Source organism: Dermacentor andersoni, chromosome 3, assembly GCF_023375885.2.
Source record: "Dermacentor andersoni chromosome 3, qqDerAnde1_hic_scaffold, whole genome shotgun sequence".
Lineage (NCBI taxonomy): Eukaryota > Metazoa > Arthropoda > Arachnida > Ixodida > Ixodidae > Dermacentor > Dermacentor andersoni.
Window position 1 is genome coordinate 146,565,214 of NC_092816.1, and position 70,225 is coordinate 146,635,438.

General features: G+C 48.3%; 1 protein-coding gene, 1 long non-coding RNA gene and 14 other non-coding genes across 16 annotated transcripts; 12 read left to right on the plus strand and 4 right to left on the minus strand.

Annotated features, from left to right (window-relative positions):
* The first annotated feature begins 2,308 nt into the window (after positions 1-2,308).
* Positions 2,309-2,380, plus strand: TRNAE-UUC (transfer RNA glutamic acid (anticodon CUC)). Its single transcript has one exon. It is a non-coding gene; the product is annotated as a tRNA-Glu (tRNA).
* A 7,914-nt stretch (positions 2,381-10,294) lies between these two features.
* TRNAF-GAA (transfer RNA phenylalanine (anticodon GAA)) lies at positions 10,295-10,367 on the plus strand. The gene has a single exon. It is a non-coding gene; the product is annotated as a tRNA-Phe (tRNA).
* A 249-nt stretch (positions 10,368-10,616) lies between these two features.
* TRNAF-GAA (transfer RNA phenylalanine (anticodon GAA)) lies at positions 10,617-10,689 on the plus strand. Its single transcript has one exon. It is a non-coding gene; the product is annotated as a tRNA-Phe (tRNA).
* A 5,378-nt stretch (positions 10,690-16,067) lies between these two features.
* TRNAF-GAA (transfer RNA phenylalanine (anticodon GAA)) lies at positions 16,068-16,140 on the plus strand. The gene has a single exon. It is a non-coding gene; the product is annotated as a tRNA-Phe (tRNA).
* Positions 16,141-16,269: 129 nt separating this feature from the next.
* TRNAF-GAA (transfer RNA phenylalanine (anticodon GAA)) lies at positions 16,270-16,342 on the minus strand. Its single transcript has one exon. It is a non-coding gene; the product is annotated as a tRNA-Phe (tRNA).
* A 250-nt stretch (positions 16,343-16,592) lies between these two features.
* TRNAF-GAA (transfer RNA phenylalanine (anticodon GAA)) lies at positions 16,593-16,665 on the minus strand. The gene has a single exon. It is a non-coding gene; the product is annotated as a tRNA-Phe (tRNA).
* A 647-nt stretch (positions 16,666-17,312) lies between these two features.
* Positions 17,313-17,385, plus strand: TRNAF-GAA (transfer RNA phenylalanine (anticodon GAA)). Its single transcript has one exon. It is a non-coding gene; the product is annotated as a tRNA-Phe (tRNA).
* A 1,863-nt stretch (positions 17,386-19,248) lies between these two features.
* LOC140216556 (uncharacterized) lies at positions 19,249-24,942 on the minus strand. Its single transcript, XM_072286925.1, has 4 exons — positions 24,921-24,942; positions 24,459-24,652; positions 22,804-24,214; positions 19,249-22,688 (listed from the first exon to the last, which is right to left on the minus strand). Exons 1-4 carry the CDS (start codon positions 24,940-24,942, stop codon positions 22,660-22,662), a joined length of 1,656 nt encoding a protein of 551 aa, XP_072143026.1. The 3' UTR covers positions 19,249-22,659.
* Positions 24,943-39,147: 14,205 nt separating this feature from the next.
* On the plus strand, positions 39,148-39,220 carry TRNAI-GAU (transfer RNA phenylalanine (anticodon GAA)). Its single transcript has one exon. It is a non-coding gene; the product is annotated as a tRNA-Ile (tRNA).
* Positions 39,221-44,861: 5,641 nt separating this feature from the next.
* On the minus strand, positions 44,862-47,076 carry LOC140216448 (uncharacterized). Its single transcript, XR_011893121.1, has 2 exons — positions 46,742-47,076; positions 44,862-45,189 (listed from the first exon to the last, which is right to left on the minus strand). It is a non-coding gene; the product is annotated as an uncharacterized lncRNA (long non-coding RNA).
* A 2,217-nt stretch (positions 47,077-49,293) lies between these two features.
* TRNAE-CUC (transfer RNA glutamic acid (anticodon CUC)) lies at positions 49,294-49,365 on the plus strand. The gene has a single exon. It is a non-coding gene; the product is annotated as a tRNA-Glu (tRNA).
* A 95-nt stretch (positions 49,366-49,460) lies between these two features.
* On the plus strand, positions 49,461-49,532 carry TRNAE-CUC (transfer RNA glutamic acid (anticodon CUC)). Its single transcript has one exon. It is a non-coding gene; the product is annotated as a tRNA-Glu (tRNA).
* Positions 49,533-49,627: 95 nt separating this feature from the next.
* On the plus strand, positions 49,628-49,699 carry TRNAE-CUC (transfer RNA glutamic acid (anticodon CUC)). The gene has a single exon. It is a non-coding gene; the product is annotated as a tRNA-Glu (tRNA).
* A 95-nt stretch (positions 49,700-49,794) lies between these two features.
* Positions 49,795-49,866, plus strand: TRNAE-UUC (transfer RNA glutamic acid (anticodon UUC)). Its single transcript has one exon. It is a non-coding gene; the product is annotated as a tRNA-Glu (tRNA).
* Positions 49,867-55,315: 5,449 nt separating this feature from the next.
* TRNAE-CUC (transfer RNA glutamic acid (anticodon CUC)) lies at positions 55,316-55,387 on the plus strand. Its single transcript has one exon. It is a non-coding gene; the product is annotated as a tRNA-Glu (tRNA).
* A 95-nt stretch (positions 55,388-55,482) lies between these two features.
* TRNAE-CUC (transfer RNA glutamic acid (anticodon CUC)) lies at positions 55,483-55,554 on the plus strand. The gene has a single exon. It is a non-coding gene; the product is annotated as a tRNA-Glu (tRNA).
* Positions 55,555-70,225: the final 14,671 nt, after the last annotated feature.

Below are 70,225 nucleotides of genomic sequence, written 5' to 3' on the forward strand. Positions count from 1 at the left end.
GTGCCCACGCTTGTCAAAGCGCGGCATCAGGGGAGCGGAGCTCCCCAAGTGAAGGTTGGCGATGCGTCACTACACTCGGTTCAGCAGGTCTCTCGGCTCGACAGTTCGCGCCGTCGTGGGGTCATGCTCCGCCGTCCCGTGACCTTCATCCCGTGACCTTCTCTTTTGGACCGCGACGCCGAGGGTATAAGAGCAGCTGCCCCCGGACGCCAGGAGAGAGGCTCCGATTTGTACTGTTGAGTTGCGTGCTCTCCCGTCTCTCCACTTCGGTCGACCTGACCGGCCGCTCTTTTGCTATGTTAGAATAAACAAGTTGTTCTGTTACCAGTCTTCTCATGCTTTGCCGGGACCTTCGGATGCTTCCAGTGCCCCAGGCCGCCAGGCCAACGCTACCCTTGGGGCTTGCGACCCATTGGCAATAACGGGCGTCAGCACCGAGACCCCAACAACTCGTGCCAGCGGTGCGATTCCAACAGCCCGCATCAAACCTGTGGTATTAAAGGTAGAACAATTTTTACAAACGTACACATAGCAAGAAGTATTCTGGAATGTTGTGACGCAATGCATGACCGCGTAGCTACGATTCAGCTAGATTTACATAAAGCGTTCGACAAAGTTGTACATGAAGTTCTGTTTTTATTGCTGGAGCACGTAAATGATGGATCTGTAGTTACTGAAGGTGTTAAAATGGTGTATCATGATTCAATAGCCAAATTAGTGATCAACAAATAATTAAGTATGTCAATTCCGGTGCGGTCGAGTGTGAAACAAGGATTTGCGTTGTCCCCTCTACTTTTTGCGATATACTTGGAGCCTTTTTGTTTACGTTTGTTCGCAACACCATGTATTCGAAGTTGCACGTTTTACAGCAGTGAAATTAAGGTCTTAGCGTACGCGGACGACATAGCCGCGTTTTGCACTGATGCTAGAAGCGTGCAGGAAGTTGTCAGTGTAGCTAAGGCGTTCTGCACAGCAACTGGTAGCGCGATCAGTTGGCCGAAATGCCTTGGATTTTGGCATCGCAACTGACAGGGCACACCCGAAGTGTACTGTAATATGAATTGGACCGCCTCCCCCGGAAAGTACCTCGGTGTCCCGCTAAATAACTACCGCAATGCTGATGAATATTGGTCTGAGGAAAATAAGCGCGTCAAAAGTGCTACAGATAAATGAGGTGGCCATAACTTTTCAATGTTCGCAAGAGCTTCCGTTCGTAATATGTTTTTTAATTGCAAAAGTGTTCTACGTGTTGCAAGTGATGGCCATGGCAAGAACTTTGGTTCAAAAAATGCACCGAGTGTTTGCGACCTTTATTTGGGGATCGCAATGGGAGCGCAAAAGCCGGTGCAATTTGTTTCATAAGGTGAAAAATGGTGGGCTAGGGACCCCACACCTATTTTTCAAGCAGCTGGTGAGCAGATTCTTCTTTGTGCGGGAACAAACTGATGTTTTTCTGAGAACTGTGATGCAAGCACGATTGCGGGATCCTTTATCTGACTTTGTCGTATCATCTTTTTCTTTGGAAGCTGGACCGCTCAGCCCTTATTTGAGTGAAGTAGTCACTTCTGTACCCTTGCTCAAGGCAAGGTTTTCATATGAATACTTGTGTGGTGTCACGAAAAAGTGTTTGTACTATTCTTGATATTCTTGATGTATTTTTACCATTACCGGTTTACCGAGCTGCCTACAGGCTAGGTCCTGAGCGCGATGTGCTAAAGCGTGTTAAAAAAATGCCGGTGAGACCCTCAGTAAAAAAGTTTTTTCAAATACATACCGACACTTTCCCTGTAAAGCCGTGGTTACAAAGTAAAGGTTTCTTTGTACCTTGGTCAGTAAAATGCTTAATCCGTAATTAAGCCGGAAACCATAGAGCATATTTTTCTGGACTGCCACGGCGCCGTATTTCTGTGGGACGTCCTACAAAGACAACTTAAAAAAGAATTGCCGATAAGCCCTTTTGGAATCCGGTTTCTTCCACGTGCAGAAACAGGGGAAGCGCCGAGTGATATGCTAATGCTGCTTTGCATGCATAGCGTATGGAAGACGCGAATGGCATATCAGGCATTGTCATATACAGGCTCACTCAGCAAGGCACTATTTTGTTGAGAGTATTATACACACACGCGACATGTTCAGAGCACTATGTGAACCAACGGAATGGCTACCTGTACTAGACCAATTTGTTTCTGTGAAACCTTTTTAAGCGCCTTACACTGGCCGAGCTGTGGCTGGTGTTTTTAGAATATGTACATATTCTGTATTTCATCCTTTTTGCTGGTGTTTGTGAAAAAGCAATAAAGAATGAAAGTTTGGCATGGTCTAGTGGCTAGGATACCTGGCTTTCCCCCAGGAGGCCCGGGTTCGATTCCCGGTGTCGGAAGTATTTTAGTTTGTTTTTTGCGGTCGTCGTCTATAATATTTTGTTTGATTTCGCACTTTCTTTCGAGTAAGTTGAAGGGTTCTATGCCGTTGCCTGTCCTCCGGCATGGTCTCGTGGCTACAGGCACAGGTACCTTTTTTTCAAAAACCAAGCCCATCATATTATACGTCATTCTTTCAAACAATCGGGAGGGGGGTACTTAGCCGAATGGATCGAAGGTGCCTAAGGAGTCCCACGAGCCCGCACCCTAAAATTATACAGGGAGGTGGAGCAGGCAGCTCGCTTCTTCGAGCAGCGTTTTTCTCAGGAGTACCTAAAAAATGTAAAACGGAAGAGTCTGTACTGGAACACTATAGATGTGCTATACTCACCACCACTATATCGGTCTCGAGCTGGAAGCCAGCTGGAGTCTGACGTTTTCAAGCGTCTACTAACGTATCCTGTAAGAACAGCGATTAAGGATTTCTTTGTTAGGTTACATGTCGACGTCCTACCTGTAAAAACATGGCTACGTAACAAGGGTTTCTTCGTGCCGTGGTCAACGGACTGCCCGCTCTGTCCCTATCCAGAATCATTGCAGCACGTATTTTTGTTTTGTACAAACGCAGTACTATTTTGGCACAACATACGAATTGTGTTTGACGTGCAGATATGCCCAAATTGGTATAACGTAAAATATCTGACACTAGAAGATGACAAAAATAACAACAGTGTTGAAACTCTGTTATTGCTAGGTTAAATTTCTATGCAATTTGGAGATCCCAAACTGATTACGTCCTAGGTCTAGAAAACGCAAAACCCGCGTGGACGCACTTTTGTGATGCTTTTGCGTATACAAGTTCGTCGCTGGGCGGCGAAGATGAGTTTAGCAAGCGATGGCAGGTGTGGCAGAAGGTATCCTAGTGGCTAGGATACCTGGCTCTCACCCAGCAGGCCCGGGTTCGCTTCCCGGTGTGGGAAGTATTTTAGTTTGGCTTTTGCGGTCGTCGTCTATAATTCTTTTTATTTCGCACTTTCTTTCCAGTAAGTTGAAGGGTTCTATGCCGTTGCCCGTTCTCCGGCATGATCTATTAGGGTTACACTTCCGACCGCGAAAGCCTACGGACGTGTTTTTCATGTGCTCCAACGGGGCGGTGTTAGCGGCCCAGTTTAGCCGCGGAAACAGGGACTACATGGAAGACAGCCAGGACTACCAAGTGCTGCTGCCTCATTTGCGAAAAGGTCGTATTGTTTTGAATACACTTTTTTTGCACGGCGGCACTGCTGCCTGAGGTTGACGCCCTAGGAGCATTTCAGATGAATCATGTGTGGGCTGTTGCGTTCAAGAGCCATGAAAGCATGAAGAAGTTGTTGACCACGGGGAATATTACTGTGAAAGGCAGAAAATGTCTAGTAGTAGACCCGAACAACGAAGATGTCAGAGTGAAAATCCCCTGGGCCCTTTCTAATGTGACGAACGACGAAATCCGTGTGGGCTTTGAGCCATACGGCGAGGTGATGGAAACGACAAAGGAGCGCTGGCGTGTCCTTGGCATTTCTGAAAAAGGTACGACAACACGCGTGCTGAACAACAAGCTGAAGGCCAGGGTCACGACTGAAGACATTCTTTATAAGTACGTGTCGCTGGTGAGCCTTCTCTCGTCGCTATTCCAGGCAAGGCGCCACTTTGCTTGCGCTGCCAGGGTAAAGGGCATATCCGCCGCGACTGCCGGATCCCGCGATGTTCACGGTGCCGACGCTTCAGCCATGACGAAAGCGAGTGCGTGCCCACGTACGCAAATATAACGGGCCACAGAAAGGACGCTGACCTAATGGACAATATCATGGACGAGGCTGAAGCTAAAGAAAGAGCCGCCACGGTGACGAAGGAACAAAAAGCTGTGGAAACGCCTCCGGTAGCGGTACAGCAACGTGAGCCAGCTAGTGAAACAAAAACTTATGAAAAAAATCCGGCCGGTGGAAATAGTGACGATGTGCACAACAAAATGAATGGAAAATGCCATCAAGGGAAATCTTCTGGTGAAGCTATGGTGACGCCGCCAAATGAAACACCGACAGTGCAGTGTCGAACAATGGAAGGCATTGTAGAGGCGTCGGCAAAGCGCATGCACAGCGACAGTGTCGGCGAACCAGACCATCTGGGTGGTGCAGGTGGCGGGGGCCGCCTGTGAAAACGGCGTTCACGAGACGAACGTCGTTAAAGCCGAAACCGAACATTCCTCCTGATAGACGCCTGGTGGATAAACCACCGGATTAAAGGCGGGAACTCGCTTCCCCTCGGTGAGTGAGCAAGATGGGACCGAATAAGCGACGCCGCTTAGACGATGCTGTCCCGTCGAGATACCGAACTTCGGTTGAGGAGGCAGGCGAGGGGCAGCGAGTTCATCCTGATCCACTACTGCCGCAACTGAGTGAAGACTCCACTGCATCCTTGCCTTCTGGGGTAAACACTGCGCGATCCAAGTGCTCTTCACAAATTAAGGACGAAAAACTTTGCTCTTCCCTTACGTGTTGCCACTTTGAATGTACGGGGATTGGCGACTAAGAAACGGCAAAATCAACTTAACCGACTTTTTCTGGAACATAACTTATACATAGTAGCCGTGCAAGAAACAAAGATAGAAAGTGAGGAGCAGACGGATCGGATGGTGGTAACTTTTCGAAGGCACTTCAATGTTTGTGTTAGCCATGCGATAGGCACCTCCGGTGGTTGTGCAGTTTATATAAGGAACAACGTGGGCATTGAAGGTGAGAAAGTAGTTGCGTCAGAGGCGGAACGGTTGCTTGTTGTTGACTTTTCTTACTGCGCAAGGGAATGGCGTGTTATCTGTATATATGCACCAAACATCGATTATGAGCGTCTTGTTTTGTTTGAAGAGCTAGAAGAATTTTTAAAGAGTCATAAATACTTATTTGTGCTTGGTGATTTTAATTGTAGATGTTTGGCCGAAGATCGAGCGAAGAACACCCCTGAACGAGATAAAAGTTAGCGAGTGCTTGTTTCACTGCTCCAGGAATATTATTTAGAAGACCTCGGTTATTTATGGTTAAGAGGAAGTAGCCCTATCTATACCCATTACCAGCACGGAAGCTGTGCTAGGCTGGATGGAATCTATGTCACAGTTGACCTTGCAAGAGATTGTGGCCACAATGAAGTGAACATGTGTCATTCAGCGACCATAGCCTTGTCATGACTACACTAGGAAGCAACCTCAGAAAAAGACATTTTAATTGGGCTTTGGGGAAGTTCAACGTGAAACTTTTACAATATGAAAAATTTATGGAGTGTGTAACAAAAAGAATTAAATGACATCCAAAGAGCCACACGGGTGGGTATATATATAAAAGCAATTCGCGAAGTGAAAAGCAAACTAGAAGTTATTGCAACGGAAAAGTACAGGGCAGCAGTGATAAGGGCGAGAGCCGAAAAGATATGGTTGGGTGAAACGCCCAACAAGCGAGCGATGTGTGACGAAAGAAAATACGCGGCTCAAAACGAAATACAACAGATCAACTGCTGTAACGAACAGACATCAGACAGGAGTAAAATTGAGCAGACGTTTGTCGACCATTTCAGCGAATTATTTGCGAATAAAAGAGGTGATAAAACTGGGCTGAGCACCGAGGTTTTTAATCTAATGCCTAATCTCGATGAAGAACGTAAGACACGATTACAACAGCCAATAAGTATAGAGGAAGTGAGAAGTGCCATAAAAGAATTAACTCCAGGAAAGACACCTTGGCCGGATGGAATAGGAGCAGCCTTTTACAAAATATTCATTGAAGAAATAAGCCCAATTTTGCATAAGATTATTGGCGAAGCCTATGAGGAAAAATGGTTACCGCCTTCCTTCCGCGCTGCCCATATTGTTTTGATACCGAAGTCAGATGATCCAACTAGACCTTTATCAGTAGGAGCCTATCGCCCAATAACTCTTACAAACGTGGAATATGAGATCTATGCCAAAATTTTAGCTAAACGTTTGCAAAGCGTTATGCTTCTCGTTGGACCGCCCCAGACATGTGGAATAAAAGGACGTTCGATATGTACAAATGTGCATGTAGCCCGCAGCGCTCTAGAATGTTGTGATGCCATCTCGGGACGAGTTGCTATGTTACAACTCGATCTCGCTAAGGCTTTCGACCGTGTCGCACACGATGGTCTTTTCTGTGCTTGAGCATCTCAATGTTGGCAAAGTGTTATTAGAAGGTTTAAACATGGCTTATAATGATTGTACTGTATCATGATTACACCAGATCTTTCCTCGCGGATCGCAAGGCACACCTCCGACTAGGCATGGTCACGGGGGGACCCTACGAACTAGGCACCTGCGGCACCCCGCAGGGCTCAGTCTTCTCCCCACTCTTATTTAATGTAGCCATGCACAAACTCTCCACTCGCCTCGCTGCAATACCGAACGTAGGTCACGTCATTTATGCGGGCGATATTACGATCTGGGCGCCGGGCGGATCGCTAGCCATGCTCGAACACTCGTTACGAAGCGCGTTGGAGGCTACCGAAGATTTTCTTTCAAACACGGGCCTTGAACTCTCCCCCGCCAAATAAGAGCTACTGTTATACCGCCAGTCCAGACAGGAGGTCAGAAATCTTGCGCCTCTGGAAACTCTGCCGATAGAAATTCGAGCTAAAGATGGGCATCCAATACCGAGGAAGGACTCGGTCAAGATACTAGGTCTCCTCATTGATGCCAAGGGCTGTAACTCGACGGCCCTCAACAGGCTCACTGGACAGGCTAGTAATGTCATAAGACTTGTAGCCCGCGTCTCAAATCGAAGAGGCGGTTTTAAAGGGGATAATTTGCTCAGAGCTTATCAGGCATTCTTCCTGAGTGATGTCATCTACATCGCGCCGTACCTTAATTGGGGTAAAGCGGAAAATGCCAAGCTCGACTCCCTAATCAGAACCGACCTCAAGCGCGTGCTCGGCCTTCCGCAGTCCACAAGCACTGAGAAGCTGCTGGAGCTAGGACTCCATAACACCATCGATGAGCTAATAGAAGCTCACACAGCGGCTCAGATAATGAGGCTTTCATCCACTAAGCCGGGGATTAAGATTTTAGAAGAAGCAGGAATCCAACCTAGACATGAACCGGCGACCAAAGTTAGCTTGACCCGGGAAACTAGAGCTCGCATCATGGTTGACCCCGTCCCGCGAAACATCCACCAAGTGCATAACCAGGGTAGAAGATTCGCGAGAGCCAAGTCCATCCTTAAAAAGATCAATCAGCAGAAACTAGATTCCCTCTTTGTCGATGCTGCCAGATATGACAGTGGAGATAAGTTCGCTGTCTCGGTGGTAGACGCGAGGGGCAACCTGGTCAATGCAGCCTCTGTTTATAATAAGTTTACCCATGTGGCGGAGGAAGCGGCGATCGCTCTGGCTTTTCACAGCTCAAAAGTTCCCGTTATCGTCTTCTCGGACTCGCGCACAGCGGTTAGATCCTTCTTGTCCGCCCTCATATCTGAACAGGCGTACAGTATTGTGATCAAAGTACTTCAAAGGACTAGGGAGAGTAGCGAAGGAGGATACCAAATCTCGTGGTTCCCAGCCCATCTAGATAGCTCAATTAACCCGCTTGGATGTAATCCTAACGAACAGGCCCACCGGAGAGCGCGCGATTTCACGCACCGCGCTGTCGCGGGTAGCCAGGCTTGGAACGAGGTCAACATCCACAAAGATCCATTATGTACATTCCATGAAATTGTTTCCCATTATCGACTAGGCAGGAGGGCATTTCCACTCCCTCACCCCAAATTGAACAAACCTCAGGCTACCACACTAAGACTCCTGCAAACCCGTTCGTATCCCACTCCTCGGTCCCTTAACAAGATAGATCCTGAACACTCACAGTCGTGCCCCAAATGTGGTCATGACTCATGCTACTTTGACCACATGCTCTGGCTGTGCCCAGCCCTTAACGCCTCTCCACCCATCACGAAAGAACAATGGCAGGAATCTCTCAAGAGCAGCAATCTCCACATGCAACTGCAGGCTGTCCAGAGGGCCCACGACATTGCGGCGGGACTTGATCTCCCGGTTCCATCGTGGGCGGAGCCACCGACTTGATCTTTCGGGAGCCTTCGGTTTTGGCTCCCCGAGGTCACAGTTCCTCAGGACTCAAATAAAGTTCTTGTAATGTAATGTACTGTACGCATCATAGTTAACAAGAATCTCACCCAGAGTATTGACGTCCGGTCATCTACAAAACAAGGATGTGCGTTGTCATCGCTGCTTTTCGCTCTTTGTCTTGAACCCTTCTGCCTCAGTCTTATTATTAATGAAAAAGTACATGGTTTCAGGCTTCAGACGCATCATGTGAAAATCCTTGCCTACGCTGATGATGTAGGAATCTTTTGCACTGACCGCAATAGCATAGAAGAAGCCATAAGCGTCACCAAAGATTTTTGGAAACAGACAGGTTCCGCGATAAACGGGGAAAAAAGTGTCGGTTCCTGGCACGGAATATGGGACTTTAAACCAGAATGATTTGCGAGCATCACGTGAGCAACAAGTCCTTCTACTTATTTAGGCGTGCCTCTTGAGCAATACAACCAAACTGCAGACTACTGGGATGACCTGACGCCAAGGGTGAGAAAAAGTTGGAGGGTGGCAAGGCCGCGAATTATCGATGTTTGCTCGGGCGAGTGCGTGCAATGTTTTTTTTTTTTTTGATTGCCAAAGTGTGGTATGTGTTGCACTTTTTGTCAATGTCACGCGTCCACGTGCAGAAACTGCACCGAATATTTGCGGTCTTTATTTGGGGCTCCAATTGGGAAAGAATCAGCCGTACTAATCTATTTCGCCCAGTGAAAGACGGAGGCCTCGGCCTTTCTCATCTGTTCATCCGACAAAATGTGCCGCGTTTTATGTTCCTGCGGGACCAGAGAGACCCGTTTTTGAGAGCGATGATGCATATGTGCTTTAAGAATGTATTGCCTGAATTTGTTGTGTCTAATGCGACTGCAATCGACTGTGGTGTAAAAGGTTACTTGAGAGAATTAGTTACGTCATTTATGATACTTAAAACACGCTTCTCATTCGAGTACCTGAGCCTTGTACCAAGAAAGAAACTATATAAAGATTTAATCGATGTAATGATGCCAGTCCCATTATACAGATCACTAAACATTGGAGACCCAGGGCAAGATGTATTAAAGAGAGTTAGAAGAATGACTGTTAGAGGAGCTGTTAAAACATTATTTTTCAAATTACACACAAATACACTCCCTGAAAAAACATGGCTCGATGAAAAGGGAATATTTGTACCGTGCACAACAAACTGCCTCTTGTGCAACAAGCCAGAAACAATCGAACACACTTTTATTGATTGTTTGGATCCAGTCTTTTTTTTTTTCGGATGTTGTGCAACCAACCGTGAAGAAGGAGTAACCGATAACACCACACGGAATTCGATATCTCTCAGTACAGAATGAAAACAGCTTCCCCTATGACATGATCATGATATTGGGGCTACATAGCCTTGGATCACAAGAATGGGAGTCAGGCACGCAGACCCAAAGCAAAGTCAGCCAGAGAAAATTTTATAGAGAGCATAACCTACATGCGCGAGGAATATCGTACTTTAACCGAGCCACCAGATTGGATTTTGGTACTTGTTGAGTTGGTACGAATGAAAAATGTTTAATCGACCACACTGGTCACGCAGACCAAGGTGGGTTTTATGTATGTACATGCCTTTTCTGAATAAAAGTTTAAAAAAAAATCCGGCATGGTCTAGTGGCTAGGATGGATTCTGCTTCCGGCCACCAAGCGTGACGGACGTATGATGACGGGCTCCGTTGGAGCGGCTTCAGCGGCCAGTTCTGGCCGCGGGAACAGAGCTATTGAACAGGAAACCGACTACCAGGCCCCATCGTATCTGTACTCGTTCTACCGAAATAGCTCAGTTGGGAGAGCGTTAGACTGAAGATCTAAAGGTCCCTGGTTCGATCCCCTGTTTCGGCATATTCATAGTGGGTTTTTTTTTTTCATACGTTGTACATAACAATACAACTGGCAATTGAGACTGCATTGTGAGCTTTTCTGTTGCTTCCGCGATACGCCACTGTTCAACTTTAATAGAAGCGTGCGTAGTGTACAGCAAATGGTCGAGCGAATCTTTTTAAAAGAAGTTTCCTTACTGCGGATACGTTAGACGGCCGTTCGCGGGAAGCCAGCCATCGTGTAGGGCCTCATCGCATCTGTGCTCGTTCTGCCGAAATAGCTCAGTTGGGAGAGCGTTAGACTGAAGATCTAAAGGTCCCTGGTTCGATCCCGGGTTTCGGCATGTTCATACTGTGGGTTTTTTTTTTCATCCGTTGTACATAACAATACAACTGGCAATTGAGACTGCATTGTGAGCTTTTCTGTTGCTTCCGCGATACGCCACTGTTCAACTTTAATAGAAGCGTGCGTAGTGTACAGCAAATGGTCGAGCGAATCTTTTTAAAAGAAGTTTCCTTACTGCGGATACGTTAGACGGCCGTTCGCGGGAAGCCAGCCATCGCGTAGCGCCTCATCGTATCTGTACTCGTTCCGCCGAAATAGCTCAGTTGCTGCTTCCGGCCACCAAGCGTGACGGACGTTTGATGACGGGCTCCGTTGGAGCGGCTTCAGCGGCCAGTTCTGGCCGCGGTAACATGGCTATGGAAATGGAATACGACTACCAGGTTGTTCTGCCAAATTTCCCAACCGGGCGTTTAGTTTTAAATACTGCTTTTTTGCACGCGGATATCAGGGCCCGCCCCTACCGGGTGGAAGATTTTCGAGACGCGTTGGCTAGGCAATCGCTGCTCTCGGGTGTTATCGCCCTGGGGACGTATCGGATGAGCCATGTCTGGGCCACCACGCTGAAGGATGCGGATGCCGTTAAGAAGATTGCAGGCGTCGGTGAGCTGCGCGTCAAAAAACGCCGCTGCTTGGTTATTGACCCGGCGAACCAGGACGTACGTCTCAAGCTCCATTGGCTGCTTCACACCGTGGCGGACGAGGACGTGCGTGTCGCGCTTGCACCGTACGGAAAGGTTTCCGAGGTGGCCCGCGGGAGCGCTGGCGTGTGCACGGCGTGTCATAAAAGGCTCAACGAGCAGGATGGTCACGCTGAAATTGAAAGCTGGTGTTAAACGGGACGACTTGCCGCACCAGCTTAACGCTGGGGCTGAGTTGGCGCTCGTCGTTGTGCCTGGAAGGCCTTCGTTATGTCTTCGCTGCCGAGGTACAGGACACATTCGTCGGGAGTGCAAGGTCCCGCGATGCGGAGCTTGTCGGCGTTTCGTTCACGAAGACCGCGAGTGCCCCCGTACTTATGCGAGCATCGCCGGCCCTGGAACCAGTAAAGATGCCTCGGAGCATTTGATGGATGAGGCGGACGCAGAAGAGGCAGCGATGACAACTGGAAAACTGGAAAGATCGGCCTTCGTTTACGCCTCTGGCCAAGCAGAAGACAACGACAACGTTGATGTCTCCGGCATTGGAGGCATCTCAGCTAGTGCAGCGTGGCTCCGAAAGCGACAGCGGTCACAGTGCGGTGGCCGCTGCGAAAGTTTCGCTGAAAACCCCGGACCGCGTGGAGCCTCGCATTGTCTACGCTATGGACGCCGACGATGAAGCGGCTGCCCTAACCTCTGGAAAGCGGTCCCACGAAGAGAGCGCCGGGGAGAACCTGCAGCTTGGTGGTAGTAGCAGTGGGGAGCCGCCTCCAAAAACGACAGGAAGTCGACGTTCGTCGTTGAAGCCGCGGCCAAACCTTTTGGCCGAGTCACGGCAGGCGGGTAAACCGCCTCCGTAATTTTTTTTCTCTGTTCTGTGGAATGTAAGCGTCGGTTGTGTGTCGACCGACACAGTGTTCTTGGCTGACGTTTCGTGTTTGCGCGCATGCAAAGTGGAGGATACGACGAGGAAGTGCCTCAGACCACTTCCAGACAACCACCAGAGAACCCTTTGGGTGGCCAGACAGTCAAACGGAACATCATTGTGGAACATCAGTCGGGAGAGTCACATGGTCGACAGAGGTAGGCACCATGCGGGTCAGGCTCCCTTTTATTACGTAAACGTATGGTAGTTGAGCTCAGAGCCCCATTGCGAGTAGCAACTTTGAATGTTAGAGGGCTGGGAGCACGAAGGCGGCAATGTCAGCTTAATAGCCTGCTTCTTGATAATGACCTTGACCTAATAGCTGTGCAAGAATCAAAGATAGAGTCGCAAGAACATGCTGACCGCATGGTGTCCCCTTTCCGCGCCAACTTTGAAGTGTGTGTGTGTGTGTGTGTGTGTGTTTGTGTTTGTGTTTGTGTGTGTGTGTGTGTGTGTGTCACTCTGTTGGGGCATCGGGTGGGTGCCTTCCCTTCATTCGCAACACATTAGCTAATGCGTGGAGTCTGTATTTGCATGTGAAAGTGGCCTCCTCTTGGTTGTTGATTTTTCTTTCTCGAACTTCCAGTGGCGCGTTTTGTTTGTTTATGCCCCGAATGTTGAAAATGAGCGTAATTGTTTTTTTTATTCCATTGAGCCGCACTTGAATTGCGACAAGGTGTTGCTTCTATTGGAAGACTTTAACTGTGTCTGTGCTGCTACTGACCGAGTGAAGTGTAGACCAGTGAGGGACAAGAGCGCTGAATTGTTGACTGAATTTGTGCACGATTATTTATTGGAGGACATTGGAAGTGTCTTTTCGGTTGGAACACGGCCTGAATACACGCACTTTCAATGCGACAGTCACGCAAGATTAGATAGGCTGTATGTTTCTGTTGATCTCGTGCCACTATGCACTGCCTATGATGTAAAATCTTTGTCGTTTAGTGACCACTGCCTTGTCAGTGCGACCTTTGGAACGAAAGGAAGGAAATCACGCTTTAATTGGTACCTTTGGAAATTAAATGAGAAAATTTTAGACGATGAAGAATTTGTCAAGGAAATTAAAACTGATTTTGACGGTGTACTAGCTGCGCAAACGGACTACTTTGCAGTTGAATGGGAAAATTTCAAAGAACGTGTGAAGCCTAAAGCAATAGAAAAGAGTAGCGCAATTCGGTATAAACAAGAAAAAGAACCTCGTGAACAACTTGAGTGGTTGGTTAGCATGGAAAGCAATCAGCCAGGAAATTTCAGTAAAGAAATAAAAGACGTGAAGTGTCAGATTGAAAGAATTGACACTGACAGGTACAGATCAGCAATTATACGCTCAAGGAGCGCTAACTTGTGGGCAGGTGAAGCGCCTACAAAGCGGGCGCTATCAGACGAAAAAAGGTACGCTTGCCAAAAGGAAATCAGGCAAATAAGATACGAGGGGCACATTACAAGTGACCCTAGCGATAAACAGCGCTCTCTTATGGAATACTTTGCTGAATTATTTAGAAGTAGGCGCGAGCATGCGCAAGGGTTTGAAGGGAATTTTTTGCGACTAATGTCAACACTCGATGATGATGTAAGGGAACGTCTTGAATTGCCCATTACTTTGGAAGAGATCGAGCAAGCAGTAGAGGACATTCCGTCTGGAAAAGCCCCGGGGCCAGATGGGCTGAACGCTGCCTTCTATAAAACATTTAAACAAGATGTTTCTCAATTCTTGTTACAAGTGAGAACAGAAGCCTATGAACGTAAAAAGGTACCATTGTCCTTTGGTATTTCACACATTGTACTTATTCCCAAGTCTAATGGACCGGAGAAACGAATGTTAGTGGGTTCCTATAGACCTATCAGCCTCACTAGTGTCCACTACAAGGTGTACATGAAGGTACTAGACAGACGACTTCAGAGCGTAATCGACAAATTAGTAGGGCTGCACCAAACCTGTGGCATCATAGGTCGCAGCATTGCAACAAATATACATGTGGTCAGAACCGTATTGGAATGTGTTGACGCACTTGGAATTCACATGGCTATGATACAGCTGGACTTGGCAAAAGCGTTCGACCGCGTCTCACATGACATCCTTTTCTCCATTCCAGAGCATGCTAACCTGGGTAGTATAATAGTAGGAGTAAAAATGGCTTATGGAAATTGTATGACGCGTATTATAGTTAATGGTGACCTTACTGTCCGCCTCACAGTGTGTTCTTCGGTGAGGCAGCGTTGTCAGCTCTCTGCCCTGCTGTTTGCAGCGTATCTAGAGCCTTTATGTCTGGCCATTCTTAACTGCTATTACGTAACGGGCTTCAAGTTGCAATCTGCTGAAGTGAAACTTCTTGCGTATGCGGACGACATAGCGGTATTCTGCAGGAACAGAAATAGCATTTGTGAAGTTATGAACATTGTGGAAAGGTTTTGTGACCAGACTGGATTTCAAGTAAACTGGGAAAAAAGGTCTGGTTTTGGGACGGTGAATGGGATATTAGACCGGAATTTTTCTCAAGGCTGCAATGGCCTCCCATGCCAACGCGATACCTTGGTGTGCCCCTAGAATATCATCACGATCCCACCCACTCTGGAACGAAGAGACGTCAAGGGCGAGAGACAAAGCGGGAGCGTGGCAAGGAAGGAACCTGTCAATTTTCTCACGCGCCTTTGTATGCAATGTCTTTCTCATTTCTAATATATGGTACCTCATGAATGTGCTGTGTGCTTCACGGACCTCGATTCAAAAATTGCATCGTGTGTTTGCCGTCTTTCTTTGGGCTTCCACCTGGGAAAAAACGAGAACAAACCTGTTTCTTTCAGGTAAGAGTGGAGGCCTTCGACTGGCCCACTTGTTTTTGCGTCAAGTGGTATCACGCTTTATTTTCTTTCGTGATCAAAATGACACCTTCTTAAGAACGGCTATAAATGTCCGATTGCAAAGGCTACTCCCAAGAAGCATAGTGTACTCTGGTGAAAACATGTGCGTTGCTGTAAGCGGATTTTTGCGCGAGGTTGTGCTGTCTTGTAAGTTGTTAGAAGTGTGTTTTTCCCCAGACTATTTGTACAGTGTGCCCAAGAAAAAGCTGCATAAAGATCTTGTGGACATGATGCTGCCGGTGCCATTGTACCGTGCGCCTTACTGTGGAGGCCCAGGGCAGAATATCTTAAAGCGAGTGAAGAAGACGCCAGTTAGGCCAGGCGTGAAAACATTCTTTTTCAAGTTACATTCGAATACACTACCTATCAAAACGTGGCTTCAAGAAAAGATATTGTTTGTCCCTTGGACAACGAACTGTCTGTTATGTAACAAGCCAGAGACAGTCGAACATGTTTGTTCTGGACGGCTGGGACGCGATATTCCACTGGGACGTCCTACAAAGATCTATAAAGAAAGAGCTACCACTAGACGCTTATGGTATCAGGTTTTTACCGGTTAATCACGAAGATGTACCCTATGATTTGTTCATGCTTCTTGGCCTCCACAGCTTGTGGAAAACACGAATGCAAGTAAGGCATGCAGACATTAATACGCGCAGTGCACGTGAAAACTTTATTGAAAGCGCTTCTTACCTTCGCGAATGTATCCGGGCACAGCATGACCCACCTCAGTGGGTAATACTTCGTGATGATTTAGTGAGGTTGAAGAAATATTAACTTTGATCACCTCAGCTCAAGTGTAGCTGAAGTGTTTTATTGTTTGTGACTTTATTGTTTCTCATGGGAACTTCGGAAATAAAGAAGAAAAAATGTTTCCTTACTGCGGATACGTTAGATGGCCGTTCGCGGGAACCCAGCCTTCGCCTAGCGCCTCATCGTTTCTGTGCTCGTTCCGCCGAAATAGCTCAGTTGGGAGAGCGTTAGACTGAAGATCTAAAGGTCTCTTGTTCGATCCCGGGTTTGGGCACATTCATAGCGTGGCTTTTTTTCATCCGTTGTACAGTCGCGGACAGAATATTACGGACCATGAAATCTAAGGCCAGTTGTTTTGTTATGTACAACGGATAAAAAAAAAAAAAAAAACACACTATGAATATGCCGAAACCCGGGATCGAACCACGGAGCTTTAGATCTTCAGTCTAACGCTCTCCCAACTGAGCTATTTCGGCGGAACGAGTACAGAAACGATGAGACGCTCCGCGATGGCTGGGTAACCGCGAACGGCTGTCTAACGCATCCGCAGTAAGGAAACTTCTTTTAAAAAAGATTCGCTCCACCATTTGCTGTACACTACGCACGCTTCTATTAAAGTTGAACAATGGCGTATCGCGGAAGTAACAGAAAAGCTCACAATGCAGTCTGAATGGCCAGTTGTATTGTTATGTACACCGGATGAAAAAAAAGAACACACTTTGAATATTCCGAAACCCGGGATCGAACCAGGGACCTTTAGATCTTCAGTCTAACGCTCTCCCAACTGAGCTATTTCGACGTAACGAGTACAGAAACGATGAGACGCTCCGCGATGGCTGGGTAACCGCGAACGGCTGTCTAACGCATCCGCAGTAAGGAAACTTCTTTTAAAAAAGATTCGCTCCACCATTTGCTGTACACTACGCACGCTTCTATTAAAGTTGAACAATGGCGTATCGCGGAAGTAACAGAAAAGCTCACAATGCAGTCTGAATGGCCAGTTGTATTGTTATGTACAGTCGCGGACAGGATATTACGGACCATGAAATCTAAGAAAAAGCTTAATATCTCCGCAACCTCACAACGCCATCTGGTATTTGCATTTTGGACCTCGATTAGAATATGCTAACAACGTTGTCGTGGGCAGTTTTACTGGTTACTGCTACAGGCGGCTCGGGAATTGAACGTTTTCAGAGATCCCGTGGTCCATTTTATTCTGTCCGCGACTGTACATAACAATACAACTGGCCATTCAGACTGCATTGTGAGCTTTTCTGTTACTTCCGCGATACGCCATTGTTCAACTTTAATAGAAGCGTGCGTAGTGTACAGCAAATGGTGTAGCGAATCTTTTTTAAGAGAAGTTTCCTTACTGCGGATGCGTTAGACAGCCGTTCGCGGTTACCCAGCCATCGCGGAGCGTCTCATCGTTTCCGTACTCGTTCCGCCGAAATAGCTCAGTTGGGAGAGCGTTAGACTGAAGATCTAAAGGTCCCTGGTTCGATCCCGGGTTTCGGCATATTCGAAGTGTGGTTTTCTTTTTTTCATCCGTTGTACATAACAATACAACTGGCCATTCAGACTGCATTGTGAGCTTTTCTGTTACTTCCGCGATACGCCATTGTTCAACTTTGATAGAAGCGTGCGTAGCGTACAGCAAATGGTGGAGCGAATCTTTTTAAAGGAAGTTTCCTTACTGCGGATACGTTAGACGGCCGTTCGCGGGAACCCAGCCTTCGCCTAGCGCCTCATCGTTTCTCTACTCGTTCCGCCGAAATAGCTCAGTTGGGAGAGCGTTAGAGTAAGGAAACCCTAAAAATAAAGGCAATAGAGAGGGCTACCTGTATTCGTTACGCAGAGAAACAAAAAGAGACTGAGTTAAAGACGTTTCTTCATAAACTGCTAAGGCAGGAATCTGAGGCACCGGGCAAATGGATAGAAGACATAAGAAAAGTGAAACAACAGTTAGAGCAACTTGAAGAGCAACGCTATCGGGGAGCCCTGGTGAGGGCAAGGGTTGAAGACACAGCTGCAGGTGAAGCGCCTTCGAAACGAGCGCTAGGGTTAGAAAAAGCACGCGCTGAAAGGAATCACATCGGCGGAATAGAATGGCGCGGGACCTTATCAACAGACACTGACGACATCAAAGCAGCTTTTCATGAGCATTACCAGGCGCTATTCTCGTATCACAAGAGAGAGAGAGAGAGACAAAAGGGAAGGAAAGACAGGGAGGTTAGCCAGTGTAAATACCGGCTGGCTACCCTGTGCTGGGGAAAGGGGTAAAGGGAATAAAAGGAGAAGGAAGAGAGAAGAAAAAAAAATGGCTGTGGCTTAGCTAAGGTTAAGCCCAGGATGCGAAGCATACTAGCCTTTATTTTAGTTGTTGAACCACTGTTTAGCCTGGTGAGCTGCTGTTGCTTGGCTATATTTGGTTCGGCTAGACGAAGAAACAACTCATGCGTTACTCTGCTTCGCCTTCAAGAGTGGAACGCGACAGCGTTCCCGTCGACCCGCCAAGGGGTGTAAGACAATGGGCTACGGCGCAGCGACTACGCGCCCCGCATTGGACGCGGTGAGCGTCGAGCAACGCAGCGTTCGGCGCGGCAACGAAATGTGCGCTGAGCAAGCGACGCACGCCTGAGCCTTAGAAACAGCTCGTTTCTAAGGCAACACCGCATTCACTAGAGGCGCTTTTGTACCGCTTTGAAGCATCGTACTCGTGGCTCAGTGGTCCACTTCCGGCCACCGAGCGTGACGGACGTGGAAATCATGGGCTCCGTAGGAGCGGCTTCAGCGGCCCACACGGGCCGCGGTAACAGGATTTCTTCCTCGGACGACGAGTATCAAGTTGTTTTGCCTAGTCTGCCAACAGGGCGTTTTGTTTTGAATACCGTTTTTCTACACTGTGATATCAGGGCCCGCCCATACCGGGTGGAAGATTTTCGGGATGCGCTCGCTCAGTTATCGCTCCTGCCGGAAGTGGCTGCTCTCGGGGCCTACCGTATGAGCCATGTGTGGGCCGTGACCTTCAAGGACAGCGACGCGGTGAAAAAGATCGTCAGCGTTGGAGAGCTGCAGGTCAAGAAGGGCCGGTGTCTCGTTATCGACCCCGCCAACCAGGACGTACGCCTGAAAGTGCATTGGCTGCTGCCCAGCGTTCCTGACGAGGACGTACGTTTTGCCTTCGCGCCGTTTGGAAAGGTCACCGACGTCGTCCGCGAGCGCTGGCGGGTTCACGGCGTGGCTGATAAGAACTCAACTACAAGGCTCGTTACGCTGAAGTTTGTTGTGTCGGCAGCGGCAGGCAAGCGGGGGGCCCCGACGGGCGAACGCGCGGCTAGCGCCGGCGCAGTGAAGGAGACACGGAGCTAACTGCTCCCGATGAAAACCGGAACGAAGACTCCGCCGACCTGCGGCTGTTTATTGCTTATAAAGGCTTCACCTGCTAGATGGCACCTCCCGATTGGTCCAAGCTTGTCACATGACAGAAGGGGGGTGCGCCATCTAGCTAAGCAATTACAAAACATACATGTGCGATGACACAGAGATCTGACAGGGGGCGACACTATACTACATCATCCCCCCCTGGAAACAAAGCGAGCATACATTGAAACGCGCACACAAGACGCGCACTTAAGTCCAAAACAATTTCAGTTCATTCCCCCCCACGGTCACACACGCGTGCACCAGATGCACACAAGGCATGCACTTAAGTCCACAACAAATTCAATCCATCGCTGCCCAAGTTCACATACACGTGCACCAGTCTTGGGCACCAAAACATGGGCAGTCACTCAAACAAAGTCCAACACGGAACACGGCACAAAACTCAATGCACCGCAACAAGGAACACATTTTACCTGTGTGAACGAAAAAATGTGAAGTGCCTCCCAAATGTCACAGCGAGGCCCCTAGCCGTGGCATTTCGAAGACTGCAAAACGCTCTACATTCAAGAAACATAATCGTCAAGCCACGGAGGCCGTTTTTTGACACGATGAGGACGCATGCGTACCTCAGAAGAACTTTGGGGGTTGCGACTCGTTTCGGTCGACTTTAAAGACCCAGTCGTCCCACTACTATTTCCCTCCCCCTGGTTGGACAATTGAATGTGGTTGTCGCGCAAAGCTGGAGAGGGTTGCCCAGGAAGCTCCTCTCGAAGTCCCAACAAGTCCTGGGATGCTACCGATTCCCCCACGGAATCAGAAATGATTGCTGACTGTGTAGCCTCTGAAGCAATACAGTCAGATGCACTACTTAAGTGATGCCTATGAAAGGACGATGTCATGCCAGACGAGTCATCGGAATGACTATCCAGGTTTGAATACGAGTACAAAAAATCTTTATCCGTTGTGGACAATGTACTATGTTTTGAATTATCTACTACTGTGGTTAACTTAGAGGCATTCCACGTCTTCCCATCACTGAGTACAAAAGAGGATGGTCCTACCTGGGCTTTAACTGTACGAGGCGTACTGTACTTAAAAAATCTTTTCTTGGCAAGTTTTACTTTGACGGTGTCTCCCACCTTGATACGAGTTGCCTGAGCACCTCTCAGTTTGTCTACATACTGTTTAGTTTGCTGCTGTTTCTGCGAGACTCTCTCGCGAACTTTACTGTTCTGAACCGCTGTGTGCTTAGGCAACCTGAAGTTGCTAATATCTACCTTTGAACGGGGTTGACGACCATGAAGTAGGAAAGCTGGGGAGAGACCCGTTGTAGCATGTGGCGTAATCCTATAAGAACCCAAGAATTCTGAAATGCTTTTCGAAGCATCTCGACCTTCAAGCCTTGCTACCTGCAGGTGTTCCTTAATGACTCTGTTGAACCTTTCTATTTGACCATTTCCCTGAGGATAATAGTTGGAGGAGAAAAAATGAGCGATTCCTTTTTCCTTTAGGTAATCTTTGAATTGTTTTGAGACAAACTGTGGACCATTGTCTGTAACTATAGAGTCTGGCAATCCTTCACGGCTGAAAGCCCAATCAAGAAGCTTAATGACATCATCTGTGGAGATGGAATTAGTACCAAGTACTTCTGGCCACTTTGAGTAGTAATCAACAAGGGTGACTAGATACCTAGGGTAGGACATGTTTAATGGGCCAATAATGTCCATTCCCAATTTCTGCCAAGGCCCGTTCGGCCATTCGACTGGCTGCAGTGGAGCTACATGAGGCTTTGCAGACTTGTCTGCCAGCTTACATACATGACAATGCTTTACATACTGTTCAACAGTGCTATCCATCTGGGGCCACCAATAGCGTTCACGAAGAAGCTGCTTAGTACGTACTATGCCCTGATGATTTTCATGTGCCAGCTGTAGAAATGTAGGTATTAGGACACTGGGTATTACCACACGATCACCACGCATGAGTAATCCGTCTACAAAGGACAATTCTTCATTTACATGAAAGTAAGCTATTAAAGCATTGTCTATGGCTTTCTTAGAAGGCCAACCTTCTGCTAGGCATTTACTGACCTTCTGAAGCGTCTCATCTGTACTCGTTGCAAGTTGCACCGTTTCCTTGTCAACGACTGATGTGACTAAGGATACTATTTCTTCCTCCTGAACTACATTCTGGGAATCTTTTACTGGAAGTCTAGACAAGGCATCAGCTACTAGATTTTCTGATCCTTTGCAATATTCAATCTGAAAGTTGTAATACAGGAGCCTGGCTGACCATCTTGAAATGCGAAGAGGTCGACGACCTGAGTCGCCAGCGGACAGTAATGCAACTACTGCTTGATGGTCAGTTCGAAGAGTGAACCGTCTACCCCAGAGGTAAACATGCCATTTTTCACATGCGAACAGACATGCTAGCGCTTCACGCTCTCCTACAGAATACTTTCGTTCAGCTACAGACAAAGTTCTAGATGCAAAAGCTACAGTTTCTAGCTTGGAACCATACGGTTGCTGTAACACAGCACCAACACCAACATCAGATGCATCAGTCGTGACTACCACAGGCAATTCAGGGTTGAAAATCTTAATGACAGGGGAACATGTAAGATGAGCTTTCAACTGATTGAAGCTACGTTGTGCGTCATCAGACCAAGCAAAATTTTGCCCTTGCCTGAGCATGAGGCGAAGCGGTTCTACAAGTTCTGCATAATGATCAATGAACTTGGCATAGTAACCAGCTAATCCTAAGAAGGATTGCAATGACTTAATATCTGTAGGAACAGGTGCATTCAGGATTGCCTTTACCTTGCTCTCTGTAGGCGAAATGCCTTCAGCTGAAATTTTATGGCCCAGAAAAGTCAGTTCTCTCACAGAGAAGACACATTTTTCATTCAGTTTCATACCACTGTTTGAAATGCAAAGCAAGACTTCTCTTAAATTAGCATCATGCTCAGGTTTCGTCTGACCCCATACCAAAATGTCATCAAGGTAACAGACAACATTCTTACAATTCTGCAAGATTTGTGACATCATTTTCTGAAACACTGCTGGCGCGGATGCCAAACCAAAACAGACACGCTTGAACCTGAATAAGCCTTCATGAGTTATGAATGTGGTGAGATCTCTACTACCTTCTTCCAGTAACAGCTGGTGGTAAGCAGATGCTAGATCCAGCTTAGAAAAATATGTGGCACCATGAAACATTTGCAATAACTCTTCCACGTGCGGCAAAGGATACCCATCAATGACAATTGCCTTATTCGGTTCTCGGAGGTCAACACAGAGCCGGATGGCTCCATCCTTTTTGCGCACCACGACGAGTGGAGACACCCATTCAGAAGCCTCGACGCGCTCGATGACGTCGCAGTCCTCGAGACGCCGCAGTTCATTTGTCACCTGGTCACGGAGAGCCAGGGGTAGCCTGCGCAATTTGGAAGATACAGGTTTCATACCTTGCCGCCGATGTATTCGGTGCACGAAGTTTTTGACGAGTCCCAACTCGCCACTGAAGAGGTGATCAAAACCCGGAGGCACACCTGTGGGGCTCTGTACTGGAGGAAGCGTAGCCAGGCAGCATGTCAGCGAAGTACCGTCGATTTGTATCCCCAAGCGCTGGATGGCGTCAAGACCCAGCAGTGATGTTCCTGTGGACGTTACATGGAACGTGACTGAGCACGACCTTTGAAGAAACTGGACAGTGGCTTGGAAAAGGCCTTGAATGTCGATGCGTTGCTTGGAGAAATTCCTCAAGTCCACTGCTGCTTTTGACAGTCTGTGCTGTCGACCAAAGTGCTTTTCAAAATCCTCGGCCGTCATCAATGAGACAGACGCGCCTGTGTCCACGAGCAGCCGCATGGCGACGTCGTTAACTACGACCGGGACTTGTAAATCCCTTTTAGCTTCCAAGGTGCTCACCGTCAAGACAGACGCGGACGGCTGTCCTGCGGAAGTTGACGAAGACCGCGTCTCTGCGGAAGAGACGTGCTGGACAGTACGGGTTTTTCGGCATACTGATGCAAAATGACCCAACGTGTGGCAGGCGTTGCACCGCCGGTTCCTTGCGGGGCAATTCCTGTACGTTGCAACATGCTTCGTACTGCCACACCGGTCGCATGAACTATGCTCGAAATTAGGGTCCTTCGCATCCTGTGCTTCATTGCGGGTCCCGGAGGAGCCTCGCGGAAAATGTCGATCATCTGGGCGGCTTCTTGGAAGACGGCGGCCATCTTGGCGGCTCCTCGGAAGAAGTCTGCCATCTTCATGGCCTCCTGCACTACGTCGGCCATCTTGGCGGCTTCCCAGAAGAAGTCGGCCATCGTCATGGCCTCCCGGACTACGTCGGCCATCTTGGCTCGTCGATGGAGCGCCAAGTTGAGCTGCCTCAATTCTTTGTATTTCCTCCGAGCCGAACGCGCGGTTCGCTCGATGTAGGGCTTCTAACGAGCGTCCAATTTCCTCTGCCTTGTCCAAGGTCAGGGTTTCGCCGTGAGCCAACAACTTTTCGCGAACGCTGACGTTCGCTACCCCATGTATGATTTGGTCTCGGACGCGCTCGCCATAGGTTGTGCCGAAGTTGCATTGTACCGCCTTCTCCTTCAATGCGGTCACGAATTCCAGGAATCCTTCTCCGTCGAACTGCTTCCGACTGGTGAATTCGTGCCGTTCCGCCAGGACATTTGTTGACGCGGCGAACAGCCGGTCAAGCCGCTCCAAGAGTCTCGGAAACTCTGACGCTGGCGGGACCGCATCACTTGACGTTGACGCTGCGCCGGTCGACTGCCTTGCTGCTTCACTTGACGGTGACGCTGCGCCGGTTAACTGCCTTGCTGCTTCCTGCTCCTCGTCTGCGAAGTACTTCCGTTGTCCCTCGCGCCCGAGAGCGCTGACGAGCGCGGACGCTCGTCGCGCGTCCGTCCAGTCGCCACCGCCGGCCGCTTCGAGGTGGGCCTGAAAAATTTTTTTCCAGCGATACCAAGGGATTAACGGTGGGCCGGGCACTTCAAGAAAAACGGGAAGGTTCGCAGTAAAAGCCATGCCGGGTAGCGTGCAGGAGGCAAGCCGGAGCTCGCCGCAGGAATGGGGCAAGGAAGAACAAGGGGGCGAGTAGGCCTAGGCTCGGAAGCCTCGCGACGCCAAGTGCGTCGGCGGCGTTTGCCTGCCGTGCGGACACGGGAAGGGTCGCTTCACTTACGAAGCTCGTTGGTGTCCCGGGGCTTCGGTCGGAACCGCTGCGGGAATCCCATCCTCGTCGCCAAAAGATGTTGTGTCGGCAGCGGCAGGCAAGCGGGGGGCCCCGACGGGCGAACGCGCGGCTAGCGCCGGCGCAGTGAAGGAGACACGGAGCTAACTGCTCCCGATGAAAACCGGAACGAAGACTCCGCCGACCTGCGGCTGTTTATTGCTTATAAAGGCTTCACCTGCTAGATGGCACCTCCCGATTGGTCCAAGCTTGTCACATGACAGAAGGGGGGTGCGCCATCTAGCTAAGCAATTACAAAACATACATGTGCGATGACACAGAGATCTGACAGGGGGCGACACTATACTACAAAGTTGAAGCCGGGCGTAAAGCTCGACGACCTTCCGCATCAGGTGAGCGTCGCCGGCGAACTGGCTCTCGTGGTTGTGCCGGGCAGGGCTCCTCTCTGCTTACGCTGCCGCGGCACGGGCCACATTCGTCGCGAGTGCCGTATTCCACGGTGTGGTGCCTGCCGACGCTTCGGTCATGAGGACAGCCAGTGTGAGCGCACGTACGCTAGCGTCACCGGACCCGTGGGCAACGAGGACAACTCCGCCCTACTCATGGACGAGGCGGACATGGAAGACACGTCGTCCGCGGCGGGTGATGCAGTTGACGTCGTGGCAAAGCCGGTGGTGCGGCTTGAACAGGAGGAGAAACAAGTCGCTCAGGCTGTTGTCACAGGACACCAACAAGCGACTGCAGAGGGTACCGCGGCCATGCCGAATGTTGAAGAGAAAACCCCACCTGAGGCGGAGGTGACCTCCTGCCTCGTTGAACCTGAAGGCATGGACACCCTTACCGGCCCAACTACCCAACCGACGGGGAAACGGCCCCACAACCAGACCGTTAGCCGGACGGCGAAACAGGACGGCAGCGGCGGAGACGAGCCACCGCCCAAAGCGCCAGGTATAAGGAGGTCGACCTTGAAGCTTCGGCCGAACGTTACGGTCGATCCACGGCAGGCGGGTAAACCGCCTCCGTAATTCCGTGCTGTCTAATTCGAGTGGGGTTGGGGGGTTGGTGAGTGCAATGGCCGTCATCCTGAGCGCTAGTTTTTCAGAACCTTGCCAGGAAGGGGGGCCCAAGTTGCACTTGAGTGCCCTTTCCGGAAGGTCGAGCGGCGTCTCCTTTAGAGGCATTCCACGTGGTTGCCGGCGCACCTTCATGAGCGCTCATACTTGTGTAATTGTGATGGGCACCATTCTACCGTGTAGTCATGGCGGTTAATTTCGAAGGAATGCTACGTGTAGCAACGTTAAATGTACGAGGGCTCAGTGCAAGAAGACGGCAATGTCAGCTAAGTCGTCTCCTCTTGGATAATGACTTACATATAGTAGGAATCCAAGAAACGAAAATTGAGAGCCAAGAGCTAACCGACAGAATGGTGTCCAATTTTAGAGCGCACTTTGACGTGTGCGTTTGTCATGCGGTTGGTGGATCAGGCGGCTGCGCTATATTCCTAAGAAATAATTTTGGCATTTGTGTGCAGTCAGTGTTTTCGTGTGAAACTGGGCGCCTCTTAGTGGCTGATTTATGTTTTGAGGATGTGGATTACCGTGCTATTTGTATCTATGCGCCGAATATTGAAATGGACCGTCGATCTTTCTTTGAGCGCCTTGAAGCGTACGTAAACTGTTCCAAGGTCGTAATACTGCTGGGTGATTTTAACTGTGTTTGCTATGCTGAAGACCGAGCAAAATGTTCACGCGTTCGTGATAAGAGTGCCGAATTTCTTAACGCAGTGGTGCATGATTATGACCTGGAAGATGTGGGTAGTGTTTTTGCCAGCGGTACTCGCCCGCGTTTTACCCACTTCCAACGTGACAGCCACGCTCGATTAGATAGATTATACGTGTCAGCCGAACTAGTGCCCTTATGTTGCGAATATGATGTGCAAGCTGTAGCATACAGTGATCACTGCTTGGTAACTGCCACGTTCGGGAAAGGACAGAGCAAACGGCCGTTTAACTGGGATCTCTGGAAAATGAATACGCAGTTGTTGAATGACGATCCTTTTGTCGATGCTGTAGCGAAGGAACTAGAAAACCTGACTTCAGCCAAGCCATTAAGCTTTGCCATTCAATGGGAAGAATTTAAACAGAAAGTAAAAACAATGGCCATTGAAAGAAGCAGTGTCATTCGACACAACCTGAAACAAGCAGAAACAAAGCTTCGCCAGCAACTGCAATTTTTTATTAGCATGGAAAGTGTCGAGCCTGGTGTGTATGTTAACGAATTAAAGGAAGTGAGAACTGATCTAGAAAGGATAGATACAGAAAAATACAGAGCAGCACTTGTGAGATCAAGGTCTGAGAAGTTGTGGGCGGGAGAAACTCCAACGAAACGAGCTTTATCAGACGAGAAAAAGTACGCTTGTCGGAAAGAAATCCGCCAGCTAGCCAAAGGCAATCACATAACATCCGACAAAAATGACATCAAGCAAGGGATCGCCGATCACTTTAAAGCAATTTTAGCTCATCCGCGGAATCCTAAATGTAACTACCAGAATGAATTTCTCTCGCTGATGCCAAAGCTCGATGAAGAAGTCAGGACACGGCTGGAACTGCCAATTAGCCTGAGTGAGATAGAGTGCGCAATAGACGAGTTAACCATCGGTAAAGCACCTGGGCCAGATGGCTTGGGGGCACTTTCTATAAAACCTTCAAGTCTGCATTGGCCCCTGTTCTTCACGAAGTTATCAGCGAAGCGTATGAGCGAAAAAGATTGCCCTTGTCATTCACAACCTCGCATATCGTGCTAATTGCGAAGAGTGATGACGAGGAAAAACTTTTGTTGCCAGGGTCATATCGTCCGATAACTCTAGCCAATGTCGACTATAAAATATTCACGAAAGCTTTGGCCAAACGACTGCAAAGTGTAATTAAGACATTGGTAGGGCCGCACCAGACTTGTGGCATTAAAGGCCGCAGCATTGCAACGAATGTACACACGGCTCGAAGTGTGCTTGAGTGCTGCGATGTGATTGGCGATCACGTCGCGATGATGCAGATCGATTTGGCAAAGGCTTTCGACCTCGTCTCGCACAAGGCTTTGTACTCCATGCTGGAACATGCGAACGTTGGCAAAGTCATAACGGAAGGCGTCATGATGGCGTACAGAGAATGCTTAACGCGCATCATTGTTAATGGGGAGCTCACCGATAGCTTTCCCGTGCTCTCGTCGGTGCGGCAAGGATGCCCGCTGTCGCCCCTTCTATTTGCTGCTTATCTCGAACCACTCTGTTTGGCGATCAGAAATAACGAGCGCATAGCAGGCTATCGGCTGCAGGCAGCACACGTTAAAATTTTGGCATATGCCGACGATATCGCGATTTTCTGCACAACCAAAGCGAGCATTAAGGAGGCAACGACTGTGGTTGAAAAATTTTGTGATTCGACTGCAGCCCAGATAAACTGGGATAAGAGTTACGGCTTCTGGCATGGTAGTTGGGAAGACACGCCGGAGACCTTTTATCGACTGAAGTGGTCGACGTTACCAACCCAATACTTGGGTGTGCCTCTCGGAAATTACCGTGAACCTGAATCGTACTGGCTAGATCAAGTGTCGAAAGCAAAGGAAAAGGCTGACGGGTGGAGAGGAAAACAATTGTCAATGTTTTCTAGAGCCACTGTTTGCAACCTTTTTTTAGTTTCTAAGATATGGTACGTTATGAATGTGTTGTGTGCTGCGAGGGTAAGCGTACAAAAAGTTCACCGTGTTTTCGCCATTTTCATTTGGGCCTCCACCTGGGAGAGGATGAGTCGAATGAACTTGTTCCTCCCGGTCAAGAAAGGTGGGCTTGGTTTAGCTCATTTGTTTCTGCGACAAGTCGTCTCACGCTTTGTGTTTTTACGGGATCAAAACGATCCTTTTCTCCGGACAGTGATACAGGTACGGCTGTGTAGACAACTTCCAGGATTCATTGTTTCGACTGTTCACAATATGCCAGGAGCAGTGACTGGTTACCTACGTGAAGTGGTATGTTCATATAAGATGTTGAACGTACGTTTTTCACAGCAATACCTGTCCACCGTTACCAAGAAAAAACTATACAGAGATCTCGTGGACACGATGTTCCCTCCACCTTTGTACCGTTCTCCGCAACGTGGAGGCCCAGGACAAGACGTTTTAAAGAGGGTGAAAAAAATGCCAATACGGCCGTCAGCTAAATCTTTTTTCTTCAAATTGCACACAAACACACTTCCCGTTAAGACCTGGCTTCATGAGAAGGGTATTTTCATCCCCTGGAGCACCGACTGCTTATTATGTAAAAAACCGGAAACAATAGAACATGCATTCTTAGATTGCTGGGACGCCATCTTTCACTGGGATGTTCTGCAGAGAACATTGAAAAAACAGTTACCCCTGGACCCATATGGAATACGCTTCTTACCGATTGATAACGCCGAGGATGTCCCGTATGACCTTATTATGATCCTGAGCCTCCACGCTATGTGGAAAACTAGATTGCAATTTCAAAACGGAGACATTGTTGTTCGATCGGCTCGGGAAAACTTCATTGAGAGTGTTGTGTGTGTAAGAGATGCGTTCAAAGCGCTGCCTGATCCACCACAATGGATCTCCTTATTTGATGAATTAGCGTTGTTAAAAAGATTTTAATACCGTGTTGGCCAAAGTGTGGTCCACATGTTTTATCTTTGTAAACCTTGATTGAGTACGTCGAAGTCGGCAATAAAGAAAAAAAAAAAAAATACTCGTGGCTCAGTGGTAGCGTCTCCGTCTCACACTCCGGAGACCCTGGTTCGATTCTCACCCAGCCCATCCTGCAAGAGTTGAACCAAAGCCACCTAGAAACAAGCGCAGCTGCTTACATACCGCCGCGACGCCGCGAGCGACGGCGCGAGTTGGAGCCCCGTTTCTCCTCTGTCGTGACGTCACGGTGTCACGTGGTCAGCCTTGAAGGCGACGGCGCGAGTTGGAGCCCAGTTTCTCCTCTGTCGTGACGTCACGGTGTCACGTGGTATTGAAGGCGACACCGCCGCGCCTGAGGAGCTGGGTTGAGCTCTAGTAATATGCTTCGCATAAAAAAAACAAGAAAAATGCACACAGTAACGCGGTGTTACGCGCAACAATAGTCAAAGGCGTTCGCACAATTCACATGTCCTTAAGAACTTCAGCAAGGCCCTTAAGGCCTTCAGTGCCGAAACCCGTCTGGACCAGTGTCCTAGAACTTTCTCTTCTGTGAAGGGGCGATTGTCCAGTTTTTCGAGCACGGTCACGAGCACTTTTCTTTGCACATTGTAACGTGGACAGTCACAGAGGAGGTGCGCGATCGTCTCTTCGCAGCCGCAGGTGTCGCAAGCAGGGCTGTCGGCCATTCCAATACGGAAGGAATATGAGTGCGTGAATACCACGCCGAGCCATAGGCGGCACAGAAGTGTTGCTTCCGCTCGTGGCAACCCTGGTGGAAGACGGAGTTGCAAACTTGGATCCAACCTGTGAAGACGTGTGTTCGTTAATTCGCTGGTGTTCCACAGAGTTACCGTAAGCTCGCGTGCGAGGGAGCGCAGACTTGTGGCTGCATCTGTGCTTGACAGCGGTATGGGTACAATCTGGGCACCATCATTGGCCGACCGGGCAGCGTCATCCGCACTGTCATTTCCCGAAATTCCGCAGTGACCCGGTATCCACTGGTAGATGATGTTGTGTCCCTTGTCGATTGCGTAATGGTGAAGCAGTCGGATGTCTGCGACTAATTGTACATTTGGTCCGTGGTTGAAAGGGGACAGCAGACACTGGAGAGCTGCCTTTGAATCACAAAAGATGGACCATGAATGTGGTGAATTGGGACCTATAAACTCCAGAGCAGCACGGATAGCTGCGAGTTCTGCAGCCGTCGATGATGTAACGTGAGACGTCTTGAATTTGATAGTGACAGATTGAGCGGGAAGTACCACTGCTCCAGCTGAACTATACAGGAGACAGAACCGTCCGTGTAACCGTGAGTGCGTTCGTTGTGTTTTTCATGTAAGAATGAAAGGACGGTTTGTTTGAGGGCGATAGATGACATTTCCGTTTTCTTTTTGATGCCAGGAATAACAAGAAGGGCCTGGAGTGGATGCAGGCACCACAGCGGTAGAGATGGCCGTGCTGCATGTGTGAAGTTTGACGGTAAACTAAGTAGACGCTACCACATTTGGGAATGAGTTTTTGCGTGCTATGCCCCGACTGGACGACGAAAGAAAACCAAGATTGGAACTAGAGATAGCAGAATCCGAAGTTGAACAGGCCATAGACAACTTAAACCCCGGAAAATCGCCTGGACCAGACGGCTTTAGCGCCGGTTTTTATAAAGAATTTAAGCACGAAATTAGCCCTGTATTGAATGTAATCTTTTACGAAGCTTACAAATGGAACACATTGCCGCCGTCTTATGGGTCGTCACACACAGTACTCATTCCTAAAACTGATGATGCAGCGAAAGTAAGATATGTTACGGCGTATCGTCCCATAGCACTAACCAATATCGAGTATAAAATCTTTATTAAGATATTGGCGCGAAGATTGCAGTCAGTGATACAGGACATCGTCGGGCCTCACGAGACATGTGGGATTAAAGGCCGGACTATTGTTACTAATATTCACAAAGCGCGCAGTGTACTTGAGTGCTGTGATGATTGTAACAGTCGGATTGCCATTTTACAGATTGACCTCGAGAAGGCTTTTGATTGCGTGGCTCATGAAATCTTGTTTGCCGTTTTAGACTATGCCAATCTCGGATCTGTAATCTGCGAGGGGGTCGCCCTGGCGTACCGTAACTGCACGACCAGATTGATCGTGAATAAGAGTTTGGGGGCTCCCATTAGGCTGCAACGTTCTGTGCGTCAGGGCTGCCCCCTCAGCCCTCTGTTGTTTTGTATCTACATTGAAACCCTGTGTATGAGATTGATTGAAAACAATAGAATTACGGGATTTAAGCTTCAAGCAGTTGAAGTGAAGCTGCTGGCTTATGCAGATGATGTCGCTGTTTTTGCGGAGGATCAGGAGAACATAATTGAGGCTGTCAAATGCGTCCGTAAATTTAGCCATGTCACTGGTAGTGGAGTTAACTGGTCAAAGTGCCTCGGGCTCTGGCATGGATCGTGGCCAACGAAGCCAGATCATTTTGCCAACGTGCATTGGGTGACGACCCCAGGCAAATACTTGGGCGTCCCGCTCGATGCCTATCGTGATAGCGAGCAGCACTGGAAAGGGCACGTCAAAGACACACGGGAGAGAGCTGAGATGACGATGATGTGTGGTGTTTTGTGGCGCAAGGGCCAGGTTTGGCCAAAGAGCGCCATGACAAGTGGTAATGTTAATGAATTATGGAAGATGTGACTTGGCTGTAAAGTGGCCTAAAAATAGTCGCAGTAAAGTGCGTAAAATCTACGTGCTATAAAATTATGGGGATGACTACTGACGAATACTATGAACACTAGAATGCATTGGGAAAAATGATGCAATGTACAAAATATATGAGATGCTAAAATTTTCTAAGATCACTACTGCCTCGCCAGAGCCCTTGAACCCAAGGGATGAGAGGCATGCGCTATGCGAAACAACTATCACAGCGCTATCCTCTATAGAGAGGAGGCGCTACGAACGTACGGACTAATTACATGTAATACGACATCTTTCAGGAAACCTAGGACTGCGCTGGTATCAAAGAGCGGTTCTGCACCGAGTAACATAACTGGATGAAGGGGGATGTGCTGCCGGCATGCTAGGGGAAAATGCTTCTTTCTCTCAGATTCGGCTGCCCGACACTCCAGGAGGACGGTCAGCCTCTCCCCGCATCTACCACAGGTTGGAGGCTCACCTCCGCTCAGTAGAAAGTTATGGGTGCCATATGTGTGTCCTATTCTTAAACGACAGAATAGGACATCTATTCGGCGCGATTTCGTTGTAGAGGGCCAGAGTCCTAACTGTGGCTTTATTAGGTGGAGCTTATTATCTTTTTCCGCGTCCCACATGCGTTGCCAGTGGGCCCGCAGCCGCCTTCGCAAGAAAGGCCTCAGATCTGTGACAGGCACCTCAGCGGTAGGGTTAACGGCTTGCGATGCTATAGACGTGGCCATCTCGTCCGCCAGAACGTTGCCCTCGATGCTCCTATGGCCAGGCACCCAGCATATAATGATATGCTGGTTAGATATGTAAGCTTTACACAAGACGGAATATTGTTCATGAAGTACTGGATTTTTGTGTCTATAGGGTGACATCAAGGCCTTCACAACGCTTAGGCAGTCTGTATATATCGCTGATTTTTGAAGTTTCGATTTTACTATGTGATTTACAGAAGACAGCACTGCGTAGGCCTCGGCCGTGAAGATATTTGTTTCCGGATGCAGTACACCAGATTCTGAGAAGGATGGGCCGAAGGCAGCATAAGACACCCCGGCATTTGACTTCCAAGCGTCTGTGTAGAACTCTGCGCAGGAGTGCTTGTGCTGGAGTTCAAGAAAATGCATTCGGATTTCTATCTCTGGTGCGTGTTTTGTTACTTCTAAAAAGGATATGTCACATTCAATCGGCTGCCACTCCCAAGGTGGTAACACCTTGGTTGGATGCATTAGGCGAAGCTCGAGGAGTGGGACCCGCATTTGATCACTAAGCTCCCTCACACGAAGCGAGAAAGGCTGTCTTACAGAGGGACGGTTATGGAAAAGTGTAGCACATGTCATATCGTTAACAGTGTGAAAACATGGATGTTGATGATTGGAATGTATTTTCAGGAAATATGTAAGGCTGATGTAAGTTCTCTGTAGATGGAGGGACCATTCATTTGATTCCGCGTATAAGCTTTCAATCGGGCTAGTTCTGAAAGCGCCAGTGGCTAAGCGGATACCTAGACGGTGGACAGGATCTAGGAACTTTAGTGCGCTCGGAGCGGCAGAGTTATATACGACGGCGCCATAGTCCAATCGTGATCGAATTAGGCTCTTATAAACATTCATCAAACACTTCCTGTCGCTACCCCATGTTGAGTGGGATAGAATTTTAAGTAGGTTCATTGTCCTTAGACATTTTTCTTTAAGATATTTAATGTGCTGTATAAAAGTAAGCTTGGAGTCTAGTATAATACCTAGAAATTTGTGTTCTTTGTTGACAGGTATTTGATGTCCACAGACTTGAACACAAGGATCTGGAACCAGGCCTCTCTTTCTAGTAAAGAGAACACAGGAACTTTTGTGGGGGTTGATTTTAAATCCGTTTTCGTCTGCCCACTTGGAAACCTTGTTCAAGCCCTGCTGTACCTGTCTCTCGCATACTGTGAGGCTGCAGGATTTGAAGCCTATTTGTATATCGTCTACGTATACGGAATAAAAGATGGCCGGTGGCAGTGAAGCACGTAGTGTGTTCATCTTAACGATAAAGAGAGTGCAACTCAGCACGCCTCCCTGGGGTACACCAGTTTCCTGCGTAAAAGGACGTGACAGTGCATTACCGACTTTTACTCGGAAGGTACGATTTGACAAATAGCTTTCAATAGTGTTCAGCATATTTCCACGGATGCCCATTCCCGACAAGTCTCGCAAGATCCCGTAACGCCATGCTGTGTCATACGCCTTCTCCATGTCGAGGAATATTGATAGGAAAAACTGTTTATGAACAAATGCATCGCGGATATTTCCTTCAATGCGCACAAGGTGATCGGTAGTCGATCGTCCTTCTCTGAATCCACACTGATTGGGATCGAGCATATTGGCGAGTTCAAGGAAGTGTATAAGTCTGCGATTAATCATTTTTTCGAAAAGCTTACAGAGACAATTTGTAAGATCTATCGGTCGGTAACTTGCCGCCAAGGAAGGGTCTTTACCCTGCTTAAGAACAGGGACCACAATCGCTTCTTTCCATGTGGATGGGAGCTTTCCCGCAGCCCACATAGTGTTGAAAAGTGTGAGAAGTGTAAGTTGTGTGTCAGTATGTAAGTTCCTGATCATGTCATACATGACTCGATCAGGTCCCGGTGCAGTGCTTTTGCATGTGTTCAATGCAGCTCTCAACTCGGCAATACTGAAGGGCTGGTTATACGGTTCATTCTCTCTGGATTTTCGTAAGATTGGCTTACGTTCTTCTATTTCTTTAAGTTTCAAAAAGGATTGGGAATAGTGAATTGAGCTCGACACGTGCTCAAAGTGCTCCCCAAGTGAGTTTGCCTGAGCTTGCAGGGTATCGCCTTCTGTGTTTACCAAAGGCAGTGAACATGTTTGCCGCCCTCTTATTCTATTATTCCTGTCCCAGGCTTTGGCCTCATCAGTAAACGAGTTGATACGCGATAGAAACTTCTGCCAACTTTCTCGTCTGGCCTGTCGGCGGGTTCGCCTACCTTGAGATTTTACTTTTTTAAAATTGCTAAGATTCTCCGCAGTGAGAGAAATGCGTAGCAACCCCCACGCCCTGTTCTGATTTTTACGAGCGATCCTACAATCGTCGTTCCACCACGGGACACGCCGTTTGCACGCCAAGCCATTTACTTCTGATATGCATTTAGATGCGACATCTAATATGAATGCTGTAAGGAACTCGACTGCAGCATCAATTCCTAACGAAGACAGGTCAGCCCATGAGATACTAGTAAGAGATCGAAATTTCTCCCAATCAGCTGTCTCAATCTTCCACCTAGGAGCGTGTGGTGGATATTCGTTTTTTTTCGGTGATCTTAGCAGTATAGGGAAGTAGTCGCTGCCGTAAGGGTTGTCAGTAACTTCCCATTCAAGTTCAGGCAGTACAGACGAGAAGACTATGCTAAGATCTATGGAAGAATAGGTTCTGTTTGCAAGAGAGTAATATGTGTGTTTCTTCTTATTCAACAGACACGCACCAGAAGAAAAAAGGAACTGTTCGACAAGACGTCCCCGCGCATCTATACGAATGTCGCCCCACAGGTAGTTATGTGCATTGAAATCGCCAAGAGCAACATAGGGTTCTGGCAATTCATCTATAAAGGTCTGAAATTCATGTTTGCTTAGTTTATAATGTGGGGGAACATAAAGCGAGGAAATAGTGATAAGTTTGTTTAACAGAATAACTCGAACCGCCACTGCCTCAAGGGCCGTTCGTAGCTGTAAATGTTGACAGGCTATGCTTTTCTGAATTAAAATTGCAACACCGCCGGATGATGCGACAGCATCATTGCGATCTTTGCGAAAAGTAACATACTGTCGAAGAAAGTTTGTGTATTTTGATTTCAAGTGTGTTTCCTGTAAACACAGCACTTTTTGATTGTGTTTATGGATGAGTTCTTGCACATCATGAAGATTCCTAAGTAGACCTCTGACATTCCATTGAATGATTTGTGTATCCATATTTTAAATTAAATTGGTGCTGTGTTTACGGAAACGGAAGGGATGTCTTAGATTACAGAGCCCTTTCGAGGCCCTGTCATAGGGGTTTTGCTCTTTCTGAAGCGTTCGAGCGAACCTCGGCGCTCCTTAGGCGTTTGGTGCGCCTTGAGGACAGGTGTAGTGTCCATTGCCTCCTGTGAGACGCCGGACAAGCGCTCTTGCGAGCGAGATGTTTTCTGAGAGAGTCCTGCCCCAGAAGGCAAGACCCCTGCGCCCCCCAGCCCGGAGGTCGATGGGGCTCCCTGAGGGATTTGACTGCGCCGGCCGTTGCCAGCGCTGGAAGGGGCCTCGGAGGTTGGGGCAGCCTCGGCTGCACCCACCTTCGGGTTCGATGGCCCCGTCTGCTGGGTTGGCGGAGCAGCGCTAGCTGCAACCGCCGCGGGGGCAGATGGCGTAGCTGCCGACTCACTGATTGTGGGTCGGACAGCCGCCGGAGGCCGTTGTGACGCTGCCCCCTTACGCGCCACATCGGCAAAGGTTTTCTTGGGCAGGTACGATACCCACCCGCGTGCCTCCTTGAAGCATATATTTTCCTTTACTTTAACTGTTACAATTTCTTTTTCTTTTTTCCAGGATGGGCACGACCACGAGTACGCGGCGTGCTCCCCATCACAGTTTACACAGTGGAGAGCATTCTCACAAGCTTCAGATGTGTGTTCGTGGGCACGGCATTTATCACATGTTTGGCGACCTCGGCAGCTCTGCGAACTGTGGCCGAAGCGCTGGCATTTGAAACATCGGAGCGGATTGGGCACGTACGGCCTGACACGGAGCTTGATGTACCCGGCGTCGATTGACTCGGGCAAGACACTTGAGCCAAAGGTAATTATTAGGTGCTTGGTCTGGATCTCTTTGCCATCCCTCCTCATCTTAATTCTTTTGACATTGATCACATTTTGCTCACTGAAGCCCTCGAGGAGTTCCGCCTCAGTCAGCTCAAGCAGATCATCATCCGACACAACACCACGGGTGGTGCTCATTGTACGGTGCGGCGTTACTGTTATGTGGGTCTCGCCAAATGACACTAGTTTCTGTAGATTCTCATATTGTTTCAGATCGCGGAGCTCCAAGAGGAGGTCACCGCTGCCCATTCTCGACACCTTGTAACCTGGGCCAAAAACATCAGTCAAGGACTTTCAGACAAGGAATGGTGAAATGATTCGAACTGCTTTGTTTGGCTTTTCAGAGTGAATAACATAGTACCGGGGAAAATTCTGGATTTGGTGTCTGAAAAACTGAAATAGAGCTTCGGTGCGCCCTCGTTTCGGAGGGCGATCAGGAAGTTTGGGGAAAGAAGTTTCCATGGAAATCTATAAAAATTCGGCAACAGCGCCGACCGCCCACCACGGAGCCCAACGAGGGGACGCGGCAGAGCTTGAGTACAAGCCTGCACGACGCCAGCCGTACGCCATCACTATAACACAATATGGTGTACCCAAGGTAGGATATCCACACAAGGTTAACCCTTGCCGCCGTGGAGAAAGGAAGTAAATGGAAAAGAGAAGAAGACAGGAAAGATATAAAGTGAGGGATAAAGACGAAGGTTTGAGAAGAGAGGGACAGGAAGAGGCGACTACCGATTTCCCCCGGGTGGGTCAGTCCGGGGGTGCCGTCTATGTGAAGCAGAGGCCGAAGAGGTGTGTTGCCTCCGCCGGGGGGCCTTAAAGGTCCAAACACCCAGCATCGGCTCAACCTCCAGGATCCCCCTTTCCCCAGACACGGCTAAGCCTTGCACGGCTACACGCGGGAGGGTCCAACCCTCGTGTGCTCGGGTACGTGGTGTCGCAACACACCAAACGCCTGCTGACGCAGACGCCCCTGCGGGGGAGAGCTGAGAAGTGGAAAGGCACTAACCTTTCTATTTTTGCCAGAGCCACCGTTTGTGACCTTTTCTTTATCAGCAAGCTTTGGTACGTAATGCAAGTATTGCACTGTTCACGGTCAAATGTTCAGTAGCTACACAGGATTTTCGCCGTTTTTGTCTGGGCGTCGGAATGGGAGAGCTGCAGCCGGACCAACTTGTTCCGGCGGGTAAAAGACGGCGGGTTGGGATTGGGCCATCTCTTTGTACGGCAGTTGGTAAACCGATTCTTGTTTTTTAGGGACGCAACCGACCCTTTCTTGCGCACGGTATGTCAAATGAGGCTGAGTAGACGGCTGCCAGAGTATGTGGTTTCAACCGAAGAGTTTTCGGGAGGGATTCGAGGGTTTTACAAAGAAGTTGTATCGAGTGTCCGATTTCTTTCAGTGCGCTTCTCGAATGATTACCTGTCCGGTGTGAACAAGAAGAAACTGTACTGTGCTTTGTGCGACGTTCTTTTCCCAGTGCCATTGTACAGGTCCTTGTACGGTGGAGGCCCAAGCAGCAATGTTTTAATGAGAGTAAAGAAAATCCAGGTCCCGCCAGGAACCAAAACCTTCTTTTTCAAATTACACACGGGAACGTTACCAGTTAAAAAGTTTTTGGAGAGAAAAGGAGTATATTTACCGTGGGGAACACACTGTTTAATTTGCAAGCAGCCAGAGACAATAGATCATGTTTTTTTAAACTGTTGGGAAGGCGTGTTCTTCTGGGATGTATTGCATAGGACACTAAAGAAAGAATTTCCACTGGACCCGTATGGAATTCGTTACTTAAGCATAGATAATGAGGATGGGGTGCCTTTTGATTCTATTATGCTCTTGGGCCTCCATTGTATTTGGCGCGCGAGAATGGCAGGATACCATGTTGATAAGGATGCGCAGCCTGCACGTACGTATTTCAGGGAAAACATGCACTGGTTTGTCGCTATCCATAAAGCGGCAGGGGAACCACCCGAGTGGCTCCCAAGAGTAGAACCGTTGGTAGTATTGCGCGAATTTTGATTAGACTGAGCCAGCACAATGCTGGTTGAATATGTGCATATAGAGAAAATGTATATTCTACTTTTGTATTCGTTTTGGTGAGCGTTGCCTCTTATGAAACTATGTACCACAGCTAGGCAATAAGAAAAAAAAAAAAACTGAAGATCTATAGGTCCCTGGTTCGATCCCGGGTTTCGGCATATTCATAATGTGTTTTTTTTCATCCGTTGTACATAGCAATAGAACTGGCCATTCAGACTGCATTGTGCGCTTTTCTGTTACTTCCGCGATGCGCCACTGTTCAACTTTAATAGAAGCGTGCGTAGTGTACAGCAAATGGTGGAGCGAATCTTTTTAAATGAAGTTTCCTTACTGCGGATACGTTAGACGGCCGTTCGCGGGAACCCAGCCTTCGCCTAGCACCTCATCGTTTGTGTACTCGTTCCGCCGAAATAGCTCAGCTGGGAGAGCGTTAGACTGATGATCTAAAGGTCCCTGGTTCGATCCCTGGTTTCAGCATATTCATAGTGTGGTTTTTTTTCATCCGTTGTACATAACAATACACTGGCCATTCAGACTGCATTGTGAGCTTTTCTGTTACTTCCGCGATACGCCATTGTTTAACTTTAATAGAAGCGTGCGTAGTGTACAGCAAATGGTGGAGCGAATCTTTTTAAATGAAGTTTCCTTACTGCGGATACGTTAGACGGCCGTTCGCGGGAACCCAGCCTTCGCCTAGCGTCTCATCGTTTCTGTACTCGTTCCGCCGAAATAGCTCAGTGATTCTACTTCCGGCTACCGTTCGGTGCGGACGCAGAATGCCTTGCTCCGTTGGGGCGGTGGTTGCGGCTCAGACGAGCCGCGGTAACAGGAATGTAGCAATGGATTGCCAGGACTACCAAGTTATTTTGCCGCCTCTGCCTACAGGAACATGCGTGGCCAACACGCTCTTTCTTCACGGAGACGTAAAGGCAAGGCCCTACCGATTTGATGATTTTCGAGACACGCTGGTTCGTCTGGGTCTGCTTCCCGAGGTTGACGCCTTGGGGGCTTTCCAGATGAACCACGTGTGGGCGGTTACTTTCAGAAGCCCAGATGCTATGAAGAAAATGCTGGCCCTTGGAGACATTACGGTCAAGGAGCGTCGCTGCCTGGTGGTTAACCCAGCCAGCCAGGATGTGCGGCTTAAGCTCTACTGGCTTCTGCACAACGTGCAAGATGAGGACGTCCGCGCCACCCTCACGCCTTTTGGGAAGGTTACGGAGGTCTTCAAGGAACGCTGGCGCGTGCAAGGCATCACCGATAAAGGTTCGTCAACCCGCATTGTATCGATGAAGCTGAAACCCGGAGTTACCATAGACGACCTCCCGCATCAACTTCGGGTCGCCGGCATCATGACAGTGCTGGTTGCGCATGGGCGTGCCCCGCTCTGCTTCAGGTGTAACCGCACAGGTCATATCAGGCGAGAGTGTCGCGTACCGTGGTGTGCTTTGTGTCGACGCTTCGGGCACGACGAAAGCTCGTGCGTGCGAACGTACGCGAATGTGGCGGGACCATCCAAAAGTGATGAAGTTATCCAGGAGCACATAATGGACGCATTCGATGCTGAAGAGAAGGTTGGAAAAGGTGGCGTGGTGCAACGTCCTGATCCAAAGGAAGGCTCCCGTGAACCAGCGAAGAAAGCGGACACCAAAGAATTAGAGAAGCCCGCTCGAGCTGAAGAAGAGCACCACGCGGAAAATAATGACAAGAACAAGACAAGCAACGAGCCTGCGGAATCGCACGGACAATCTCCGAGTCCCATGGACACGACGGAACCCCTTAGAGGAGCGGGCCTGGTAAAACGCCCAGTCGAAGCTAACAAGAAAAAGAACGAAGGATGAAGTGGATGAAGCCGCGAGGAACCGCTTGCGAAAACACCGAGTGGCCGTCGGTCGAGCTTCAAGCCGACGCCTAATATCCCAACGGGCAGGAAAGGGCCAGCGTCGGGACTGAATTGAACCCCCAGCAAGTGTTCGCGGTATGTGTGAGTACTGAGGTGGGGGAGGGGAGCGGGAAGGGCACTGTAAAGTTAGGATCGACCGAGGCAGACAAAGAAGTGTTGGATACGAGGAAGGAGGATGTAAAGACTGACGTCGCATTCGAACGAAGTGAGTGTCAGTAGTCTATTTAAGAAGGACTTTAGTCTCACGCGCCTTCTCACATTACCATGAAAATACTTCTAGACATAGCCTTACGATTTGGTACAATTAATGTTCGAGGACTTGCAGGAAGGCGCAAGCAATATCACCTTTGTCGCCTGCTCATGAAAAAGAACCTTGACGTAATCGGTGTACAAGAAACAAAAGTCGATAGTGAAGAAGGGACGGATCAAATGCTGCATTCATTTAAGTCACATTTTTACGTGTGTGTTTCGCACGCATGCGGTTCTTCAGGTGGTCGTGCGCTTTTTCTGAGAAGCGCTTTAGGCGTCTCAGTAGAAAGTGTGTTCACAGAGAATAGTGGCCGGCTTATAGTTTGCGATTTATGTTTCTGTGATTTTAAGTGGCGCGTCATTTGCTTGTATGTGCCTAACAAGGTGAACGACCAAAAGAATTTCTTTGAAAGTGTTGAAAACCATTTGCAGTGTGATCGAATTGTTGTGATGATGGGTGATTTCAATTGCGTCTGTAATGCAAAAGACAGAGTTGGAAGCCCACCTATTCATGATGCAAGTGTGCAGTCATTGAACGTAGCGATGGAAAAGTACAATTTAGAGGATGTTGGGTATGTGATGTCCAATGCAGAGACGCCACCATTCACGCACTATCAGCGAAATAGTCATGCCAGGTTGGATCGCGCCTACGTTTCAGCGGATATAATACCATTGTGTTTTCTATATGAAGTGAATCATGTTTCCTTTACCGATCACAGCTTAGTCAACTTTGTAGATGGTCCGAAAAAAGCGACCGGTTTTAACTGGGAGTTGTGGAAATTTAACTTTAAGCTCTTAGAAGATTAATTATTTTTGATGGGTGTTAATGATAGCCTTCACGGATGGTTCGAGACAGAACGCAAAAGTTATGCAGAAGCGTGGGAGAATTTCAAACAAGACGTTAAAATGTTAGCCATAGAGAGGTCTGGTGCCTTGCGCCGAGAGGAAAAGAAAAAAGAATTAGAAAAGTAAAATAATTTACATTTTTATTGAAGCGTTGAGAATGTCAGCCCCGGAAAGTATACGAAGGAAATAAAAGAAATTAAATCCCAATTAGAACTAGTCGAAGCTAATAGATACAAAGGGGCGGTCGTACGCGCACGCGCAGAAAAGTTATGGTGCGGTGAACAGCCCTCGAAGCGTTCACTCGGGGACGAACGAGCTTATGCCTCGCGGAACGAGATAACAGCCGTAACATACGGCGGTGTGGTTGTACGAGATAAAGAAACAATAAGACAGGCTTTTTATGAGCATTACTGCGAACTACTAGGGCAAGAACGCATTCGCGATGAAGGATTCGATACTGAATTCCTGCCGCTATTGCCAAGCCTTGAAAGGGAAGTAACGGAAAGGCTCGAAGAACCGATTACTTTAGATGAAATAAAATGGGCGATCGACTCACTAAGTTCCGGAAGAACGCCAGGGCCAGACGGTCTCAGCGCCGCTTTTTACCAAGCTTTTAAGCAAGACATAGCCACTGCCCTTCATAAAGTAATTGCGGAAGCGTATGAGAACTGCGTGCTGCCCCCTTCTTTTCGTCAGAGTCACAGAGTGTGGATGCCGAAGTCCGAAGAACCTCAAGCAGGGGGGGGGGGGGACACTCCCCGGTTTCGGTGGCACAGGAAATTGGCGCCATCTCTGTAATGGGCGAACGCAAAAATCCTTCTCCCTTGCATGGCCTCGTAGATCGTCGCGCGCACGCGCGCCGACCCAGGTGGCCGAGCCCTTCCCCCTCCCCAACTCCTCTCCAATCGCTCTCCCTCGTTACTACCCTCGCAACTCCCTCACCTTCGACTGTCCGCGTGCACGCCGTGCGGCCCCGCCGGCCCGGAGCCAGCTCAGCCCGCTGCATGACAATTCATGTTTCGTTATCTGCTGTTATAGCGAAGCGTGCGCTGCTGTGCGTTGACCGGCGTGGCTAGTTTCGTCAGTTTTGTGGTCCTCGGTAGCAGTGTGCTTGTGCTCCGCGATGTTTCGCCCGCTTCACGACTCGTACCGCTCGTGCATCGTGCAGTGGTGCACAAATACCTCAAAAACAAGCCCTGCAGGGTTGCTCCGGGTGCCTAAAGACAACAGGTGAGCGCTCACACCCAAGGAAATCAGAAGGCGCATGCGCACGAACACAGCCCTGTCCATTTATGTGCCCCATGCGGCTCCGGACGTCGTTGCGCCTTGATTGTGCTACACTTGCCTCTTCCCGGTAGAGAAAGCTGACAAATAGATGTTCCTCCTCATTGTCACCTGGTCTGTGACTTGTGTTTTTCGGTGCCAAGTCTCATTGTGCAACTTCAGTAACTTGCCCAGCTTTCCATACCGCCCTCACTGCTTTTTCTGTGTGTCACGTTCTACAAACCTACTAAAAGCTGAAAAATTACTGTTAGTGTTTGTGTACTATCTCAGTAACCCCCGATGGCAAAACCGCGCGAACAACCTTCATGTGTAGGCATGATACGCTTTATTTTTTCTGGAAAGCATGAGCATTGCAAGTGTCCTACATGCAGATTTTTGCAGTTCGTGTTTATTATACAAAGGAGAGCCCAGTAGGTACGACTTAGTGCCTTAAGTGACGTAATTTTATTGCTAAGCATTGCATTCGGGTCGAAAGAAAAGCTGTGTTGTTGGCTTATTTTACCTGGTCTTTGATTGAGGAATAAGCCTTTCTTTCTGCGAATGTTTTCTATGTGCTGCTGCAAAAGCCGACTACCTTCTGTTCCCCTTGTCACCGTTACTCAAGCTGTGGCCAAGTGCAAAATAATGTGATAATGTGTGTTTCAGTTTTTAGTACGATGTTTTTTTTTTCTGCCATGTTTTTTCAATTTGTTCAGCAGTAATGAGCATGTCACGCATTTCATATACTTTCGTGCAGATTTATAAGTAAGCTTTCTTTTGGTATGGCTCTCAATCAAACAATGCTAGCATTTTATTCTATTTTTCAGGTATTTTGCGTGTCATTGTTTTTGCCATTACCAGTGAGTTTCCCCTTTTTATAGTTGTCATGACTATGTCATACACGTCGTCCAATTTTGTGCAATATCTTAGCGCATATATCAGGAGCTCGTCTACATTTCGGTCTTGAGGACGTTATATAAAAATATTTTTTTATGTGTGTACATGAAACGGCCTTTGCGTTTTCTAGCGCTTTCTTTTGTTATTTCACCATCTGTGAACTTTTGTCTTTAGTACTCTTGTATATGTCATGCACCTTTCACTTTTGCTCATTTTTTGAGCGTGTATCACACCACATTCTAAGAAAAATCTGTTTTCGGAAACAAAGTCAATAAAGCAAGACTAAACATCTGTTGTGTTGGAAGTGCTATTCTTTTTTATGCCCCGGCACATGCTGGTATAATATAAGTGTGGGCAAGACTGCGTGCATGCCAACGCATAGCCCACGGCGCACCACGCGCCAGCTCGCAAGCAATGCCAATGCGCTGCGTAGCGCGCGCATTGCTTGCGAGATGGCGCGTGGCGCGCCGTAACAAGCGCGCTATAAAAAAAAAAAAAAGCGCGCCGCTTACGGGTAAAAACACAAAAAAAAGTGAGCGGCGCGCGCGGCATGGGGAATAGACGAGAAAACCATGGCCAGGCGGCGCTACTGCGCCTCCTGACAGCGCCCCCAATGTGGAAACGTGATGCAGCGCGGTCGTGCCGTGGCGCGGTCTCCGCTTTGTTTACACCGGTTCGCCCGCGCGTTTCTTCGCTGCTCGTTCTCACGGCGCTCAGTTTTCGACGGCGGCAGGTCGCCTGCTTGCGCAACAGCGGCGCAGAGATTGCAATGCGGTTTCAAGAAGGCTGCCGACGCGGACAGATTCTTTCGTGGCGGCAACCTCACGAAAGGGGAGCGTACTGCTTCCGCACGTGTACGGCGTTCAAGAAATCGTGGACGGTGATGTGACAGTGAAAGCCAAGTGCGTGTCACAGGTGTCCAAGATCGTATACGATGTCGATTTAGAGGTATACACCAAGTTCAGAAGTTTAGCCACTTTATTTCTATATGATGCAGGCACAAAGCGGTCATGCATACTTGCAGAGATGTGGAGGGACGGTGACGATTGCCGTTAGTTTCCTCGGTAGCTGAGTGCGCGCACACGGCTGCTCTCATTTTGTGCTTCCCCCTTTTGCTGCTAAATTTCTTGGCTGGAGCATTGGTAAATTACACGTTTGTGTTCGTTCTGATTTGCGCGGAGCTGTCAGCGAACAATGGCAAGCGTTATCGATGTCTTTGCTTCGCAAAGCCTGCTTGTTTTTGTAAATTCGCATGCTTTTGGATGGCTCCCAGGGAGTGTCATCAGCACTGCGAGCACAGAAAGAACACATGTATTAGGCACAAATGAGCATGGAACGTTACTAACGAGAAAGACCATCTTCCCACCTTCAACAACGTGGCCTAGCCTATAGCTCATTATACACTCTCAGGCTTAGGTTCAGGCAAATCACAAATTAAGCTGTTTTTGGCAAACTGTACATGCCTTTAATACATGGTGATTCGGAGATGCTAGTGCCTGTAACTTGTGATGCCTATTTCTTGCCCCAATAACGTCACTGCGTGGCACGAAGAGAACTGCATTATAAAGCTAACGCAGTAATGTGGGAAGTTGGGCAAGTTGGTGATTAATCATCATACCGTGTTGGTGAAGCAGCGCACTGACCAGTACAAATAGGAGAGACACAAGCACAGCGAGTGTCTTGTATTCATGTGTGTGTCTGCCTTGTCCTGGTCAGTACGCTGCTTCACCAGAACACTAAAGCAGTTTCCTTCCCAGGATACACGAAATCCTAGAACACAACAGCCAAAACACACATCTGCTCAAAATTAACAATTTAAATACTACATAGGCGCATATTGCTTTGAATCATGCTGCAATAAATATTTAGTGTATATCACGCCTTATTCAATGCAGATGTTGGAGTCATTGCAACTCATCGCATTAATCAGCAAGGTGCGTTTTCACTGCTAATGAGGATCGGCTCGTACAGACTGCTCCGCGAAATGAACCCAGACCACGTTAACAGGCCTTAGGACCAACAGCACGAGCGCAAGCATTAGATATACATGCCTCACCAAAGCAAATCTAGTGCCTCGTCGGGCGAACAGCTAAAGTAAGCTTGCACCGATGGCCGGCTACTACAGGAAACGAAGGTTTTTGGCAGGAAGAGTGAATCAGCAAGAATGTGCAAGGTGGTAATTGCCTTAAAGCAAGCTTGGATATTGTGAACTTAGAAAGCATGGCCAAACAACAAACATAACGCGCACGTCTCGATCGGCTGCTTTCCGATCTGCCGCTTACCGACGCACGCGACGACCGCGGCTTGCATTAAATGCTGTCTGCTATCAGACAAAACTAGCGCGCGTCCCCTTTCGTTACCTGCACAACTAGTAAATTAAGTTGCAGCGTTTGGAAAATGGAAATAATTCTCTAAAGCTCGTCCATGCCGACTGCGAGTGAAGGCACAGTAGAATCAAATAAATTCGGGGGTTTTAACTGCCAAAACCATGCAAAACCACTAAATCATTATGAGGCACGCTGTAATGGTTAGTCTCAGGAATACTTATTACCTCCGGGGGTTCTTTAACGTGCACAAAAATCAAAGCACGCGGTAACAAGGGCGTTCTTGCACTTCGCCCCTATCGAAATGCGGCCGCTGTGGCCGGGAATCGAGCTCGCGTCGTCAAGCTCAGCGTCGCAACACGCATGCATTTACCGCTAACAAGCAGCGGATGTCAACACAATTCAACAACGCGGCATGACTAAACAAACGGTTGGGCGCTAAAAACAGGCATATCACTATTCCGGTTCATCGAGCAGCCGCGGTATTGCACGCGAATACGAAAGTATAGTGCTTACTTGACTCGGCGCACTGCAATTATCCATGCTTGTCGTCTGACCTTCTCGTACCACTTCCCGGAAATCTGTAGAATTTCACGGGCGGCGTTCGACCTTTCGTGTTTTCGAGGCTGTTATGGCAATCAACAATACAGCAGTATTGCGTGCCACCTTTCCTTGCTGATGAGGTCGCACTCGCCATCGCAAAAACAACGCGCCCGAGCCAGCACGAGCGCTCCCGCCGAACAGATCACGGGCGCGCGCTCGCGCAGCGACGACCCTCGAAACTTCCATCGGTCCGCTAGGGGAGCATTCGGCGCTGGTGCCGCGCGGGCAAACTTTAGGTTGCCTCGTCTATAGGGAGTGGAGCGGGTCGGCATAATAAAAACAAAAAGGAAAGAAAAACGTTTGGGAAAGGAGGTGCCGCGCGGCTGCTGTTGCTGTTGCCATGACAACGTAAACAATCATGTGCGCCGCCATTTTGCTTCTGCGTCGCCCATTGGCTAGGGCCGTAACTGAAGGGGACCTTGGCGCTAGAGTCGGAAGAGCGTCTGCTCGAAAACGGCCAATGGGAGCCATACGGAGTGTCCCCCCCCCCCCCCCCCTGCAGGGGCCTCAAGTACTACTGTCGTCAGGGGCGTACCGCCCGATAAGTCTCACAAACAGAGATTATAAAATATACACGAAGGTTCTTGCACGGAGACTCCAATATGTGATACAACAATTAGTAGGGTCGCACCAGACATGTGGCATAAGAGGACGATCTATTGTCACCAATATATATGTAGCGAGAACAATATTGGAAAGTTGTGACGCCTTCTCCGAAAAGGTAGCACTGTTGCAGCTTGATCGTGAAAAAGCGTTTGACAGAGTATCACATGAAATCCTTTTTCTTGTTTTAAAACATGCCAAGATAGGTTCTGTTCTTTTGCAAGGTGTTAAAATGTGCTACGCTGGCGTATCTACGAAACTAATAGTTAACAAACAGCCTACGGCTATGATAGAAGTTAAGTCAGCACTCCGCCAAGGATGCGCTTTATCGTCTCTACTTTCTTGCATTGTACGTTGAACCATTTTGCTTAAAGGTTATTAGCAGTATTAACATAACGGGATTTGCAATGGACTCCAGAGAAGTTAAAATCTTGGCGTACGCGGAAGATATCGCCGTATTCTGTCGAGACAAGCAAAGCATCTCTAATGCAGTAGAAGTGGCGAACAGATTCTGCAAGGTCACCGGAAGTGCGATAAACGAATAAGTCATTGGGCATCTGGCATGGTAATTCGAATGATAAAACAGAAATTTTTGAAAACATGCGGGGGACCACGACCCCTGCGCGGTACCTTGGGGTACCTCTGCAATAATATCATGATACAAAAGACTATTGGCAAGAAGAACTAGAGCAAGTTAAAGTTAAAACAACAAAGTTCGGAGGTAGAAATTTATCGATTGTTGCGCGATCAACTGTATGCAATGTTTTCCTTTTTGCAAAAATCTGGTATGTACTGCAAGCACTGTGCATGTCAAGAATGACCATCCAAAAGATACTCAGAGCATGCGCTGTTTTTATATGGGGATCCACATGGGAGAGAACGAGCCGCACTAATTTATTTCGGTCGGTGAAGTCAGGAGGCCTTGCTTTGGCGCATTTGTTTTTGAGGCAAGTTGTCTCAAGATTTCTTTTTTTGCGAGATCAGAAGGATCCCTTCTTGCGAACAGTGTGCCAACTACGTTTACGAAATGCGTTACCTCAATTTATCGTAATCTCAAGAACGGCAAATGGAGCAAGTCTCCGCGTATTTTTACGGGAGGTAGCTTGGTCCGTAGAATTCTTGCATGCTCGCTTTTCATTTGATTATCTTGCTATTGTTGGAAGGAAGAAATCGTATAAGGACCTAGTTGACGTTTGTATGCCTGTTCCTTTGTACCGATCTATGTATTCACCGAGCACAGGATCAGATGTATTGAAGCGAGTGAAACGGATGCCAGTGCGATCTGGGGTTAAAACGTTTTTCTTCCAATTGCATACTGGAACTCTTCCCGTCAAACCTTGGCTACAAGAAAAAGGCCTCTTTGTCGCATGGTCGGTCAACTGCAGCAGGTGTAGAAAACCAGCGACGTTCGAACACATATTTTTGGATTGCTCGGACCCACTTTTCTTGTGGGACATTCTGCAGCGTACACTAAAAAAGGTGTTGCCTATCACACCGTACGGCATCCGTTTCCTTCCAATTGCCAGTGAAGATGGTGTTCCTTATGATATGCTTATGGCGCTGATTCTACATAGTCTGTGGAAAACACCCATGGACGTCAGGCATGAAAGACTGGTTATTCGCCCAGCTAGAGAGCACTTTACTGAAGGTATTTTGTTCTTGCGCGAGGCTTGCAATGCACGACTAGATAAGCCTGAATGGGCTACCTTGTTAGATGAACTCATCTGTCTAAAGCGGTTCTAACAATGCACGCCTGCCAAATGACGGCAAGCGGTTATATCACCAGAGCACTGTACATATCACCCTTACGCCATCTGTATGTCTGTTTCAGTTGTCAAAGAATGGCAATAAAGAAAAAAAAATCCGGCATGATCTAGTGGCTAGGATACCTGGCTCTCACCCAGGAGGCCCGGGTTCGATTCCCGGTGTCAGAAATATGTTTGGGTAGATTTTTGTCGTCGTCTATGTTTTGTTTTATCTCGCGCTTTCTTTCGATCAAGTTGGAGGGGTTCATTGGTGCTGGCCGTCCTCCGGCATGGTCTAGTGGCTAGGATACCTGGCTCTCACCCAGGAGGCCCGGGTTCAATTCCCGGTGTCGGAAATATTTTTGGTTAGCTTTTTGTCGTCGTCTATGTTTTGTTTTATCTCGCGCTTTCTTTCGATCAAGTTGGAGGGGTTCATTGGTGCTGGCCGTCCTCCGGCATGGTCTAGTGGCTAGGATACCTGGCTCTCACCCAGGATGCCCGGGTTCGATTCCCGGTGTCGGAAATATTTTTGGTTAGCTTTTTGTCGTCGTCTATGTTTTGTTTTATCTCGCGCTTTCTTTCGATCAAGTTGGAGGGGTTCATTGGTGCTGGCCGTCCTCCGACATGGTCTAGTGGCTAGGATACCTGGCTTTCACCCAGGAGGTCCTGGTTCGATTCCCGGTCTCGGAAATATTTTTCGTTAGCTTTTTGTCGTCGTCTATGTTTTGTTTTATCTCGCGCTTTCTTTCGATCAAGTTGGAGGGGTTCATTGGTGCTGGCCGTCCTCCAGCATGGTCTAGTGGCTAGGATACCTGGCTCTCACCCAGGAGGCCCGTAATGCTGCTTTGCATGCACAGCGTATGGAAGACGAGAATGGACATCAGGCATTGTCATATACAGGCTCACTCAGCAAGACACTATTTTGTTGAGAGCATTATATACACATGCGACTTGTTCAGAGCACTATGTGAACCCCCGGAATGGCTTCCTGTACTAGACCAATTGGCTTCTGTGAAGCCCTTTTAAACACCTTACACTGGCCGAGCTGTGGCTGATGTTTTTAGAATATGTACATGTCGTGTATTTGATCTCCTTGTTTGCGTTTGTGAAAAGGCAATAAAAAAAAAGCCAGGGTTCGATTCCCGGTGTCGGAAATATTTTTGGTTAGCTTTTTGTCGTCGTCTATGTTTTGTTTTATCTCGCGCTTTCTTTCGATCAAGTTGCAGGGGTTCATTGGTGCTGGCCGTCCTCCGGCATGTACTAGTGGATTCTACTTCCGGCTACCGTTCGGTGCGGACGCAGAATGCCTTGCTCCGTTGGGGCGGTGTTTGCGGCTCAGACGAGCCGCGGTAACAGGAATGCTGCTATGGATAGCCAGGACTACCAAGTTATTTTGCCGCCTCTGCCTACAGGACCATGCGTGGCCAACACGCTCTTTCTTCACGGAGACGTAAAGGCAAGGCCCCACCGAGTCGAAGATTTTCCAGACACGCTGGTTCGTCTGGGTCTGCTTCCCGAGGTTAACGCCTTGGGGGCTTTCCAGATGAACCACGTGTGTGCGGTTACTTTCAGAAGCCCAGATGCTGTGAAGAAAATGCTGGCCCTTGGAGACATTACGGTTAAGGAGCGTCGCTGCCTGCTGGTTAACCCAGCCAGCCAGGATGTGCGGCTTAAGCTCTACTGGCTCCTTCACAACGTGCAAGATGAGGACGTCCGCGCCACGCTCACGCCTTTTGAGAAGGTTACGGAGGTCTTCAAGGAACGCTGGCGTGTGCAAGGCATCACCGATAAAGGTTCGTCAACCCGCATCGTATCGATGAAGCTGAAACCCGGAGTTACCATACACGACCTCCCGCATCAACTTCGGGTCGCCGGCATCATGACACTGCTGGTTGCGCCTGGGCGTGCCCCGCTCTGCCTGAGGTGTAATCGCATAGGTCATATTAGGCGAGAGTGTCACATATCGCGCTGTGCTTTGTGTCGACGCTTCGGGCACGACGAAAGCTCGTGCGTGCGAACGTACGCGAATGTGGCGGGACCATCCAAAAGTGATGAAGTCATCCAGGAGCACACAATGGACGCATTCGATGCTGAAGAGACGGCTGGAAAAGGTGGCGTGGTGTAACGTCCTGATCCAAAGGAAGGCACCCGTGAACCAGCGAAGAAAGCGGACACCAAAGAATTAGAGAAGCCCGCTCGAGCTGAAGAAAAAGAGCAGCACGCGGAAAATAATGACAAGAACAAGACAAGCAACGAGCCTGCGGAATCGCTCGGACCCTCTCCGAGTCCCATGGACACGACGGAGCCCCTTAGAGGAGCGGGCCCGGTAAAACGTCCACTCGAAGTTAACGAGAAAAAGGACGGAGGATCAAGTGGATCAAGCCACGAGGAACCGCTTGCGAAAACACCGAGTGGCCGTCGGTCGAGCTTCAAGCCGACGCCTAATATCCCACCTGGCAGGAAAGGGCCAGCGTCGGGACTGACGTGAGCCCCCAGCAAGTGTTCGCAGTATGTGTGAGTACTGAGGTGGGGGAGGGGAGGATGTAAAGACTGACGTCGCATTCGAACAAAGTGAGTGTCAGTAGTCTGTTTAGGAAGGACTTTAGTCTCACGCGCCTCCTCACATTACCATGAAAATACGTCTAGACACAGCCTTACGATTTGGTACAATTAATGTCCGAGGCCTTGCAGGAAGGCGCAAGCAATATCAGCTTTGTCGCCTGCTCATGCAAAAGAATCTTGACGTAATCGGTGTACAAGAAACAAAAGTCGATAGTGAAGAAGGGACAGATCAAATGTTGCATTCATTTAGGTCACGTTTTTACGTGTGTGTTTCGCACGCATGCGGTACTTCAGGTGGTTGTGCGCTTTTTCTGAGAAGCGCTTTAGGCCTCTCAGTAGAAACTGTGTTCACAGACGATAGTGGCCGGCTTATTGTTTGCGATTTATGTCTCTGTGATATTAAGTGGCGCGTCATTTGCTTGTATGCGCCTAACAAGGTGAACGACCGAAAGAATTTCTTTGAAAGTGTTGAAAACCATTTGCAGTGTGATCGAATTGTTGTGATGATGGGTGATTTCAATTGCGTCTGTAATGCAAAAGACAGAGTTGGAAGCCCACCTATTCATGATGCAAGTGTGTAGTCATTGAACGTAGCGATGGAAAAGTACAATTTAGAGGATGTTGGGGATGTGATGTCCAATGCAGAGACGCCACCATTCACCCACTATCAGCGAAATAGCCATGCCAGGTTGGATCGCGCCTACGTTTCAGCGGATATAATATCATTGTGTTTTCTATATGAAGTAAATCATGTTTCCTTTACCGATCACAGCTTAGTCAACTTTGTAGATGGTCCGAAAAAGCCGACCAGTTTTAACTGGCAGTTGTGGAAATTTAACTTTAAGGCCTTAGAAGATGAATTATTTTTGATGGGTGTTAATGATAGCCTTCACGGATGGTTCGAGACAGAACGCAAAAGTTATGCAGAAGCGTGGGAGAATTTCAAACAAGACGTTAAAATGTTAGCCATAGAGAGGTCTGGTGCCTTGCGCCGAGAGGAAATGAAAAAAGAATTAGAAATGCAAAATAATTTAAATTTTTATTTAAGTGTTGAGAATGTCAGTCTCGGAAAGTATACGAAGGAAATAAAAGAAATTAAATCCCAGTTAGAACTAGTCGAAGCTGAAAGATACAAAGGGCACGCGCAGAAAAGTTATGGTGCGGAGAACAGCCCTCGAAGCGTTCACTCGGGGACGAACGAGCTTATGCCTCGCGGAACGAGATAACAGCCGTAACATACGGCGGTGTGGTTGTACGAGATAAAGAAACAATAAGACAGGCTTTTTATGAGCATTACTGCGAACTACTAGGGCAAGAACGCATTCGCGATGAAGGATTCGATACTGAATTCCTGCCGCTATTGCCAAGCCTTGAAAGGGAAGTAACGGAAAGGCTCGAAGAACCGATTACTTTAGATGAAATAAAATGGGCGATCGACTCACTAAGTTCCGGAAGAACGCCAGGGCCAGACGGTCTCAGCGCCGCTTTTTACCAAGCTTTTAAGCAAGACATAGCCACTGCCCTTCATAAAGTAATTGCGGAAGCGTATGAGAACTGCGTGCTGCCCCCTTCTTTTCGTCAGAGTCACACGGTGTTGATACCAAAGTCCGAAGACCCTCATGTACTACTGTCGACAGGGGCGTACCGCCCGATAAGTCTCACAAACACAGATTATAAAATATACACGAAGGTTCTTGCACGGAGACTCCAAAATGTGATACAACAATTAGTAGGGTCGCACCAGCCATGTGGCATAAGAGGACGATCCATTGTCACCAATATACATGTAGCGAGAACAATATTGGAAAGTTGTGACGCCTTCTCAGAAAAGGTAGCACTGTTGCAACTTGATCTTGAAAAAGCGTTTGACAGAGTGTAACATGAAATCCTTTTTCTTGTTTTAAAACATGCCAAGATAGGTTCTGTTCTTTTGCAAGGTGTTAAAATGTGCTACGCTGGCGTATCTACGAAACTAATAGTTAACAAACAGCCTACGGCTGTGATAGAAGTTAAGTCAGCGCTCCGCCAAGGATGCGCTTTATCGTCTCTACTTTTTGCATTGTACGTCGAACCATTTTGCTTAAAGGTTATTAGTAGTAATAACATAAGGGGACTTGCAATGGACTCCAGAGAAGTTAAAATCTTAGCGTACGCGGACGATATCGCCATATTCTGTCGAGACAAGCAAAGCATCTCTAATGCAGTAGAAGTGGCGAACAGATTCTGCAAGGTCACCGGAAGTGCGATAAAGTGGAGTAAGTCATTGGGCATCTGGCATGGTAATTGGAAAGATAAAACAGAATTTTTTGAAAATATGCAGTGGACCAGGACCAATGCGCGGTACCTTGGGGTACCTCTGCAATATTATCATGACACAAAAGACTATTGGCAAGAAGAACTAGAGCAAGTTAAAGTTAAAACAACAAAGTTCGGAGGTAGAAATTTATCGATTTTCGCGAGATCAACGGTATGCAATGTTTTCCTTTTTGCAAAAATCTGGTATGTAGTGCAAGCACTGTGCATGTCAAGAATGACCATCCAAAAGATACTCAGAGCATGCGCTGTTTTTATATGGGGATCCACATGGGAGAGAACGAGCCGCACTAATTTATTTCGGTCGGTGAAGTCAGGAGGTCTTGCTTCGGCGCATTTGTTTTTCAGGCAAGTTGTCTCAAGATTTCTTTTTTTGCGAGATCAGAAGGATCCCTTCTTGCGAACAGTGTGCCAACTACGTTTACGAAATGCGTTACCTCAATTTATCGTAACCTCAAGAACGGCAAATGGCGCAAGTCTCCGCGGATTTTTACGGGAGGTAGCTTGGTCCGTAAAATTCTTGCATGCTCGCTTTTCATTTGATTATCTTGCTATTGTTGGAAGGAAAAAATCGTATAAGGGCCTAGTTGACGTTTGTATGCCTGTTCCTTTGTACCGATCTATGTATTCACCGAGCACAGGAGCAGATGTATTGAAGCGAGTGAAACGGATGCCAGTGCGATCTGGGGTTTAAACGTTTTTCTTCCAATTGCATACTGGAACTCTTCCCGTCAAACCTTGGCTACAAGAAAAAGGCCTCTTTGTCGCATGGTCGGTCAACTGCAGCAGGTGTAGAAAACCAGAGACGATCGAACACATATTTTTGGATTGCTCAGACGCACTTTTCTTGTGGGACATTCTGCAGCGTACACTAAAAAAGGAGTTGCCTATCACACCGTACGGCATCCGTTTCCTTCCAATTGCCAGTGAAGATGGTGTTCCTTATGATATGCTTATGGCGCTGATTCTACACAGTCTGTGGAAAACACGCATGGACGTCAGGCATGAAAGACTGGTTATTCGCCCAGCTAGAGAGCACTTTACTGAAAGTATTTTGTTCTTGCGCGAGGCTTGCAATGCACGATTAGATAAGCCTGAATGGGCTACCTTGTTAGATGAACTCATCTGTCTAAAGCGGTTCTAACAATGCACGCCTGCCAAATGACGGCAAGCGGTTATATCACCAGAGCACTGTACATATCACCCTTACGCCATCTGTATGTCTGTTTCAGTTGTCAAAGAATGGCAATAAAGAAAAAAAAAATCCGGCATGATCTAGTGGCTAGGATACCTGGCTCTCACCTAGGAGGCCCGGGTTCGATTCCCGGTGTCGGAAATATTTTTGGTTAGCTTTTTGTCGTCGTCTATGTTTTGTTTTATCTCGCGCTTTCTTTCGATCAAGTTGCAGGGGTTCATGGGTGCTGGCCGTCCTCCGGCATGGTCTAGTGGCTAGGATACCTGGCTCTCACCCAGGAGGCCCGGGTTCGATTCCCGGTGTCGGAAATATTTTTGGTTAGCTTTTTGTCGTCGTCTATGTTTTGTTTTATCTCGCGCTTTCTTTCGATCAAGTTGGAGGGGTTCATTGGTGCTGGCCGTCCTCCGGCATGGTCTAGTGGCTAGGATACTTGGCTCTCACCCAGGAGGCCCGGGTTGCGCATTTACATTCGCTAGCCTGTGCATGGATGGATGGATGGATGGATGTTATGAGCGTCCCCTTTGGAACGGGGCGGTGGCTTGCGCCACCAAGCTCTTACTACTATGCTGCCTAATATCCTACCTAAGTTCACCAATGAAAAAAAAAAAAAAAAAAAGGCCGATCGATTGCAGCGCCGCCCCCGCGGCACCAACGGGAACTATTTATCTAGGTAACTTTTCGCCCTAGGGGAGCGTAGGTCCCTAGGTGTCGTGTAAAAAACGCACCTAGGTCCTTAAACGCCCTAGTCCCCATGCGCGCGCGCGCGGGGCCCATAGAAATAGACCATAGCGCAGATAGTATGTGGTAGTATTGTTTGTGCCAACTCGCCGGAGTAGCAGGGTAGGCGGTTCATTGTGCGTGCACGCAAGCAGCACGACCACGAACGAAGCGATACAAGGTGGAACAGCGCGTTTTACGGCAATTCTCCTCCCCGCACGAGTAGAACGCTGTGGTTGCATGATGCATCGGCTCCGTCTTTTTTCGTGTGCTGTGTCCAAATTCTTGCCTCGCCTCTTGTGATTTTTGGATCACTGGTGCTGTAAGTGACCCGCTGTCGAACGACACCTCTTCAGCGGAAATCGGACCTGTCATCTTCAGTTCATCGCCGTTTATTCGAAACATCCGAACCCCCGCGCCCCTGCCGCGCAACGCCGGCAGCGTGCGTCGGCGGTAGCAGCTGCAGAAGCCATGAGTCAGGACGGCGTCGTCGACAGCGTCGACATGACTCCGGAAGAGATCCTCGATTGGCGCGAGAAATTTATTTACTCCGACACCAAGAAGCCTTCGCCAACCTCACCCAGCACCCTCAAAACTCCACCGCAAGTAAGCCACATTCTGCCTCGTCCTCCTCCACTTCCAGCCGCAGAATACAAAATAATTCTTCGTGTACATGGTGGAGTCAACTGCGCCAACATACATCCAGTCTCTCTCCGCGACATCGTCATCAAGTCCACTGGTCTCTCCACGGCTGCAGCATCGCTAGATCGACTCCGGGCCAACGAGATTAACAACACAATCATCATAAGCACTCCCTGCATGGACAGGGCTGATCGCTATTTGAAGATCGTCACCCTCACCATCATGGGCAAGAGCTACGAAGTCTCCACGCACGTGGCAGACCCTAAAAATTCGTGTAGGGGTATTATCCAGCTGCCGGCCTCCCTGGTAGAAGGGAACGTGTTGGCTAACCTTCGAGAGTCCAATCCAGCAATCAACATCCTAGCTGCTCGAAGAATGGGCTCTACAGACTCAATCCTGGTCACTTTCGAAGGCTCAAAGGTCCCCTTCTACATTGACTACCTCCGCACAGACCTCCGCTGCCGACCATATCGACAAAACGTGGAGGCGTGTACTAAGTGCCGGCAGCTTGGCCATCGCCAAGACGTCTGCCCCAATGTGACCATATGTCTCTGCCCAAAATGCGGCACGCCAGATCCTCCTCAGGACCACAGCTGTACTCCCACATGCATCATCTGCACCGGAACACACGAGACTGGTTCCTCAGAGTGCAAACTTCGTTACAAACCAAGGACACCGCCCCCGGCACCTCCAGAGTCTAAACTGACACTTCCGGCCAGGAACGCTGTACAGGCCCCCAATCAACGCACTGGACAAGAGACGCCGCAGAGCAGCTCTGGCCGCAAGAACACTGCAGCATCGGCGCAGCTCCCATCATCGAAGCAAGCTTGGCCTCCGCTGACCCCACGCAACGAGGAGACACCGCCCATCAACCATAAAAAGGTGAGCTGGGCAGGAGTAGTCTCCCACAATAGCAGCTCCTCACAATATGCTGATAACTCTCTCATCAAATACTTGCTAAATCAGAACGAAATGCTTAAAAACGAAATCAAGCAGCTCAAAGCAATGCTCCGCCCCCCCATCGATATCACTGACACTCCTGTTGCTACTTCCAAACCACTCCCACAAACGCTTGCACCCACACTCACACGTCCTCCGACAGAACACATGGACACACTTGCATCCACTGCTACGACGGAAACCGCAACTCCAATGCTGCCTTTATCACACACGCAGCCCCCACCCGCAAAAAGGAAGAATGCCGAAATAACAGACACCGAGAACACCGTTGAAAACGCCATATTTGTCCTCACTGACCGCATGGACATTCTGGAAAACAAACTTGTTGCCCTTGAAAATCGACTAGAGAGCAAGCTTGATGCATTTATTTGTGAGGCATCTGCACACTTTTGCCGGTTTCAAGAGCTAATCGACAGCTGGGGAAGACGCTCCGCGACGTCACAAATTCCCGTCCTTCAAAATGACAATAATGATGAAGCCAGCCCGTAGTCTAGTCATATGGCAGTGGAACTGCAGGGGGTTCCGCAACAAGCGCGCATCTCTAACACTATTTCTACAGAGTCTTAACGAGCTCCCTGACATCATAGCCTTGCAGGAAACACACGGGAAAGTCACGCTACCTGGATACGATACGTTTCAAGATCCTCACATAGACAAGCCCAACACTGCCATACTTGCAAGGCGACATCTTTCTGTTAAACGGGAAACATTCAGCAGTACTGAAATCCCCCACGATTTCATCAGAATTCTACCTCAAAGCCACACACAACCCACCCTATGCGTGTTGAATGTTTATAGCCCCCCCAATGCTCGACACCACCGCTTTGAGAACATGCTTGCCCAGGCCAAAGCTAACGCCAATAAACAGCCGCTAGTCGTAACGGGCGACTTCAATGCCCCCCATCAAATGTGGGGCCACTCCGCATCCACTCCTAAGGGAAGAGCTCTATGGCAGCACATACAAAATCAAGGTTTCACCATCTACAATGACTTCACTCTTCCTACCCGGCTAGGAAATAGCGTCAGTAGGGATACATCCCCCGACCTCACCCTAACTCACCGCATCACTCAGGCGACGTGGCAAAACCTCCAAAACAACTTGGGAAGCGACCATTACATCCTCGAACTCCGTGTAGATTTTAAGCACAGACCGCTAGCCACGAAACCACTAAGGCTTACGAATTGGACGGAATTCAGAAAATCTCGCTGCAACACTAACGAAGAAACCATTACCGACATTGAGCAATGGGCGAACGCCTTGCAAGCAGACGTAGATGCCCATACCACCACTCTCCCGCTAGACACACCCTTGGCCACAATTGACTCCAAGCTATTACACATGTGGGAAGCGAAGCAAGCTTTACTTAGGAAATGGCTAACAGCACGTTGCAATCGTAAACTCCGAATCCGAATAGCCAAATTAGACTCTCAGATCCAACAATATGCTATCAAATTGGCGACGCAGCAATGGACTCAGGTTTGCGAAGGAGCGCATGGTACTCTCAGCACTAAAAAGACCTGGCAATTGCTCCGGCACCTGCTCGACCCCACCACGTCTAGGACGCACAACAACCACCAGATGAATAAACTGCTGCATGAACATGCAGCCGACCTGCCGACCATGTTCAGCAACCTGGCTTCCAAACATATGCCCCCTCCTACGCAAATACCCATGCCTGACTATGCTGGTGAACCCAATGAGGAGCTTTGCAGCCCCATCACAGAAGCGGAGGTTCGACATGCCCTCAACCAAGTGCGAACCACCACGGCACCAGGCCCAGACTCTGTGACTAATAAAACGCTTCGCAACCTCGATGAGTAATCCATAAGCAAACTCACCGAGTATTACAACCACTGTCTCGAAGAGGGAGAGATACCCCAACAATGGAAAGCAGCCAAAGTGATATTCATTCCAAAGCCGAATAAGCCAATTCACATTGATAACTTCCGTCCAATTTCTCTGACTTCATGCATAGGGAAGATCTTGGAGCACGTAATCCACCTACGCCTCTCCAAATACATCGAACATAATCACTTGTTCCCTTCGGAAATGACTGGCTTTCGCAAATCTCTTTCTTGTCAGTATGTCATGTTAAGGCTCAAAGAAGACATTATCGAACCGAGCGACGCACGTGACACACAAGCGTTGCTCGGCCTCGACCTCAAGGGCGCCTTCAACAACGTGTCCCACTTGGCCATACTACGCGAACTTAGCAGTATAAACTGCGGGGAGCGAATCTACCGCTATATACGCAGCTTCCTCACGAAGCGTACTGCGACGCTACAATTAGGCAGCGAACAATCTGGCCAAATAAGTTTAGGAAGCACTGGCACGCCCCAAGGGGCAGTACTTTCCCCCCTCCTCTTCAATTTGGCTATGCGACCTTTAGCTTTCACTCTCAAGAAGATTCCTGACCTCCGATTCACACTGTACGCGGACGATATTACGCTGTGGGTGACCGGAGGTTCTGACGGGCACATCCAAGACACCCTCCAAGCCGCAATTGATCAGGTCGAACAAGTAGGTCACGAGTTGAATCTCAGGTGCTCCCCCACCAAATCACAGCTTCTCCTTCTACGCCCCACAAGACGCTTCAGGACTTCACCCCCGAATATCCAACTCACGATTGAAGGGCACCCTATACCCCAAGTAGACAGGATAAGGGTCCTAGGATTACACCTCCAATGCAACCGAGCAAATCAGCACACCTTGCAAACACTACAAACAACGGTAGATAATACGCTCCGCCTGATAGGGAGGATCTCCAACAAACACGGAGGGCTTCGAGAGAAGGAGCTAATTCAGCTAATCAAGGCTTTTGTCTTAAGCAAAATCACCTTCGCACTGCCGTATCTCTCACTCTCTAGGCAGGAAGAGGATACTGTGAATTGCTTGATTCGCAAGATACACAAAGTCGCTCTTGGTGTTCCAATTAGAGCATCCACACAAAGGGTGATGGCCACCGCCACACTAAATACCCTTCAAGAATTAACCGAAGCCCATCTATCTTCACAATACCATAGACTCACCACCACTGAAGCTGGGCGTGAGATCCTGAGACAACTTCATCGTGCTCCACCATTCAACGAGAGTAGGCGACATCAACTTCCTCCGAACATACACGGCCAATATCACATCCAGCCCCTACCCAGAAACATGCACCCCGAATTTCACGTCAAACGCCGCAAACATCGAGCCAAGGCGCTACAACGCAGCTATGGACAGGCTGAAGGAGTGTACTATGTGGACGCTGCAGCCTACACCCCTAAACATCGTTATGCTATAGCGGTCGTAGACAACCAGGGCAACACTGTTTGTTCAGCATCAGTCAAGACCACCTCGGCGGGTGACGCGGAAGAGGCCGCCATTGCACTTGCATCGGGGCTACCCGATTGCGACGTCATTATTAGTGACTCTAAAACTGCTATCCGGAACTTCAGTAACGGCTACATTAACAACCTCGCGCACTCTCTGCTTGTAGCTCACCCACCAGAAAAAGACATCGCTCTCGTATGGGCTCCAGCACATCAAGGACTCCATGGCAACGAAATGGCTCATGCCGCTGCTCGAGGATTCACGGACCGAGTGGCCGCAAATATGGGCCTAACTCTAACACCCAATGACTCCCAACAACACAACAATAAAGACACACTCGTCACATTCCATGAAATTTGCACACATTACAGAAACCAACGCCTATTGTATCCACCTCTCTGTGTGTCTAGAACGCGCCAGAGAGAAATACTGTGGCGACAACTACAAACTCGCACCTTTCTTACCCCGCGCACTTTGCACTTATTCTTTCCCGCCACATACCCGACACCCAAGTGTCGCTTTTGCCCTGTCCCCATAGCAGATCTCTCCCATATCATGTGGCAATGCCCCTTCAAAACTCCCCCCCGCAAGCTCAAACCATTAATTAGTAGCGCGGAGCTGTGGGAGACTGCCCTGCGCAGCTCCGATCCCACCCTACAGGACCGAGTCCTGAGGTGGGCTGAGGAGGTAGCGGAGGCCTACCACGACTGGTAGACGGACTTCTAGCCACATAATGTGGTGATGGATGCCTGCTGGGACTGGAGTACTTAGACCTCCCTCTCTCCCCCCCGGCTCCTCCCCTTTCTTAAAAGGGGAATAAAGTTCATTCATTCATTCATTTACGGCAATTGAAGTTGTGTGTGTTTGACGCGCTCGGTGTGTGCAAAGAGCAATTTAGTTGCGCGTGTGACGAATGTGTATGTGCAAATAGCACGACCACGAACGAAGGTGGAACATCGCGTTTTGGCGTGCGCAAACAGCAATCGAGTTGCGTGTGTGACGCGTTCGTTCGCGCAAACAGCACGACCACGAACGAAGCGATGCAAGGTGGAACAGCGCATTTTGCGCAATCTAGTTGTGTGCGTGGCGCGTTTGTGGTGTGCAAAGAGCACGACGACGATCGTCTTCTAAGTGCGCCAGAGCAAACCGATTGTGGGATTCTACATAAGTATTGAACGGGCGTTAAACCTAGAGAAACACGGGATTGCGACGCGACTAGCCGCGATGTATAGCACTGTACGTACGTAAGTTTACAGCACCGACTTTTAATTCGGAGTGAATAAGGGACACGCCACGAGTGATTTGTATGTGGAGGTTAACTCATACGTGCATTAGTTAGCGGCGGTATAGAAAAAAAAAGGGGGGGGTGCGGAGGGCGGCGGGGATTGCTGAGACAGGTGCTCGAAAGCGTTTCCACGCATGTTTTGTCGGTGTACTCGATAAACTAAATGCCACTTTGAAGAAATTGTGACGAAATGTTGGCATGTGCGTAGTGGCACAGTTTAAAATGTGTCGGAAGAGTAAATCCGAAAAGAACCGAAGGGTACCATGTGTAAAAAGTGTGTGAAAACTACAGCTGCAAGCTTATGTTATACAGCATTGACCGATGTCGAGATATTGTTCTCATGAATGTAGCATCCATCGCCTTTGTACGCATGTGCTGGCTTCGGCGCACTATCATCGAGGCATTGATCAAGGTTAATAAAACTGTACCCGCAACGAGCGCGTCGTCCTGGTTTCGGTTCTCGCTGCTATTCGTGATAATAAACAGTTTGTAAATTGTGCTTTTTGTTGGCGATTCTCTGGACAAGGGACAAAAACGAAAACTGGCAATTAAAATAAGCAACACGTAGAATATTTTAAACGAAAAACTGTTTCAACATTCTTTAATGCAACTGTAACATTCTAGGGCTCTAAGCGCCATCTGTTTCCGGTAGTCAAAATGTGTCATGGCGGCTTCCTGTCAATTGGATGTGAGCGTAGCATGGGAGCTTCAATGGTACATCTAAGCTTTCTTGGTTATCCCCAGCTGTTCCTTATGTTTCCGCGTAATAACTCTTTCTTGTACCCAATACAATACCGAATAGGGATCGTATAGAAGCTCAGAGGCTGCACCTGTCATTCATACAGACAGGTAAGGTAGCTGTTCGCGACCACTTTCCACTCATCTGGGACGTACATAACTTTTTTGTGTTATTGTGTTATTGATGCATGCTTAGGCATCATTTTTCACGCCGCCTGAAGTTCTTGCTGAAAGTACGCTTTAAATGCACTGCACGCCTTAAATTGACACCCATCTGTAACTTGTTTGAGCCGTTATTTATAGCCCATATTTTGCGGATACGATTTTAACCTCATGCGCACTACCGCCCGTTTGTTCTGTTGCGCTCGCGATATCAATGTTTTTAGATCCAGAAGGCTGCTTCCGCATGAAAAAAAGAGACTCGCCGTGTTAGATTGTACACATGGAAAGCGAACGCTGTGACACATTCTTTAAATTGGCCGACTGTTGCAAGCGGTGGCATCATTGCCGTCGTCGAAGTGTATATACAGGCACACTATAATAGAGACATACGTATTTACAGTGCCAAATGAACAATTTGGTGTTTCGACCCTTGGCGCTCTCCTGCTCGGCCTGACAGGCAGGTGTCACGTAGTGCGTTGCACTGAAAGCGCATGAGCATACAGCGAAATCTACGCGAGCGTTTTTATAGACAAATGCTCGAAGATTTCTATCACCAGCTGCCACTTGAAAGTGCGTTTAGCTAGCAAGCCAGCAGTAGTGTCTGCGCTTTCAAGCATACACTTGATCATACGAAGATAATGAGACAAAGTGTAAACACATGAATGACAGATTCAATATTTCTTGACACTCGTAAATCCTCAAACCTGCCAGTTGTTCGTTAGTGCGTGAAAAAGTGGAATTTTGTGATGTTTAAAAGCAGACATTGGTTCATCCAAACGTGGCTTTGCCTAGGCCGTCGCATTGTATGAATGAATTATCAAATGCATGGGCATTGGAGCAATGAGGTGATGTAGCTGAAAAATGCACCTTTGTTCTCTTTTCACTTTGCCTCATCGTATTCTGTCTCAAGTTTAGCCATTGTCAAAGCAGCAATTTCGACTGGCACAGCAACGCTCATCTGAAGGGCATCTGTCAATGTCGTAAGTTGTCATTGCTCCTTTCAGCACATATGTTACATGGTCTTTGACATCTTCAGTACGACCTAAATGTGTTTCACAGCTGTGATTGCCTCAGTGCATATAGAAGCAACGAAGTGATCCCAAATACTTTTGCAGAATAACTGAAATGTGGGCAAGTTCATTCGGATTCATGATTATGGCAGATTTGAACCCAACACTCTGTAACACTACTACACAGACTGGCGTTTCGGGTAGTCGAGACAAGATTCTTATTAAAACCTCGTTGAGATTTGAAGAACTGTTAGCTAGGTGGCAGAAAGTAATTGTGATTCAGAATGGTAGCCTCAACATTGAGCACAAGGCAAGAGGTGAGTTTTTTATTGTGATCATTTTCTACAAGCACGCACATTAGCGTTACAGTAGTACGAGCATATTTGTAGCACATCCTTCCCTGTATAAAAAGGGTCATGTTGCTTACTGCTTAGCTGGTGTTATGCATTGTCCACTTCTATGGTGTTGATGCCCAGGATCTCTACAAAACGGAACCTCTTTGGTACAGTCGTGTGGCTGCTTGTGTTCTTCTCCCCTAGCCAGAGGCATGAAGGGGGGTTCATGGTGACTGACCAAGTCTTATGTATAACCCGACGTTTTGGAACTACACACGGGTTCCTCGTTCACTGAGTTGGACAAGAAATCGTCGTCACTTATGTAGCCAGCATGTGACGTAATGAACATGCGTAAATGGCAGGCATAGTCCCTGGTGTCCGGTTCATCGTAGCTGGCGTCAATTGAACGATTAGCGATTCTAGCAGCCGCCGGGATGACATGTTCTTTGGCAACAACAGTGGCATTGTCCCAGTCAATCTTGTGACTATGTTCCTGCGCATGCTCGGCAAATAATAGTCGTGTGACTATTATTTCTTAGATCACGTTTTTTTTTTCGTTTCCATGCCTGACCAGCCGAACTTTCATCGAACCCTTGATTATGCAGCCAGAGGCAGTGGCACTCGTTGTGTCCTGTTTGAGATGAATGGTCTTTTTGTCCGTGTCTATCCACTATCACCTGGGCTTATCTCCTGAACGCTGAAGTGTGCCTGCATTTTCCAGGTCAACTATTCGGACATTAATGTCTGGATACAAATTGGGTAGATCTTGTATGCCATGCCCAACATCAGAGTAAGTTTTCTGTTTCTACCAGCACTTTTGCTCATGCACTTTCATTTTCCTCCGGTCCGGGAGTTGTGGAAAGAAGCTGTCTGCAGTAGCTGGAAGTGTAGTCCTAAGCCTTTGGCTCGTAAGCATTTGCACTAGCGAGGAGCTATTTTTCAGAAGGCTCAGTCTATAATTGTGTGTCTTGTAGGCATCACCTGACGTCTCAAGGGAGTTCTTGGATAAGTTTACGGTGGCTTCTGTGAGATCATTGCGCTGTTGGTAGCGTGGACTACACGCCATTTGTTGGAATTCTTATGAATTCTGCAAACAGCGAGCTGCGCCCTTTTGCAAGCTACAGTTTGTTGCGGTTCACGACCACTACACTATTGCACGCCTTGTGAAAACAAAGAGGCATTGAGTCGCAACCACAGGTCCTGTCAAACTAGCCAGTACTAGATCAGGATACCCTTACTAGTATTTTGTGACGATGAGCCACCACACCCCTCCAATAGAAAATATGTCCATAGTGAACTTCTGTAACAGCTTTTCTCAGAATCCCAATTGCAGGAGTGTAACCCTTCCCTTAGCCCTGTGATGCTAGCATGTACGACATGACTTGAAGACATTTGCTGTTTGTATGTATTTATGATGCAGTACTTTGTCGTCTTGCTAGGCATTTATTGATTCCAAAGTGGCCTTCAAGTGAGAAGTGCTGGGTGGGTAAGCTCCTGTAGCTTCTTGGGCGCGATGGTTTTATTGCCAACATATCAACATGTCTTGGACTACATTGTCCTTGTAAAGCCAGAATTCTTTCAGAGTTTGCAACACCTTGTCCAGCTCTTTCGAGTGAAAATGCAAAGTTGGCAGCAGCATTAATCTAGCACTTGTTCTTTCTACAGTTCTTGTAAAGAAGGTGGGGAGAGGCAGCATGCATAGCCTTCAATCTTGGTAGGCCCTTGTGGTGCCTGTTATTCTCCTTCACATGAGAACTTCACAGTGTATCAGCTGCGGGAAAGTCTTTGCCTAAGATGTACATTATGCCTCATAATGCATCAATCATGTGCACACTTTATAAATTGGGAAACAGATTGTTGCCCCATTTATAGAATTTATCTCGAGCTTGCAAGAAAGAAAGCACTTCTTTCTATATCTGGGCATAGCCAGGCATTCTGTCTCTGCAAAATATCTTGAGGCGTATCTAGTAACATGTTGCCCATCGTCTTGCTTTTGGCTGCGCACTGCAACTAGACCACAGCCCAAAGCATCAGCTGTGATTAGCAGCTGGTCTCTCATTTTGAGGAGCACCAGCCAAGCACTGGATCTGAAGAAAGTATTTCTTTCCATTTTGAGAATTCTGGAACCTGTGTGGGTTCCAGACTAACCATGCTTTGAAAACAGCATGCTGGACAATCGGTGTAGTGTTTGTCATGTTAGGAGTGAATAAACCTAGATAGGTGGTCATGCCCATTAGCAGCAGTAGTTCTGGAGGATGGTCTTGGCATGTCTGTGACAGCTTTGAGCTTGTTTTCGTTCATGTGCCCCAAGTAGGATATTATTGTGATGCCAAACTTACATTTCTCTTTGTGGATGGCAGCTCTTGCACAGTGGGTGCCCTCAAATGTACTGCAGAGTTCGTTGTGTTGCTGTTTAGTTGAGCACCGATAACCTCGACCATATGACAAGCAACACATATAAGTTCTGGATGAATATCATTCATATACCATTGTGTTTGATCTGGGGCACACCAGATACCAAATCGCATGAGCAGTTAAAGCGAAACCAATGGAACGGTGCTGTAAAGGTGGTCAAAAACTTTCTGTAATTTCTCAGGGATTTGCCAAAACCCTGAATTTGGGCATCAATTTTTCATACACCAAGCTGTGACTCGTAGTATCTGAAGGGTATGCTCTACTGCAGGAATTGGATATGATGCTCATAGGGCTTGCTTGTTCAGTTTTTGTGTAATCCATAAAAGTGTGGAGTGCTCCTGATGGCTTCGTCACCACTACCATAAGCATGCACCAAGGAGTTGGCTCTGTCATAGCTGTCGTAAAACCAGTCTTAAACCTGGAGAAGTTTGGCTTTCGTCTTCTATAAAAGTAGCCATACAAAACAGTGAAATATTAGTGCACAGGACACAGGTTCCAGTTTCAACATTGTCATGCAAGCTGCGCAAAGTATTTGAGGATGCAGCTTTGAATCTCCACAACCATTAACATTCTCAATCTGTCTAAGCACTCGACTTCAGCTTCACAATCACCTCTGTGACCTATTTAGCAAATTTATTTGGAAATAGCAGCATTCTGCCTGATGCACGAGGTGGAACTTTATGTTGTGCTAGTCGCCTTACACACTGACCACAGTAACTTGGAGGTCACCACCTTCTCGAACTGTCACGAACCACATTGTTTTCAGGGTGAGACAAGAAATTGTGTCTAATTATCATCTGTGACAAAAAGAAATAACTGATGCCTGTGGCAAGGTGCCATTAAAGTGGTTGAGTTCCTCCAGGAGGTAGGGGGTGATATGAGTGAGAACCCTCAAAAGCCAATTATGGCCTTAGCCAAGCAGCCCCAGGTGACATGGTAAAGCTTTTTGGGCACAATGTCATTAGGCACCACCCTATATAATTTATTTGCTTCCACAACATCTGCATGGCTTACGAGTGTCCGGTGGTAAATTTCTGAAGCCACATCAACCTCGATGTAGCGTCCCTAATTCCAAATACTTCAATCTGCATGCCACTATGTATGGTGGGGGTTACTGGGAAGGAGACTAACGAACAGCTACACATAGATAAAAACTCCCTAAAGGCTGTTATTGTGGAAGCACTGCCTAACATCAACACACGCTATATGATACAAGAATGTTGCTGCTATCAAAGATGAATTCATTCAGTAATTGAGGATGAAGATGGTTTTACTCAATAGCCTTATAAAAAATGGTAAAAGAAAGCTAATAAATTTGGAACTCATGTTTCGAAACTTGTCTGAAAAAAAAAGATCATTAGTATGTCTTCAAATATCTCACGCAGCCGGTAATCCTGTTCTACTTCTTCATGACCTTCAGGTATGCTAGAGAAGTCTTTCTCGTCATTGGGCTAAAAAATGTAGTTGAGCAAAAGGAGTAGACCTAGGTGGCTGACAGGATGGCTCTTCTTTAAGTGCTGTGCGTAGAAGAAAAAAGCATGCAAACATCTTCAACACTGTAATGGGCACTAATTGTTAGGGATGAAACATGAAAAACCCTAAGGAAAACATTTAGGTTTGGTGGATATGTATAAAATACACAGAGACTAAAGACAGTGAAGGACAACGAAAAATGTTTGTGTAAGCTTCTTCACCAATGTGTTTGTTGCCTGTAGACAACACCAGGCAGAACTCGGAAAGCGACCTTCACCCCAAGTCGACGTCAATTCTGCGTGCAAGTTGTGCATATTGACACAAAGGTGTGGGGCTCCTGCACTGCAGAACAGCGCGCGCAAAGGTCGGCGCCACGAAAGACGATGAAGTGCGTAAGCTGCACGCTCTTGTTCTGCCCCGCCATTAAAGAGAAGCATACATTTTGCAAGACTCCGTCTCCAATCTACGTTACATTTTTCTGGTGGAGGTGTGGGGTACGTGCTACCACTCCCAGATCGAACACCGTCTACAAGCCCAGTACGAAAAACTGCCGACTTCAAGGACTGCCGCCTGAGCATGAGCATCTACGCAATCAAGTCAGAAAGATGAATACATTGGTTCCACCTTCTTCCTCGGCCGCCCCGACCGAGGTCGTCCTGAACCAGCCGCGAATCCCCACGTCATTCCATGGGGACACCTTTGAGGATGTAGAGGACTGGCTCGATCACTTTGAGCGTGTCGCAGAATTCAACGGCTGGACTACAGAGCGCAAGCTACGCAACGCCTACTTTGCCCTCAAGGACTATGCAGGGACCTGGTTTGAGAACCGTGAGGCAGGGCCCTATCGACATGGGATGAATTCCGACGGCAGCTAATCGGCACATACGCCAGCCTCGATTGCAAGGAGCGAGCTGAATCTGCAATTCAGGCGAGAGTACAGAGGCCGAACGAAAGCGTCGCAATGTTTCTCAAAGATATGTGCCGACTTTTCCGACGCGCGGATCCGTCCATGCCGGAAGAAAAGAAGCTAAGGAATTTGATGCGCAGTGTCGAGCAAGAGTTATTCGGTGCCCTAATACGCAACCCACCAAATATTGTTGCAGAGGTTCTCGCGGAAGCCGTATCGATGGAAAAGGCACTGCAGCAGCGAACAAGGTAGAACCGCGACGTGTCGACCCTATCGCGTTACTCTCTCGCTATATCCCTGGACAATATCAATGCCTTGTGGGAGCTCATTAGACTTATCGTTCGAGAAGAGCTTCAAAAGCTTCAGGTGGCTCCAGCATCGGTACAGCGACCTGCTCTGGCTGAGGTCGTCAGGGAATAAATCAGGCAGGCAGTCCAAGTCCCAGAGCGAAGCGAGACACCACAGCACAAGGTACGGCAGCCACAACCTCGCATGTCGTATACGGAAGCTGCACGAAGTTCGTTGTCCCCGATTTTTCGCGATGTGAGTGACGTCCTGGACCTTCTTGGTGTGCGCGCCGTTGAACAAGCCACTCGCCTCGTTGCACGCCATTCATGGCTGAAACACACCCACCTCGCAAGAGTGACGTATGGCGCTCCGCAGACCGGAGGCCCTTGTGTTTTCATTGCGGTGAAGCCGATCACCTCTACAGGGCATGTCCCTGCCAACGAGCTGGGCTCCGTGAATTTTCACTGAATGCGCTGTGCCCGCGCAATGGTTTATGCGCCCTGGAGATTGAAGCATACCTCGAGGATGCCTGGACCTCGTTTGCCCCACGAGTCCGTGAACCCCGGTCACCGTCACCCACCCGAAACAGGTCTTCCAGCCCCTATTCAAGCTGAGAGCAACGAGACGTCGCTCACTCAGCCCAGCCTCCCGGGAAAACTGAGTCCAGCGACCTGCGGAGGTGAGGTCGCTGATGTTGCGAACGCTGAAGATCCTCCACTGCAACGACCGCT

Excerpts from the sequence above, each read along its gene's own strand:
- LOC140216556 (XM_072286925.1), bottom strand. The coding sequence starts at position 24,942 with ATGTGGCCCGTGCCGCGGCAGC. Across the intron at positions 24,653-24,920 it reads GTGGCCCGTGCCGCGGCAGC|GTCGGCGGAGTCTTCGTTCC; the intron begins GTAAGCAGAGAG and ends AAACAGCCGCAG. Across the intron at positions 22,689-22,803 it reads TCCAGTACAGAGCCCCACAG|GCTACCCCTGGCTCTCCGTG; the intron begins GTGTGCCTCCGG and ends CAAATTGCGCAG.